The sequence below is a fragment of the Spermophilus citellus genome (assembly GCF_964194105.1).
Source record: "Spermophilus citellus genome assembly, chromosome: 10".
In the NCBI taxonomy this organism is placed as follows: domain Eukaryota; kingdom Metazoa; phylum Chordata; class Mammalia; order Rodentia; family Sciuridae; genus Spermophilus; species Spermophilus citellus.
In genome coordinates, this window is record NC_138197.1 from 43,329,852 (window position 1) to 43,401,940 (window position 72,089).

A 72,089-nucleotide genomic window follows, 5' to 3' on the forward strand; every position below is an offset into this window, starting at 1 on the left:
ATGAGAATTTGCATAGTCCCAAATTGGCTGTCTGCAGGCTGAAGAGCTGGTGGAACCAGTAGCTGCTGAGTCCAAGAATCTGGAGCCATAGAACAAGAGGGACCATTGATACAGTCTCAGTCTGATAATCTAGGCCTGACAATTCCCTGGAGAATCAATGGTTAGAGATGATGTTAGAAGAATAAAGAAACTAAAGTTTGAAGTCCTTGTGAAGCCAGGAGACAAAGGCAGTCACTGTAGGTAACAAATGATTGGATCAGAATGATGGGGGCTGATTCAGGAGGAAATAAAGTGTTAATACCTTCAGGACACTTCCCCTTCTTCCACCTGTTGCCAAGATAACCTCTCTCCTGGGAATTGTTCCTCCTGTATGGAGTTGTAGAGAGTTGTTAATTAATGCCTCCTGGGCCTGTTTCCTTCCAGCCTGGATCACTTCACCTTTGGCCCACCTTTTTTTTTTTTTTTTTTTTTTTTTTTTTTTGCCCACTGATCACAATCCCAGGATAGGAGGAGGAGAGAGCATGAGAACAAAGGAAATCTAAAAAGTATAAAAGGCCCAGGACACACTCACTTTCTCAGACCCCAGCTCTAGGGCCCCTTCTCTGTGGAGAAGTCTATCTGTTCTACCTTTTAAATAAAACTTTCTTTCTATGCTTGCGTCAGCATTTCTCAGGAGTTCAATCTTCATAGATGGGGTAAAGGAACTCAACCCAGAGTCTCATCACCAGCATCAGGTGGATGATGACTGCAGTAATCTATGCACCTGCTCAGAAAGAATTGAGCAATCATCTACCTCAGCTTCTGCCGAAGTCTGGCTGGGCACAAATAACCGGGAGATCATGAGCCACTTGTAGATTCAAGCACAAACGAACTTTATTTCCAAACTCACGCAGATGCCACCCAAGCGACCCTCCAGGAACTCCACAGGAGCTCAACCGGAACTCCCCAAGAACTCAAAAATAGCGGGCACCGGAGGCAGCAGGAACCGCCCCTTCTGGCAAAATGCCAGGCACCACCTTGACCTGGCTGTGGCTCTCAAGAGCTTCCTTCTTTTTCTGCCCTTTTTTTCTAGACGTTTATACAGTACAGTGATCTCCCCTGCCAATTTGCTGTGCTACGTGTCAGTCATCTCTGGAAACATAGACAAACTCAGAAATCTCTTCATTCTAGGCATCTCTTAATCAAATGGACAATTCAGATTAATCATCCAAATGGCCAAGTGTCCCAGGGCCTCTGCAGCTATGATTCAGGCAGGCTGTTAATTCTGTGGCAGACCTTCATGGCATATGCCAGTTCTCTGGGTTTTCAAACTGCAAGAGTTTTGGGTCATGATGGAAAGAACTTTGCCACAGGGTCAGAGTGCTTATAGGAATTTCTGGTGGGGCAATGCTTCATAGAACTGTGGGACTAAAACTGAAATGAGGACACTAGAAAGGTGAAGAAGATGTAACTGGAGAATATCATGCTAAGTGAAATAAGCCAGTCCCAAAAAACCAAAGTTCAAATGCTCTCTGATAGGGAAGGCAGGGAGGGGATGTATAGAAGTTCATTGCATTAGACAAAGGGGAATGAAAGGAAGAGAGGGGGATGGGACTATGAAAGACAGTAGAATAAATCAGACATAATTTCTTTCTATTTTTATGTCTTAATATGTAACAGAAAGCTCAATCCTTATCCTTGACACCAATCCACTAACAAAGACTAGGTCTTGAGAAAACAGAAAAAGAAAGTTTATTGCTTTGCTGGCAAAAGGGAAACTTAGTAGACTTCTGTCCCAAAGGCTGTGATTCTGTCTATCCACAGGAACAGGGAGCTTTTACAAAGGTGATTCAGAGAAAATGAGATTATGAAGGAAAGATCAACAAGGAGAAGTTTAAGTTTAAGGAAAAGAGGAACAGAGAAGAGAAGTTTAGGGAAAAGAAGATCAGAAACGAGAAATTTAGGGAAAAGAAATCAGGGAGGTTTAGGAAAAAAAAGACTGTGAAAAAGAAAAATATGTAGTTAGCCTGGAATGGTGGTGCATGCCTGTAATCCAGTAGCTTGAGAGGCAGGAGGATAGCAAATTCAAGGTCATTCTCAGCAAAAGTGAGGTACTAAGCAGTTCAGTGAGACCCCGCCTCTAAATAAAATACAAAAATGGGCTTGGAATGTGGTTCAGAAGCCGAGCTTCCCTGAGTTCAATCCCAGAAAGAAAGAAAGAAAGAAAGAAAGAAAGAAAGAAAGAAAGAAAGAAAGAAGAAAGAAAAGAAAAACATGTAGTCACAGCATCAAGTGAATCCCTGTGACAAATACACAGGACTAGTGTAAGATCACATCATGTTCAACCACAGAATGGAATCAAAATTATAATGGGTTGTGCCCCATGTATGTATAATATGTCAAAATACACCCTACTGTCATGCATATCTAAAAATGAATAAAACTTCAAAATACAGCAGCAGGTCATGTCAGCCAATAAGAGAAACCAGTAAGTCCATAGTGTTCTTGCAGAAAAGTTCAGTCTGCTTGCTGCATGAAGAAAGTCTATTACTTGAGAGACAAGGCAATGGTAGAAAAAGAATTTCATACAATAATTAAGCTCCAGCAAATTTGCAAAAGACAAATTTAACCTATTAGGTAGCTTCAGTAGGGGCAGGGCTGTCTTGGACCTTGCAGACCCATCTCTTCAGCAATATGTACAAGATGCTAGACTTAGAGTTTTTAGGTTTCAGTGTCTTCTCTGCTGGGTTTGGTTTTACTTCCTCTTGGCATGGGTCTTGCTTTATTCCTGTCTACTTCCCCATTTTCCCTTGAGAACTCATAATATTTACCTTATCCCCGTCCCATCGTGTATTTTGGAAGTGTGTTTATTTTATTTTTTTCAAAAAAACTTTTACAGGGACTCACAACCAAAATACTTTGCTGTCTTCGAGGAGACTTTGGACTGAACTTTTAGGTGATGCTGGAACTTGTAAGACTTTGAGATGGATGGAATGAATCCCTTTGGCATTGTGAGACAGAGGTGACCTTTGGGAGGTCAGTAGTGGAATGCTATGGTTTGGATATAGTCTGAATGTCTCCCAAGAGTTTCACTATCCATAAGCTTGGTAGAAGGTTGTGTGGAACCTTTAAGAGGTGGGGCCTACTGGGAGATCCTTTTTTTTTTTTTAAAGAGAGAGTGAGAGAGGGAGAGAGAGAGGAGAGAGAGAGAATTTCAATATTTATTTTTCAGTTATCAGCGGACACAACATCTTTGTTGGTATGTGGTGCTGAGGATCGAACCCGGGCCGCACGCATGCCAGGCGAGTGCGCTACCGCTTGAGCCACATCCCCAGCCCCTGCTACCACTGACTGAAGATTCTTTTGTTCAGTTTGGATAGAAATCATGAATAGACCTAGTGCAGCTCCCTGACTGTTAGCAGCCCTGAGCTTTTATGCCCATGGCCTTTTGCTCTTAGTGTTACTGCCCATTGCTCTTCTCCTGAAAGTTGAAACTCGTCCAGCATCCAGGAATAGGGGCTTCCGCAACTCCCTCCTGCTCCCCACAATTCTCTGGCTGTTGGCTGTTTTCAGTGTCACCTGCTTCAGCTACAGTCCACTTTGAGTGCCAGGAGCCTCGGTGTTACCACCTCTTAGTGTAAGCAGAGCAGCCTGCTCTATTTGAGATGAAGTGGCACCCCTTTTCTCCAAAGAAGTCTTAACTGACCTTCTCCAGAAATCTTCACCATGGCTGATTTTAGGACCCTCAGCAAGAGTCTCTGCAAAAAAGTTCAGTGTAGTTAAACTACCTATGTTCGTGTTGCCCTGTTTTATTTGGCCACTGGCTGGAAGGATACCAGCACTCCAGGTGTCCTCCCTTACTAGTTTTTCACAAACATATTCAGCATAGTGGTTTGTAGAAATGTGCTAGAGGCCTTGAGCTGGGCTTCACAGAGATGTCTACATTTTTAAGATAAATTGGGCTCCATGGTAAAAGCTGGCAGGGGGAAGAAAGAAAGGGGAGAAAAAGCTCTTCCCTTCTCAGGTGTTATCCTTGAAGGGTAACTTGCCCAAAACAGTGAAAGAAAAAAGCTGCTTTTATGTGAACTTCTGCAGACTGTGAACTTCTGAGCCCCTACCCTTACATGCTGGGTATAAAACTCTAAAACTCCCTGAACTTGGGGTTCAGGAGATTAATTGATTACAGTCAAAGCTGTGCCCTCTGAACCTGGCTGCAGCCAAATAAAACTGTTTCCTGCTATCTTCAGTGCCTTGCCTCCTTTGTCCCTACTACAGAGATAGAACTCATATTGGCAAAATTAAATCCATCAGAAAGAAATTTTAGTAGGCCTTGTGCTATGGCATGAGGAGAAAACAATACCCAGACTTTACCAATAAAAGTAGGAGAAAGAAGGCTGTTTATATATATTAGAGAGAAGATGGGGAGGAGGGACAGAAGGAAAGGGAGAGGAGAGGAAGGGGAAGGGGGAGAGAAGGGGGAGGGGGAGAAAGAGAAGGAGAAGGAGAGGGAGAGGGATAAGAAGATGAAAAGGAAGAGGTGGAAGTGGAAGAGGAGGAGGAGGACGAGGAGGAGAAGGAGGAGGAGGAGGAGAAGGAGGAGGAGGAGGAGGAAGAGGAAGAGGAGGTCTCAGGCATGCATAGTGTAGTGTCCTGTGCCAGAGAACTAGAGACTTTATGCTTAGTCATGGGTAGGAGGGGTCTAACTGTGGGTGTCCGATATACGGGATGGATCTACTATTGAATTGCTGCTGCCACAATAGATGTCTCCAAGCAGCCATGAGATTTGGGGGTACCGGAAGCTATCAAAGACATAAGAAAGAAAGATTTTTAAAGTATCTCTTGAGAAGGATCTGGCCTTCCCATACTTTCAGTGTGTTGGGAACACATATGCGGAAGGGATTGTGGGACACCTTGCAACGTGCTCTTCCTCACCCATCCACTGCCACCATGATGAAGTACCTTCCAGGGGGCTCCTCACCAGAGCTGAGCCAAAGTACAGTGCCTGCCTGCGAACCTCCGAAACCAAGAAATAAGTAACTCTTTATTCTTTATAAGTCAGCCTGCATCAAGTTTATTATAATTCATTATTGTAATTCAAAATGGACTAATAAAAAGGAATGATTAATTTTGTAATAAACTTGAATCACATGTAACTTAGTTTTAAGCAATTTATTTGAAAAATATGGCAATGCAAGTGTCATTAGAAACTTATTTTGAATACTTCATAAAGAAGCACAACAATCAGGTTGTCATACCTCACATGAGAATTGCTATTTTTGAGCAGCAATGAGGAGAATATTTAGGCCATGAAGTGTCAGCATTTTTACATATTTAAGTTCTTCATTCTAAATTCTTGATGAAGATTGCCCTAGTTCTTATAAATCTCTTTCAAAAACTACGGGTAGATGGTCTTAGCTTCCTTATGGGATGACTAATAGAGCAGTGACTGTCACCTTTACTTCATTTACACCCTCTGATTAACCAGTTAAGTACTGTCATTCTGTCAGAGCCTCAGCTGTCGACATTGACGAGGAAGCCAACATTCAGGCAACTAAAGTGGTATTTTAGAGGGATGGTTATGAGATAGACAAATTATCCCCTGTCACAGTGCATTCCAAGTAGGCTCTGTACCTACCCACCATAGCAATGAAGAATTTTCCAACTAAATTTACAATGATTTTGATTGCAATGATCTGGATATAGCTGAAACTCGAATGGAGAGTTGTAAGATATAATATTGAGTTATTTCTTTAAAAAATGAAAGAGCATCAGAAAAACAGAAGATTTTGGTTGGGATTGACTTCTGCTAATACTAAAATGTGTGACCCTGGGCCATGCCTTAACACACTTGACCTTTCATTTTCTCTTTGGTAAATGAATGTTAGAATAGACCACCAGATCCCAATCCACTGCATGAGGCATTGATTTCCTAATGGTAATAGACTGTACAACAATAAAGTTTCACTGATAAAACATCCTTGACAAATTCCACAAATGAAACACATCCTCTTCGGAGCCTATATCAAAATGCATTTTAGCAATTCAAAATATGTAAAGTGTCTTGTCATAAAACTTTACTTAACCCTGTGGTTCTTGATTCTGACTGAACAGGTAAAGCACCCAGGGATTTTAAGGAACTCCCCAGGACCCTATTTTAGAAAAAGTGAAGATTCTCCAAGAAATCACAGTCATCAGAATGAACAATTTAACCACCTTTTCTACTGTTCACCTGAGGAGAGTATTAATCTTGAAAGTTAGAATGAAGGGATTTATTTAATCAGTTGAAGGTCTTAATAGAAAAAGACTGACCTCAAGAAGAAGTAATTCTGCCAGGAATGCTGACTACTTTTGGACACAGCTGTAACATCAACTCTTCCCTGGGACTGCAGCCTGTCCATCTACTCTGCAGATTGCAGACTTGCCAGTCTTTACTATCTCATTAAACAATTCTTTAAAAATCTCTCTCTTTCTCTCTGTCTACACACACACACACACACACACACACACACACACACACGGTACACACCTCCCTTGGTTCTGTCTCTCTGGAGAACCCTGGATAATATACTATATTTAGGAAAGTTTTGGTTAAAATGAAAATTCTGTGCTAACAGTAAAGATTTTTTGCAAGGCCAAACATGGATATAGTTAGTCCAAGAATTTTAATTTTAAATTAAGTATTTAGTTAAATATTTTAGATAATTAATAATTGATTGTTTTAAGTACACTAATCATTCTTAAAATATATCAACTCTTCCTTTAATTTTACTTAGCAATATACAATTACTTATGTTTTAAAGAAATATCTTTATTAGTGATGTATGAAAGAAAAGAAGGAAATTGACTAAAATATAGAATATTTCATCCCATGATGAACTGGGATTAGGGATATGCTTTAATGTAGTTCAGGAACTCTTGACATGTCATGAGTAGAAGAAGGCTTCCTGAAGTAGTGGTATGGGGGGTTCATATACTGAACTAAATAGAAAGCAAATTTGTATAGGATTTTGTGCATTTTCTCAGAGAAAGTTCCCAGAGATTCACTGGATAATTCAAGGGTCTTCAATTGAAAATAAAGTTAAAACTAGAAGTCTAAAAATATTCTAGAAATATGCAACTAACTCTCCAGATTTCATGGATTGATAACAAGTAGTGCATACTTGGTTGATGTTTTATATTAGTAAATAATGGAATTTCTCTCTCTCTGATTCTGTCTCACTGGCTTTATTCTTCTCTTCCTCACCCTCCCAACAGTAGCAATATGTTATGGCTGTGCTTATTTTGTCATTAACAGCAGGAAAGCAACCACAACTCTAATATAACTATTTAATATTATCATATTATTGAATACATGTTTCCTGTTATATTTCTTTTTGTTTTCCATACCATGGGTTAGCAAGGTTTCTGTTTAAAGGGTCAGATAATAAATTTTAAGTTTATAGGCCCTATTATCTCTGTTGTAACTATATCAACTCTATCCTTGAGATACAAAAATGACCACAGACAATATATAAATGAATAAATTTAGGTATTTTCTCAGAAAACTTCATTTGCAAAGGAGTATTAGTTCACACGCAACTTGCTCAAGATCATATAAAATTATCTTTTATTTCCACCGAGTTGAATTGTAAACTATGTAATTATCTATCTATCTATATCTATATCTATATCTATGTATTAGTGCATTTTATAAACTATGATACTGTTTTTCCTCCACATTCAATACTGGATAATCCTGTCTTATTTTTCCTATGTTCACAGGTTTTCTTTAAGTATCTGAATAAGTTTAATTTTTCTATTTGAATTTTAAAATACTAACTTATTTGCTACATATTTCTGTTTAACTTAATTTTATTTCTTTGTGTTCTTTTGATTTCATTGTGGATTTTCTGCACATTCTGTCCTAATTCATATGTGTTACATTATTTTTTCTACTTGTTAATAATTTTCATTCTTATAATAAGATTTAAAATATCCTATGAAAGTTGATTATTTCATCTCATTTATGATATGGTTTTCTAAGCCTTAAAATTGATTCTGTGTGGAAAAATATCAGCTGTCTTAGATCATGTTTATAGATTTTTCACTTTTTATATCCCTATTAGGTGAAACATACTGGTGTAAATATGACAGTTCTTTCTCAGTTATAATTTTAATGAATTGAAATGAGAGACTAAATAAACAGACATTTTATTTGGTTGTTCCAAAGTACATTTTATGGTACAGGACCTTGGAAATTAAGCAACTGTAGATTTTTACAATATTAAATCACCTCTCTCACTTGAAGGTCTTCAGCCTCCATGAACATGAAATCAATGCAAACTTTTGCTTTGGCGAGAACACTACTTTCCACAATAAATCAGCTTGTTTCTTAATTACTGAAAGACAACAGCTGCAGAGAAATCAGAGTCATGCATTAAAATGCATGCTTGCTGTCATTCAGAAGTGAAGCTATATATAATGAAGATCACGGACTAATCCAGAAATGGCTAGTAGTCATGTCTTGAACTCCAGCCATGGAATAAAATATTAGTACTTGTAATTAAAATAATTTCTAACTGGATATTAGGTAAATTGCCACAAATCACTTTGGAAATTATTTTGGTTTCCAAATTAACAGTCTTGATAAGTTGGAGACATAACTCAGTATTTAAATTTTTTACTCACTCTAGACCAATTTTTATAGTTGTTAATTTTTTTTCTTTTATTCATGAACTTTATCAAAATAAAATTTTCATAAAATGAAACATACCCATTTTCGTTTGGATGTGTTTATATATTCCACAGCAAGTAAAATTGAATCCAGATATAATACATTTTTGTCATGTAAAATGTTCCCACAAACTCTTTTGCAGTAAATTCCATACTTCATACTTGCCACAGCCAGTTACTGATTTGATGGGTTTTCCTTATTCTGAAATTTCATTTAAATGAAAATATACAGTATGCACTTGATTGTATATGGATATTTTCATTGAAAAATACCTCTGAGCTTCATCCAAGTTGTTGCACATGTCAGTAGATTGTGCCTTTTTATTGCTGAATGCTTTTATATTTAAATGGTTTTTTTGTGAGTAGTGTATAATTGGATTTTATTTTTTAATGAAATATGATAATTTCTCCCTTTTGGTTTGAATGTGTATTCCATTCACACTTAATTTAATTATTGATATTGTTTTTCATTCTATATCTTGCCCTTGCTATTTCTTTTCTATTTGTCCTATCTATCTTGTTTCTGTTCCTAATCTTTCCTTTCTCTTTGGGATTACTTGAAAATCTTTATTATTTCACTTTATCTTCCCTATTGATGTTTTTGTTAAATCATTTTGTTTTACAGTATGTTTAGTTGCTGTAGTGTTGAATATATATATTTTGAACTTAGTACAATTTTCAAATATTATATCATTTACATACACAGCAGTGTATTATATATTTTTCTTTCACCTTTGTGTTACTACTTTTATGTATTATACTTCTGCATATGATGTATACAAATAAATATATTTAAATTATTTTTGTTGAAAATATTTTATATTTGTATGCATAATGAATAAGTATAAGTCTTCCTAGTTGGCATAACATAAAATTTTCTTTATTTTCAGAGAAGTTCAAGAAGTACAGTTTGGCTATCACTATATACTTTCAATTTTTGTCTGTTTTTTTCTTTTGGCGCTGGAGATCGAAATGTGGGCCTTGTAAATACTGAACACATGTTCTGCCTGTCACATGCCCCTGCCACACACCCCTGCATTGTGGTTATATATAACATTGGGGTTCATTTTGTCATAAGGGTACACACATGTAATATAATTTGTTCTATCCAGTTGCCAATACTTCCTGTTTCCTCTTATCCTTCCTCTCCCTATCTCCTTTCTTTTATTGGTCTTCCACTTATTTATAGATTTTTTAAAATTTAGTTGTTTATAGGTATGCATAGCAATGACATTCGTTGTAGTACATTCATATATGTACAAAGAATACTTTGTTCAAATTCATTTCACTGTTCCTCCATTTCCCATCCCTCCTGCCTTCCCCTCAATCTCTTCCTCTCCTCTACTGATCTCTCTTCTATTTTCATGGGAATCCCCCCTTTTCTTTTTCCTAATTTTGGTCTAGTTTTTGCATTTGGGAGAAAACATACATCCCTGGGGGTGTTTTTAAATAACATCAATTTGACCAAAAACATTTTAAAGATATGCACCTTGTATAAAATCTAATATGGCCTCTTTCCAGTAAATTATTTTTTTTCTTTTATTCCATCTAGCTTAAAATTTATCTATCAATGCTCATACAGAGTTTATTCCCTATATGTAATTTACCCTTCCCCTCTTTGATTTTTTTCCTTTGCTGACGGCTTTCAGCAGTTTGATTATGATGTATCTTTGAGTAATGATGCTGGAGTTTATTAACTTTTTTGTGTTTCATGATTAATATTTTTATCAAATTTGGACAATTTTTAGCTATTTTTTCTCTAATATTTTTTTCCTCCTCCCCATCTTTAAAAGATTCAACTTATAAATACGTTATAACTTCTTCAATCTTACATAAAGCTCTTTGAGACTGCTATTTTTTTCAGCCTTTTGTTTTTTTTCCTTTATGTTTTTCTTTGAATAATTTCTATTGCCATATTTTAAGGTTAGATGTCTTCTTTGAGAAAAACAAATGTCCTGTGAAGTCTGTCTATGTCAGATAGATTAAGTTTATTAGGTCTATTTGAATCTTTCCAGTTTATATTTCTTTCATTTCTGTGTCATGCTTTTATTTAAATACTTAAACATTTTGATTTAGTTTTTTTTAAAAGTCTTTGCTAATTCAATCGTCCATATCATTTCTGATTCTGTTTCTATTACCTGAATTTTCTCTTAATTATGCCACTTAAAAAAAAAAGAGTTTTGTCTATTTAGTGTTTACCAATTGGTTCCTGAACATTTTGAATATCCTTGGGTCTGTATATCTTGCTGCCTTTCTGTAGTATTTTGTCTTGCTCTTCAGATCACTAATTTACTTGTGAATCACTTTAATCTTTTTGAAGCTTGTTTTTATGCGTTGGTAACACATCTGGAGTGTTAGTTTAGTCCTTGTTCAAAAGCGTGGCATTTCTGAAATATTCATTGAATTTCCTGGATATTCAATGAGGTGTTTTTCAATCTGTGGCACCTCAAACATATCTCCATAGCAATGAGCTTGCATATTTATCTCATTATTCAGTCAGAGTTTTAAAATGGGTGCATGCCTTTTAAAAGTTCTGGGTATATCTTCTCTGTCGTCACCTTGTCTAGGATAATTTGTCCTGCAAACTCTAACCATCTCAGCCTTCCTCATCTGGAATCAGTATTTTCTTCTGGAATATTTTCTTCTGGAATCTCTTCTCTGCACTTTGGTCTAGAGAGTGCCTGCCATTAAGAAAGCCTGACATTTGTAGTGTATGCTCCATTTGTTTTCTTTCTTTCAGTAAATTCAGGCCTTTTCTATCTGTTGTTCAGTATCTGTGAAGAGATTTTGATAATATCATTTCATTCCCTAGAGTTTTTCTTCTTTATTTTGTTTTGCAGCAGGAGGGCTACTCCTGTATTAAGTATTCAATCTTGACTGGAAGCAAAATTTCCTATTTTTTTTATGTGATGCAAACTTTCTTTACTGTTGAGGTTTTAATTACTCTTTTTGCTGGGCTTATATACATTAAGATTCCTTTATGTTATGCCATTTTCCGGATATGTTTTATTATAAAGCCTATGTGTGACAGAACTCCTGTATCACCTCTTACCTAACTCCAGTATTCTTGTGAGCATAGCTTGGAGACTATCATCTCAATAGTAAAGGTCATCATAGTCACTGTTTGTGCCTCAGGACTAATTAGAATGAATACAGAATCTCAAGTAAAACAATCACTTAGAAGTTTATACTATTGGGCTGGGGTTGTGGCTCAACGGTAGAGCGCTTGCCTAGCGCATGTGAAGCCCTGGGTTCAATCCTCAGCACCACAAAAAAATAAATAAATAAATAAAATAAAGGTATTGTAACCAACTACAACTAAACATTAAATATGAAAAAAAAGAAGTCTATATAATGTTAATTTCCACTTCAGTTGGAAGTTTCTATTACTGTACAAAAATAATAAAAGTACAAGGAATTAACATAGCAAATATATGAAGATATTTAAGAGTACACTATCTTAGGGAAGTCAATATATTTTAGAATTTTAAAGTATTAAGTTGATTTTTCCATCAGAACTTTTTACTCATATAGCATAACAAATTATCATAAATTTGTATACTCTATCCTCATGCTTTCAATTTTCTCCCATGTTCACTTTTCTTTCCCTTAACACTAGTGTTTTTTTTTTTTTTTTCTGTAATCTATTATTATCCTTTGGCTTCCTTTGTTATACTTAGAGTTGTAAAAGTTTGTGACCTTTGCCTAAAGGGTTTATCTGAGTCAATAAAAATGTAGCATTAGTAAATACCTTGTAATCTGATCACTGGAGACTAAGGCGTTGAAGACTAATTTCATTTGCCCATAAAAGTCTGCATCATGTGGGGGAAACACATAAAAGAAAGAAAGAAAAAAAAAAGCAAAGCACAAAGTCATACCAACTCACTTCAAATAATCTTTTTAAAAAAATAGTATACTGTTTTAAGACTTATTGTATGATACTGATGAACACCTATAAGCCAGAAATAAAAATTAATTCTTTAATTAATTCTTTAGACATCATTAATTCACAATTTTTATATTTCCAAATAAACATGTTTTATTCATTAATCCCTGTGGAATATACCCATAAGATAAAGAGAGGTCAGCTCTCTCTAGTACAGGATTCTAAAAACTTCTTACAGCAGTGATAAGATAAATGAATTAAAATTTTACATTTAAATAAGTCATAGTAGATTAAGTTGTACCTAGGTATGCCACAGTAGAACTCCTTCATTCTACAGACCTGTGGCATGGTTTTGAAATGAAACTTCATAGAACCTTTTCACTGACGTACACTTTGGTCTTGGAATTTATTGTTATTGCCCCACTAAAACTGTAGTCAATAAAAAGTGGTATAGTATAGTTATTTTTTCTGGCTCAGTACTCCTCACTTTTGGAGTACAGCTCCACCCACACAAAGCACATAATCCAAGTATTTCTCAGTCACAGTACCTCATCTCCTTATGGTCAAACAGTTGGGCATGTGTCCCAGGCAGAAATAATCCATAGACTTCCCCTTGGCAAGTCCTAACAGAGTTTGTCCCAAGGTTGTTGTACGGGCATGGGAAAAGAGAAGTCTTCTTGCCTTTATACCTGTTACAATTGGTAAGCTGGCAGCTTGCAAATGATTCTGACAGTGGATATCTTTCCTGCCATGTGGAGATAATCTAGCTGCTGAATTAAAGCAACATGAAGAGGATACTACAGCCAAAAGATAGAGAAAACGACCCCAGCATTTAATCCCCTGAATATAGTCATGCCCAAGCCAAATCTCTGACTAAAATTTCCAGCATATATGCCAATGACTTTTGTAAAAATATTTTCAATTAAATATCTACAGACTGATACATAATTCTATTAACAAAAACTAATGAAAGACAAAGATTTAAATTCTATTTAGGATTCGGGATTCTATAATGGTATCTACATTGATATATTTAAATTCCTATGATTGACATTTTATGGTTCATTTAATTTCTCATATACTTTTGTTTCATTTTGTTCTAAGTACATTTCCTATAAGAAACATAAATAAATATTTTAAAGTGTAGTCTCATAATCTCTGAATACACATAATTTTCTGTATTTTGAAAAATTTTCTTATATACTGGGACTTGAACATATCATTTGATGTTTCTTGTTTATTATCAAGTCATTCTCTTTTTTCCCCCCTTTATCTTGTTCTATTTCTGTTATGGAGAGTTAAGAACTCATCCAAGTTTACACAGAAAACAGTAAAAATGGGACTTGGAATTGTATATGCTTGAAGCTAGTGTTTGAATTCTTAATAATATTGCACCTAGGGTGAATAAAGATAGTATTTACTTACAACCTTACAGTGGGAATAGAAATGCAAGGAAGAACAAGAGATACTGTTAATTTGAACTGACTATTCATAATGAACGATTCAAATTAAAAGTAAAACAGACATGTAGAATGACTAAAAAAAAATCCTGTGTAGGTGACTTTATATATGCTCTCCAGGTAATCAGGACATTATATATAAGGGAAGGGAAATATTTAGAGTTGTAGGTGTCATGGAAAAGTTTTCTAGAAAATATAGAATCATAGGGTTTGCTGGTAGTTTGTTAGAAATATTCCAATTCAGAAACATCATCTGGGCTAGAATTTTAAAACACATTGTCTAAATGTTTAAGGAAATGATGGATTTAGTCATAGACTATGTAAAGCCAGAAGACAACAAATAATAGGATCATCGGTAAGCACATAAAAACTTATGCTGGAATTTTGAGATAAATGAATAGATGCAGACTACTGGAAATAACATCTAGAATAAAAAAGGTGTTAAACAGTGCTCAGATGATGATGATGATGATGATGATGATGATGATGATGATAAATAATAAAACTACCTTCATTGTATTTTTTTTCTTGCTTAAGGACACTGCCTTTGATTCAAGTCTCAAACTAGGCCTTCGAGAATTAGTCCATTATTTACCTTATGTGATAAATATGCTCCAACTCCTATTTTGAGCCAGAAAGAAATATTAACCCTGATACCCCAACTTTATTTTGCTTCTAATGAAAAAAGGGAGGAATACTAGTCAAGTGATGATGAGAAATATTTTCTTTCACAGTGATTTTTCAGCCTCTGCAACAACTACACTAATTTTTAAGGCTGCTAGAATAATTTCTGATAAGTAGTGGGAAGCTTTATACCATATCTATAGCCCTATATATTTTTTCCAGATAAAACAGTAAGATTTATCTCTTAACTTTTTTTTTAAACATTTCTCATCTGGTTCCACTGGTACAATTTGGTCATGTTCAAGTATATGTGAAAAGTACTTTTTCCTCTTTTCCCCAAACAAATCTTTACATACTGAAGGTAAAATTTGTGCATCCCTGGGGATTTTAGAAAAAAGAGAGAGGTGGAAGGAGAAGTTGAAAGGCAAAGAGCAGGTTCACATTGTCAAGGCACATGATCTGTCTGAATTTTACCCAGGGGATCACGCATTCTTATTGTCAGAAGCAGAGAGATCTTGGGAAGCAAGAAAGACAATTCAAAAATGATAGGAAATCCCAAGCCAAACGTTGGAAATGAAGGATAATATTTTGCAAGTTACAAAGCAGTTTTATTCCAAAGGGTTTTTTAGAGTAAGCACGGTGTCTCGGCTGTGTAAAGCTTCTGAGATAAACTTTATAACAATTGAAATAATATTGAAAAGAAATGGGATTTCTGAATTAACTTTATATTTTATTTTTAAAAGTTAATAATTTTACAATAATATTTTGAGTACAAATGCAAACTATGCGGATGTTTTACACTTACCAGCCCCATCCCAGACATTTCTAATTCTGTTTCATCTATATATTTTTGGTTAATTATGATCATTTTTATCTTTCTGCAGTTTCTTAAAAAAAGTAGTGCTTGAATGAATAATAAAATTTTAAGAATTACTTTATCAGGACAATCAATTGTGCTACACTCAAGTTGGTTTCATATATCTGCTCTGCTTTATGTGAGAATGAGAAGCATTGATATTTTATTAATTTGTCCCTGGAAAATTACTATGATGTCCTTTTATGCAGACACATTCACACACAACAACAAAAAACAACAAAAACCCTTATCTTAAGGTCAAAGAGTAATAGAATTAGGACTAGGATCATCTAAGTTTAAAATTCAAGTTATTAGTTCATTATACCAAACTCTTTTAGAGTTAAGGAGTTTGAATGCCATAGGAAATCATTTTTAACTTTGTGAAACACATCTTTGGGCATTGCATTTTATTAGATACTTGATGCTGAGCATAATTTGGAGATAGTCTGTAATCTTTGAAAATTTATAATATAAGAAAATACATATACTGAATTCATGTACATAGCAACAATCTAGTCACATAACTAGATATCATTGAAAATAGCTTTAGTATACTTACACATAAGTAAATTATGAATTCATTTCAGAGATGACCAAAGAATAAGGATTTATTTGCATTTTATGTTTATATCTAATAGTTTGAGGAGATCATTAAAGCTTTTCCTATGAGGTAGGCATGGATACTTTAATGGGGCATGCTATAATTGGCATGATCTTGAACATGTTACGTAAGTATACATCTTATGGTAATAAAGGAGAAAGAGTATATTGAGTGACATAAAAAGCAATATAGGTACAATTCAGATATATTTAAATTGGATTGTAAATGATGAAGACCAATTTGTACTGAGATACCTCATTTGTACTGTGATTTTTTTCTTTCTTCCTTTTATGCATCTACTTCTTTAATTTTTTTTCTTTACCTTTCTATGTAGTTTGAATACTAGTGGACAAGACATAAAAAATAAGAAATTTATTTTGAGATTGTTATTTTTAAAAATTTTTCTTTATTTTTGTTAGTTCTACTTAGTTGTACATGACAGCAGAATGCATTTCAATTTATTGTACACAAATGGAGCACAACATTTCAATTCTCTGGTTGTACACCGTGTAGAGACACACCATTTGTACAATTATGCATGTTCCTAGGGTAATGATGTCCATCTCATCCCACCATCTTTCCTACCCCCAAAACCCCTCCCACTCTCTCCTTTGCCCAATCCAAAGTTCCTACATTCTTTCCATGCCTCCCCACCATGGTTACTTTTGGATTGAATCTGATTCCTTTCACCTGTCAATGTTTTGGGGGAAGACCTATCATAATAACTCTGACTGAGCTCAACCTCTGCTGGGTCATCGTTTCCATAAAGAACCCTCCTCCCATCCTGTTAATATTTGTATGATGCCCACATAATACTTGGTAAACTTTTGCCTCAATAACTTTTTAAACTTGACACTTTTTCATGCAGTGTTGAACCATTATTTTTCTGTTTTTTTTAAGACTTACTGGGAGAGGTGACAAGAACTCACAGAATATCTTAAGAAACTAAAGAAAATTTAATGTATCCCTATGAATATACTCTCATACATTAAATTTCCCTCAAACAGAGCACAAGTTATTGTCTTTTTTCCCCCTCTCATATGCAGAATTAACTTTATGACATAAAAAAATGGGTAAAAGTTTAAGTGTAGGGAAGTAAGAGTGTTCAAAACTGAAAGCATTTCCTCTCTCAATGCATACCCTCAGGGCAGGTTTTAGATTATGAACTCAGATGTAGTAGTTTTATATATTTTTTTCAGTAATTACTGTCTACTAAAAGAATTTCAGGAAAAATTTGAAGTCAAATTAGCAGCAAAAGCAGTGAGAGAAAATAAGTTTGTCAATGTTGTTGATTAGAGAGCACTTGAAACTGGTTTAAAAATCATGAACCTAAAATAGGGGGGTACCATTCTAACATTGACTCCTCTGTTAGATTACTCAACCCAACACTAACCTAGGTACTTCCACGAAGGACTTTATAAATGAAATGAAGTCACTAATCACCTAACTTTAAATGAGTGAGCTTACCCAGGATTATCTGAGTGTGCCTATTATATTCACATGAACACTCAGAAGCAGAAGAAAGAAGAGTATCACAGATTGTGGCAGAAGACATGAGGCAGAAGATGATGCCAGAGAAAACTTGCCCTTGGTGGTCGTGAATGGATCTACAAACTGGGACTAATCCAGAACTTCTAAGTAGAAACTCTCCAACAGAAAATGAGGTTCTTCGTCTCACAACAGCATGGGATTGATTTTGCCAAAAAAACCGAAGGGGCTGGGAAATAGATTCTTCTACATCCTCTAGAAGAAAATATGGTCCTGAAGGTATCTCAACTTCTGCCTTGTTAAATTCCAAGAAGAAAAATCAGTTGAACTGTGCTGTACACAGACTCCTAAACTACAGAACTGATCGATAATAAATTTGTGCTATTTTTAGCAGCTGAATTTGTGGCAATTGTTATGGTAGTAGTGAAAAAGCTAATACAGAACATGTTTCTGAACCAAAAAACTTGTGATGGGAGGCCAGGTAGATATAGAATCAATAAACGGTGTGGCAAGTAATGGCCTGAAGGAAGGAGACAAGACTACTATCCTCCCTATGCTATGGAGAACTCCAGAGGACTCAGAAATAATTCCTTGGGTCAGACAGAGTTGTGGTTTCTGGTGATTATCTAGAAATACAACTGTCATCGATCTATTATAGAAATGGGAATGCTTGGTTAAAATCCCTTCCTCCAATAAAAACAGACTTCTGCTAATATTGAAAGTTTATTCATCATCTGGCCATCGTCCTTTGATTGAATAAACAATGAGAAATATTCCTATACAAATCGCTACAAGGGATGGTATCAAATCAAGATAGAGAATACAAAAGGCAAAGCAAGATTTTAGTGAATAAATTGTATTAAATACATTAAAATTGAGAGGCATCAAGAAAATACCCATGATGAAAAGGAAAACTGCTTGAAAGGCAACCTGTTCCACTTTTTTTTGAGATTAAAACATGTGTTTTAATCATTCTGCTCTGTACTCTTTCTCATATTTACTGAGATACAGTTCGCATACCATAAAATCAAACTATTTTAAGTGAACAGTTATGTTCAGTTTTGACCAACATATGAAAGAACCCATGTAACTAATCACTGCTCCTAACATTCAGAATATTTTTTATAACTTTCAAAAGTTCCTGTATGAGTTGCTATCAGTCCCTGCCACTTCCCATTTCAGTCAAGAATACTACTTTTCTCACTATAGATTTGTGTTTTTTTTTTTTTTTCAGAACTCCACATAAAAATGAGTCATACAGTACATAGATTTTTTTTTTGCACCAGGCGAAATATTTTTGAGATTTTTCCATATTCTTGCATTTATTAGCTGTTGCTTCCCTTTTTTAAAAAAATAATGCAATTCCTTTGATTCTACTGTCTACACTACCTATTGACAGATTAAAAACGTGGACTTTCTTCAATTTTAAGTTGTTACCCTACCTCCTTTATGGAGATTTGCATATAAGGTCTTTTTATGAGAATTAAGTTTTTATTTCTCTGGGACAAATATTAGAGGGTTTGCTTATATGCATGTAACATGATATTTAGCATTATTAAAAATCAAGAAATTGTTCTCTGCAGTGGTAGTCTGTTATTGAACCTCTACCAGGTAGATATTTATATGAATATATATCAGCCACTATAAATTAATTTTTATGAATGATGAGTTTTACTGGGTTTTCAACCAGATATCCATACTTTTCCAGCATCATTTGTTGAAAGAGTTATCCATTTCTAACTGAATTTCCTTGGTTCTTTGTTGAAACACACAGGTCATATCTGTGTGTGATTATATTCACACAATTCATTTTTATTCTGTTGAAATTTATGTATTATATGTCAAAGCCACACAGTTTGTGTGTGTTGGGGGTACTGGAGATCAAACCCAAAGCCTTTGCAAATGCTGGGCAAGTGCTGTATCACTGAACTGTACCCCTGGCCTTAAACCACACTTTCTGAATCACTGTAGATTTATATTAAATTTTGAAATCAGAAAATTATAAGTCTTCCACATCTATTCTTCTCTTTCAAGATTATTTTGGCTAAACTATATTGTTAACTTTGCCATGTAATTTCTTTTTTTTTATTGGTTGTTCACAACATTACAAAGCTCTTGACATATCATATTTCATACATTAGAATCAAGTGGGTTATGAACTCCCATTTTTACCCCAAATACAGATTGCAGAATCACATCAGTTACACATCACATTTTTACATAATGTCATATTAGTGACTGTTGTATTCTGCTACCTTTCCTATCCTCTACTATCCCCCCTCCCCTCCCCTCCCATCTTCTCTCTCTACCCCATCTACTGTAATTCATTTACCTCCATGTTTGTTATCCCATTCCCCTCATAACCTCTTATATGTAATTTTGTATAACAATGAGGGTCTCCCTCCATTTCCATGTGATTTCCCTTTTTTTCTCCATTTCCCTCCCACCTCATGTCTCTGTTTAATGTTAATCTTTTCTTCCTGCTCTTCATCCCTGTTCTGTTCTTAGTTGCTTTCATTATATCAAAGAAGACATTGGTATTCGTTTTTTAGGGATTGGCTAGCTTCACTAAGCATAATCTGCTCTAGTGCCATCCATTTCCCTGCAAATTCCGTGATTTTGTCATTTTTTAGTGCTGCGTAATACTCCATGGTGTATAAATGCCACATTTTTTTATCCATTCATCTATTGAAGGGCATCTGGGTTGATTCCACAGTCTAGCAATTGTGAATTGTGCTGCTATGAACATCGATGTGGCAGTATCCCTGTAGTGTGCTCTTTTAAGGTCTTCAGGAAATAGTCCAAGAAGGGCAATAGCTGGGTCAAATGGTGGTTCCATGCCCAGCTTTCCCAGGAATCTCCATACTGCTTTCCAAATTGGCCGCACCCCTTTGCAGTCCCACCAGCAGTGTACAAGAGTACCCTTTTCCCCACATCCTCGCCAGCACTCGTTGTTTGACTTCATCATGGCTGCCAATCTTACTGGGGTGAGGTGGTATCTTAGGGTGGTTTTGATTTGCATTTCCTTGACTGCTAGAGATGGTGAGCATTTTTTCATATACTTGTTGATTGATTGTATGTCCTCCTCTGTGAAGTGTTTGTTCATGTCCTTGGCCCATTTGTTGATTGGGTTATTTGTTTTCTTATTGTCTAATTTTTTGAGTTCTTTGTATACTCTGGATATTAGGGCTCTATCTGAAGTGTGAGGAGTAAAAATTTGTTCCCATGATGTGGGCTCCCTATTTACCTCTCTTATTGTTTCTTTTGCTGAGAAAAAAATTTTCAGTTTAAGAAAGTCCCATTTGTTGATTCTTGTTATTAACTCTTGTGCTATGGGTGTCCTATTAAGGAATTTTGAGCCCGAGCCCACAATATGCAGATCGGAGCCAACTTTTTCTTCTATTAGATGGAGAGTCTCTGATTTGATATCAAGCTCCTTGATCCACTTTGAGTTGACTTTTGTGCATGGCGAGAGAAAGGGATTCAGTTTCATTTTGTTGCATATGGATTTCCAGTTTTCCCAACACCATTTGTTGAAGATGCTATCCTTTCTCCATTGCATGTTTTTAGCTCCTTTATCAAATATAAGATAGTTGTAGCTTTGTGGATTAGTCTCTGTGTCCTCTATTCTGTACCATTGGTCCACCCGCCTGTTCTGGTACCAGTACCATGCTGTTTTTATTACTATTGCTCTGTAGTATAGTTTAAAATCTGGTATCGCTATACCACCTGATTCACACTTCCTGCTTACAATTGTTTTTGCTATTCTGGGTCTTTTATTTTTCCATATGAATTTCACGATTGCTTTATCTATTTCTACAAGAAATGCCATTGGGATTTTGATTGGCATTGCATTAAACCTATAGAGAACTTTTGGTAATATCGCCATTTTGATGATGTTAGTTCTGCCTATCCATGAACCAGGTATATTTTTCCATCTTCTAAGATCCTCTTCTATTTCTCTCTTTAGGGTTCTGTAGTTTTCATTGTATAGGTCTTTCACCTCTTTTGTTAGGTTGATTCCCAAGTATTTTATTTTATTTTTTGAGGATATTGTGAATGGAGTGTTTTTCCTCATTTCTGTTTCAGAAGTTTTGTTGCTAATATACAGAAATGCCTTTGATTTATGTGTGTTGATTTTATATCCTGCCACTTTGCTGAATTCATTTATTAGTTCTAGTAATTTTTTTGTAGACCCTTTTGGGTCTTCTAGGTATAGAATCATGTCATCCACAAATAGTGATAATTTAAGTTCTTCTTTTCCTATTTTTATGCCTTTAATTTCTTTCGTCTAATTGCTCTGGCCATTGTTTTGAGAACTATATTGAATAGAAGTGGTGAGAGAGGGCATCCCTGTCTTGTTCCAGATTTTAGAGGGAATGCCTTCAATTTTTCTCCATTCAGAATGATGCTAGCCTGAGGCTTAGCATAGATAGCTTTTACAATGTCGAGGTAAGTTCCTGTTATCCCTAGTTTTTTTCTAATGTTTTGAACATAAAGGGATGCTGTACTTTGTCAAATGCTTTTTCTGCATCTATCGAGATGATCATATGGTTCTTATCTTTAAGTCTATTGATGTGGTGAATAACATTTATTGATTTCCGTATATTGAACCATCCTTGCATCCCAGGGATGAATCCTACTTGATCATGGTGCACAATTTTTTTGATGTGATTTTGTATTCGATTCGCCAGAATTTTATTGAGAATTTTTGCATCTAGGTTCATCAGAGATATTGGTCTGTAGTTTTCTTTCTTTGAGGTGTCTTTGTCTGGTTTCGGATTCAGGGTGATGTTGTCCTCATAGAATGAATTTGGCAGAGCTCCCTCTTTTTCTATTTCCTGAAATAACTTGAAAAGTATTGGTATTAATTCTTCTTTAAAGGTTTTGTAAAACTCCGCTCTATACCCATCCGGTCCTGGGCTTTTCTTGGTTGGAAGTCTTTTGATTGCTTCTTCTATTTCATCTATTGATATTGGTCTGTTTAAGTTGTGAGTATCCTCCTGACTCAGTCTGGGCAAATCATATGACTTAAGGAATTTATCGATGTCTTCACTATCTTCTATTTTATTGGAATATAGGTTTTCAAAATAATTTCTAATTGTCTTCTGTATTTCTGAAGCGTCTGTTGTAATATTGCCTTTTTCATCCTGTATGTTAGTAATTTGAGTTCTCTCTCTTCTTCTCTTCGTTAGTATGGCTAGGGGTCTGTCGATCTTATTTATTTTTTCAAAGAACCAACTTTTTGTTTTTTTAATTTTTTCAATAGTTTCTTTTGTTTCAATTTCATTGATTTCTGCTCTGGTTTTAATTAATTCTTGCCTTCTGCTACATTTGCTGTTGTTTTGCTCTTCCTTTTCTAGGGATTTGAGATGAAGTGTGAGCTCATATATTTGTTGTTTTTTCCTTTTTTTGAGGAATGACCTCCAGGTGATGAATTTCCCTCTTAAAACTGCTTTCATTGTGTCCCATAGATTCCGATATGTTGTGTCTGTATTTTCATTTATCTCTAAGAATTTTTTGATTTCCTCCTTTATGTCTTCTGTAACCCATTGATCATTCAGTAATGTATTGTTCATTGTCCATGTGATGTAGGATTTTTCCTTCCTTCTTTTATCATTGATTTCCAGTTTCATTCCATTATGATCTGGTAAAGTGTATGGTATTATCTCCACCCCTTTATATTTACTGAGGGTTGCCCTATGGCATAATATATGGTCTATTTTTGAGAAGGATCCATGTGCTGCTGAGAAAAAAGTATATCCACTTGATGATGGTTGATATATTCTATATATGTCAGTTAAGTCTAGGTTATTGATTGTGATATTGAGGTCAATAGTTTTTTTATTAAACTTTTGTTTGGAGGATCTGTCCAATGGTGAGAGAGGTGTGTTGAAGTCACCCATGATTATTGTGTTGTGGTCTATTTGATTCTTGAACTTGAGGAGAGTTTGTTTTATGAAAGTCGCAGCGCCATTATTTGGTGCATAAATATTGATAATTGTTATGTCTTGTTGGTCAATGGTTCCTTTTAACAGTATATAATGTCCTTCCTTATCCCTTTTGATTAACTTAGTCTTGAAGTCGATTTTATTCGCTATGAGAATGGCCACCCCTTCTTGCTTACGAGGACCGTGTGCGTGGTATATTTTTTCCCAACCTTTTACCTTGAGCCTGTGTATGTCTTTTCCAATCAGATGTGTCTCCTGGAGGCAGCATATTATTGGATTTGTTTTTTTAATCCATGTTACCAGCCTATGTCGCTTTATTGGAGAGTTTAAGCCATTAACGTTTAGAGTTACTATTGATATATGGTTTGTACTTCCTGCCATGTTTGATTATTTATCTCTTTTTTTTTTTTTCTAATTTAGTTTGTTTCTCCATGATTAGCTTTCCCCCATCCTCTGTCTTTACCGAGGCACTTCCCGCTGATGGTTTTGGTTATTATTTTTCATTTCTTCCTCGTGTAGAGTTTTGCTCAAGACGCTTTGCAATGCTGGTTTTCTGGCTACAAATTCTTTTAGCTTTTTTTATCATGAAATATTTTTATTTCGTTGTTGTATCTGAAGCTTAATTTTGCTGGATACAGATTTCTTGGTTGGCATCCATTGTCTTTCAGTGTTTGAAATATGTTGTTCCAGGATCTTCTCGCTTTCAGCGTCTATGATGAAAAATCCATTGTTAACCTTATTGGTTTACCTCTAAATGTAATCTGCCTCTTTTCTCTTGTAGCTTTTAATATTTTCTCTTCGTTCTTTATATTGGATATTTTCATAACAATGTGTCTTGCCATTGGTCTACTGTGATTTTGTGTGCTCGGTTTCCTGTATGCATCTACAATTTGTATATCTGTTTCCTCTTTTATTTCTGGAAAGTTTTCTGTAATTATTTCATTCAGCAGTTTACTCATTCCCTTGGTATGAATCTCTGTGCCTTCCTCTATCCTGATGACTCGTAAGTTTGGTTTTTTTAAGTTATCCCAAATCTCTTGGATGTTTTTCTCGTGATTTTTTACCAGCCTATCTGAGTTGGCTAGACTCTTTTCAAGATGATATATTTTGTCTTCATTATCTGACGTTCTGGCTTCTACTTGCTCCACTCTGTTAGTGATACTCTCGATTGAGTTTTTAATTTGGTTTATTGTTTCCTTCATTTCTAGAATTATTGTTTGATTTTTTTTATAATCTCTATCTCCTGATAAAGATGCTTAACTTCTTCTTTTATCTGTTTATGTAATTCATTTTCAATGTGATCTTTAAGGTTCCTTTCCATCTCTCTAAGGTGTTCCTTGAGTTCTTTATATGACCATTTTTCTGATGACTCTAGGTCCTCCTGAATATTTAGGCTGTCCTTCATTGTTTGTACTCCTTTTCTTCCTTGCTTTTTTATGCTCATGATACTTCTTGTTCTGTTTGACTGCTGAGTTACTGTTTACTCTTATAAATTTATTTGATGCTTGGGAGGAGAGATATTAGAAGGGAAGAAGTCACTAAAGAGAGTGAGTGTAGGCAGGTAGAATTCAAGAAAGGGGGAATAAGAAAATTGAAAAGAAATGAAAAGACAAAAGAAAAAAAGTGAAAAGAAAGAAAGAAAAAAAACGAAAAAATAAAAATTTAAAAAAAATTATAATGATAATAAACAAATGGAAATTAAAGTTTAAAAAATAATAGTAATAATAATAGAATAAAAAGAATTTAAAAATTGAAACCATTAATAAGAAAGTTGAAGAACAACAACAACATCAACAACAAAAAGTGAAAATAAAATTTAAAAAAAACTACCAATAATAATCATTAAAAAAAAATAATAATAATAAATGCGAGCTGCAGCCTTACTGCTCGCACTGAAGTCGTGATGGACTCACTCCACCTTGGCTGGAGTCGTGGCGGATTCACTCCACCTAGGCCCCTTTCTTGACATGGTGCTGAGTCTTTGTCAACAGATCTCCTTTAATGATCTTTACTTCATCTTTTAAGACGTGGCAACATACGATGCGGGCGTGGCGGCGCGGAGCACTGAGCGGCTTACTCACTTCCCGCTGCCATCTTCCCCTATCATCTCCTTTCTTTCCAATCAGAATGGCAAAATTTCCGCCAACTATCACAAACTTTATATACACCACATGTCTTCTAAAACAGCGGCAGGACTGATTTTTTTCCATGTCTAGAGCAGCATCTTGCTTCTTTAAAACACTGTGCGGCGCTCAGTCTCTGAAGCCCATTCACATGGTCCACTCCCTGCCCTCCTTCCACGCGGCCGAGGCGGGTCCAGTAGCTCCACTGCGGACCCGGGAGCCGGTGGGCCCTCCGAGATCTCTGAGGGGGCAGCTCCGGGGTGTCCCCGGCCTGGCCGCCGGATCCCTCCCTGGCGTGAGCCGCGGATTTGTGTGTGCCCGGAGAGTGCTCGGTGCACGGGGAGAAGCGCCGTGCGCCCGGACAGCGGAGGACGCCGGGCTCGGAGCTCAGCCTCGCCTCTGCTCTCGCGGCCGACCAAAACAAGCCTGCCATGTAATTTCTAAGAATCAGTTTGTCAATTTCTATATAAAACTCAACCAGATGGGAATTTGTAATTTCATTGTCTCTATCAGTTTAAAGAGAATTGACACCTTAATTTTTAATTTTTTCCCATAAGTAAACATTGTATATAATTTCAATTATTTAGACTCTTCTTCTTTTTTAAAATTTTTAATTTTAATTTGTTATATACAACAACAGAATGCATTACAATTCATATCTCTGGTTGTACACAAAGCATATCGTTCTTGTCTTCATACATGTACTTAGGGTAATGATATCCATCTCATTCCACTGTGTCTCCTACCCTTATGCTCCTTCCTTCTCCTCCCTCCCCTTTTCCTCTTTGCCTATCTAGAGTTCATTTCTTGTCTGTCAGTGGTAATTTGTGGGTTTCAATGTGTAAACCTTGCATACACTTTGTTAAATTCATATCTAAGTATATTATAGTCTTGATAGTCTTAAAATGTTTTTAATTTTTTTCCTAGTTTTAAAATGATTTTTCTTGGAAATAAAATTTATTTGCATATGCTGACATTATATAATTTGAACTTGCCATTTCACTTATTAATTTCTCAGATATTTGGTAGATTTTAGTGTTTTTAATATATACAATTTTGTTAGCTTTCTGTTATTGTGAGAAAATACCTAAGATAGACAACTTGAAGGAGGATAGGCTTATTATTTTGTCATATGGTTTTAGAAGTTTCAGTCCATGGTTGGCTAACTCCCTTGCTTTTGAGCCTTTGGTAAGGCAGAGCATTGTGGCAGGGTACACATGGTAGAACAAATTTACTCACCTCATGGTGGCTAGAAAGCAGAGAGAGAGGAAGAGGAGAAAATCCCAATATCCCCTTCAAGGGCACATCCCCAGTGGCCTATCCTCATCTAACTAGGCACCTCCATTTAAATATTCTACCAACTCCCAATAATACAGGCTAGGACCAAGACTTTAACACATGAACCTTCAGGAACATTTCAGATTCAAACTATGCCAACAATTTTATTCAGAGATAATTTAAAATTTTGATGTATACTTTGAATCTCTGTTGTTCCCATTAATGGTACTGAGCAGAAATTCTGTTACAATGTTGAAGATAAGCACATCAGTCTGTTGTGGATTATATTGATGGATTTTCAAGTATTAAAGTAACCTCACATACTTGAGATAAAAATTGATGTGTTGATGATGTATTTTATTTATATAACATGCTAGTTTGATATGCTGATATTTTGTTTATGTTTACCAGTGTTAATATGGGATATTAGTGTTTTATTCTAATAATATATTTGTCCAAATTTGGAAATATTCTCTACTCCTGTATGCTCCAAAGCCTTGTATAAGAGTTGTAATATATATTTATTAAATTGTCAGTAGACTTCACAAGTAACAAAAATTGGTCCTAGATATTCTCTTTTCATTCTTTATATTTTGTCTGTGACAATGTTTAAATTTTATAGTTATATATCACTTGGTACATATAAGGAAATGCAAGTTTTCTATTTCCTCTTATGTCGGTTTTATTAATTTGTTTAGGTTTTAAAATGACCATTTCATTGAAGTTATTGAACTAATGGGAATAATTTTTTTTTTTCAGAATAGCCCTTTATAGTCATTTCAGTATCAGTAAGCTCTGTTAAAATGTTCTACTTTTCAATCCTGTTACAGGTAGCTTACAATTTTCTTTTCTACCTTTTTTCCTTCATCATTCTAGCTAGAGTTTTATTAGTTTAAGAGATCCTTTCAAAGAAAATCCTCTTGGTTTCATCCATGTTGCTCTATATTTTGCTCTTTTTCTATTTCATTGATTTCTAATGTTACATTTATTTTTATTTCTTTTACTATGTATTTAATTCATCCTTATTCTAACTTCTTAATGTAAATATTTATATTACACATCATAGACCACTCTTATTTTCTAATATAAGAATTTAGAGGTATAAATGTCCATATAAACACTGTTAGGTTTGCATCCACAGTTTTTAAGTTCTCATTTTAAAAAATGTTTTTTTTTAGGTATACATAATATTAGGTATACTATAATATATAGTGTATTTTGACATGTTGTATGTATATGGAGTATAACTTATTCTAATCAGGATTCCATTTAATATCTCATTTTTTAAATTATGAAGTTCAACATAATTTCTAGTTTCACTTGCCATTTCTTTTTCAATACATAAATCATTTTAAAATATTTTATTCAGTTATTTATTAAGGCTTTTCTAAATATCATCTTGTTATTTGATTTGTTTCAGTATTCTTGTGACTAACATATGTTTAATTATTCCAGTCCGTTTTAGTTCATTGAAACATGTTTTATGGTCTAGCATGTGGACTGTCTTAATTAGTGTTCTATGTGCACTTGAAGATAATGTTATTCCACTATTCATGGGTGGAAAGCTTTCTAAATAGGAGTTAGGTAATTTTGGTTGAGATTCTTGTTGGAGTTTTCTCACTCATTTTCTCTGCAATCTTTCTATCAAGTACTAAAAGAGGGAAAATCAAAAAATTAATGCTAATTAGTGGTCATTGAGTAGATTTGTATATTTCTTTAATTCTCTATTTTTTCATTATAATTAACTTAATAGTATTAGTATGTACACTTTCAGCATTGTTTTATCCAGCCAAATAACTGCCCTCTCAATTGTTATGAGAGGACTTCAAGAATCGCTGGTAAGATCTGGAAGAGTTTTTTCATTATGATTTGTTTAGCTGTCATCCTACTGTGTGGAGATTCTCTATTATTGGCCCATGTGTTCCATGAGGTCTATCCATTCTGGTTAAATTTTAACCCCAACACTTTGAAAGTTCTGAAAGTTTTATTTTTTTTATAGTGGATATATTTTGGGAGTTGTATTTTCTCAAAAGTTCTTTGCCTGACATTCTGGAGTTGTTTTGTATATATACACCTTAACATTCAGCCAAAGAATCATGGTGACCATTTTGCAGATGTTTTGAACATTTTCTCTGCACATCTTCTTCTTTTGTCAGTACTCTAACTTTCCTATCCCAGCACTTGACACATTGATAATCCAATGCCCTAGTAATAACATGCAGAAAGCTATGGCATTCAGAGGTCTCCTTTCTTATTGTTCTTTGTTGTTTCCTTCCATTGGTTTACATTTCTTTGCAACTTACTCTAATCAATAAATTAAAACAGCGATGTCAAGAGTTTTCCATTATTATAGTTAATTGCAGCTGGAGGGAACATTCAGTATTTGTTACTTATCAACCAGATATCCTATTCCATGTTGAAACATTATCATTTGTATGTTTTTGGTTGAAGTAAATCTATCTTTCTATAAATCTTACCCATTAATTTACATTTTATTTTTGGCATGAAATAAAAATAAAATTCTCTTATTTCATCTCACTTAAATAGCTAAAAATTATAACCACTATCATTTGGAAAAAAATAGTAGTTTTACATTGTTTCTGTTAATTGTACCCATAAAGTGCTGAGCTTACTTTACTATTTTATTTTCATAATTATATTTTAATGATGTTCCAGTTAACTTTTTCCCCCATACTGTGGATTAAACATAAGGCCCTAGGCATGCTAGTCAAGTGCTTTATCACTGAGGTACATCCCGAGATCGGTTTTTTTGAACAAAAGTATTTTGAAATCATTTTTCATTTAATTCCATCATTTTGAACTCTATTCTCACCTACTTATATCACCTATTTTCCCTTTATTTATTGAAAAACAGTTTTATTATTTCACTGAATAGTAAACTGATGCCCATTTAAAAAAATAAAGGACAGGAAAATTACCAAAGAGAAATGGACTTACAATGCAAATAATCTTTATTTCTGTCTCTTTTTAATTGGTATAATTTTAACTGGCATAATTTTGAAGGTTCATTCAGTCATATTTTGTAAGATTTCTAAAGCAGACAGTGAATCTTCTCTGAGAGATTTTTCCAGAAGGAGTTCCTGTCTCTAATTACAACATTTCCATAATAAGTATCATTGATACATAGCAAAATTTATTCTTTTAAAAAATTTCAACCAAATGCCATTTTAAAATGAAGCACCAAGGCCTCCACTTTCTTAAAGAATTCTTGATGTGGCCAATTATATCAAGTGTGATTTGTTTAAGTGGTGATTTTCTTTAGGACATTTGTGACAAGTTTGATTATGTAAGTTCTTTCATATAGTAACTTCTCATTCTTTAGTTATTAGCTATGATTGACATCTCTGTTGCTTGGAACATAGCTTCGAAAATATTAATATTTTAAGATGACCTCTCTTTTAAAAATTCTATTGTTTTACATAATGATATAAATAATAATGCCTAACATTTATTAAGGATTTATTTTTTGTTAAACTCTTTACGTGTATTCTGAGTATAAGTAACCCTTCTCACCACGTCTTTTGTTGCTTTCTTTCTCCTCTTTTGGTGAATTGAAAATCTTGTGTAAAGGTTTTTTTCTCATTTTTTTCTCTAATTATCATGTTTGGTGACATAAAACTACATATGGACATACCACTGATGTGCCAAGTGAAGCTATCTAATGGGTTAATTTGTCCTTTACACATTGTCCTTTATGAACCTGCCTTTTGTTCTCTTTGTCTTTGACTGGCATTTTAAATTTGGAAGAAAAATTCACTAAATTATTTATTAAGATACTAACTACTAGAGTCAGCTATTCCAGGAGAAAGAAACAAGACAAACATTCATCAGAAGACCTCCTGATCAGTAATGTTTCTCTTCAGATTTATAGAACCCAAAACATCTGATGACCTTCAGTAACATCTGAATGGGCCACAAATCGATGAACCACTACAAGATTAATGTTTATTCTAGTGCCCACATTTCTGTGGCTAAAAATACAATTCCTTAAATTTCGCATATAAGCTATTTTCTTATAGTTTTTGGGTATCATGGTCATTAGGATCACAGTCGGGCCATTTTTTGATCACCTAGCTCATTATAATAAAATACTTTCTGTATCACCACCTTACCTTTTGAGTAAATAGCTTCCAGTATGTAGCAAATAGACTGAGTCTTTGTGCAGTAACATTAGCCATTCTATCTCTTGCATTCCAATAATTGCACTTTGAATATTCACCAGCATTTCAGATCTCATAAATCCTAGGATCTATATAATTTTTAAAAGTCAATATAGGGTCTGCACAGTGGCACATGTCTGTAATCCCAGCAACTCGGAAGGCTTAGGTTGGAGGATCTCAAGGTCAAAGTCAGCCTCAGTAATTTAGTGAGGCACTAAGCAACATAGCAAGACCCTGTCTCAAAATTAAAAAATAAAAAAAAAGAGGCTAGGATTGGGCTCAGTAGTAAAGTGCCTCTGAGTTCAATCCCAGGTACCAACAACAACAACAACAACAACAACAACAAAAGATACAGCAAATAGTGGGATTCTATAGAGAATAGACTCTATCTCTGTTCACTCACACACACACATACAAACAAATACACTCCATAAATAGCATATTTTGATGAATCACAATAGCCAAAATGGTACTTTGAAAAAAATGCTGAATGCATTTGAATGTATTGTTTGGTTAAGAATAAAATGCAATGTTGATTTGGGAAGCTGATAAGAAAATTAGAAGGGTAGATATAAAGCACCATGAGAAAACTTCAGCTGTAAATACCTTATTGGATTAATCTTCTTGAAGGTAAAATATGTGTTAAAATTTTCCTTTTTTCTTGAGGATGTATTTTATTTAGTAAGTTTCCATAGTAGGATAAAAGATGTTAAAATAATGAATATATGATTAAGGGTGGATTATATTTGAGATTATTTTGTATCAAAGAAGGTGTTAATCATGTATACTACTTTAACAAGTCATTAATAAAATTTAGGCTTCTGTAAATACAAAAATAAGATCATATAAAATAATTTCCATGCTTTTAAATTGGTTATTACTAGAACTTTGCATTTATTGATCTGAATGAAATACTGCACATTTGTATTTTATTTGTATTTAAATAAATATCAAAACATGAATTACAATTTCTTTCTTCAATACAAAATCTTTCATTGAGTGTTATGGTCTGAATATGGTCCACTCCAAACTTCATGTGTTGCTAACATGATAATATTAAGAGGTGAGACTTTAAGAAATGGATAGACCACCCTCATAAGTGGGATTAAGATCCATTCATTGATATACCCTTCTTGCTTCTGCCAGTTGAGGATATTGTGTCCCTTTCCTCTTAAGAGGCAGCAATAAGATGCCATCTTTAGAGAAGTCCTCACCTGATAAGCAAACCTGCCATCATCTGGATCTAGATTTCCCAACCTTCAAACTGAGAGAAATAAATCATCCAGGAAGTGGTATTGTGTTATAGAAGCACAAATGGACTAAGACAATATTTGTACAGAGATGTATATCTAAAAATAGTTTTGGATATGCATAATGGGCAGAGGCAGAAAGAGTTTGGAGGAGCATGCTAGAAAAAACTTATACTGCTGTGAGTAGAACATTAAGAGCAATTCTGGCAAGGGCTGAGAAGAGAAGAGCTATGGGAAATCCTCATTCTTCTTAGAAATTACTTAAGTGACCATGAACTAAAACTTGGTAGAAATAAGGATAGTGAAAGCCATTCCGATGAGGTCTCCATTGGAAATGAGGAACAAAGTACTGGAAACTAGAGAAAAGGTCATCCTTGATACAAACTGGCAAAGAGCTCGGCTGAACTGTGTACACCTTTTCTAGAACTCATCAGAGGCAGAACTTCAGAGTGATTAAGCCAAAGAAATCTCTAAGCAGCATAGTTTTCAGGGTGCTTCATGGCTTCCATTAGTGATTTATAGTTAAACTTGAGAACAGAGAAATGATTTAAAGGTGAAATTTATAATTTAAAAAGGAAGCAAGAAATAAAACTTGGAAATTAAGTTTATCACTTAAAAGAATAAACATGTTTAGGAGAGAAACCAAGGGTGTGGTCAAGCAACTTTTAGATAAAGAGATTAGAATGGATAGAAGAAAAGCAAAATATGATTCAAAAGACAATGGGAGAATGACTGCAGAGGCATCTCAGAGATCTCTGAGGCTGACATGTCCATCACAGTTCCAGAGTCCCAACATCTTGAGGGTGTACCAGTTTCAAGGAAGGTCCAAGGAAAACTCCCCAGGATTCTGAGAACCACCCAGAATTGGCTCAAGTCTCTCCTCACATTCTAGTGCAGCAGCACTTCTTTACAGCAGGTGCCTTCCACAGTACAGTTAAAGCATCACCTGGGCTCACCTGGGCCACCAGCTGTGGCTCAGGTAATGCTTGGACTCTACTGTGGAAGGCACCTGCTATAAACCTTCACAGCATCTGCTTCGTTCTATTTCTGTAGGTTGAAGTGTTCAAGAGCTGAGGAGGCTGCCTCCACCTAGATTCAAGAATGACTAGGACAGCCTGTTGACCCAGACAGATACTTGCTGCAGGAGAAGGCCACCTCGGAGAGCCCCTGCAAGGACAGTGCTTTCAGAAGCCATAGAAGGCAGAGCTACCCCTAATATACTACATCTGCAGTTCCATCAGCAAGGAATGCCAGCCAGGAAAGCCACAGAACTTTAACCATAAGAGTTGAGGTGTGTGGGTTTTGTTCAGCAAAGTCATGGGGCTACGTTTCCCTGAGGTCTTGGCAGATCAACCCCCACCCCAGGGGTTGGAACATGGAATCAGGGAGTATGATTCTTAGGATAAGAATTGGCATTATTTGTCTTGTTGGGTTTGGAACTTGTTTGGAATATGTTACTTCTTCCTTTTCTCCTGAACCTCCTTTTTGGAATGGAGATGTCTATACTATGCCTATTCCAGCTCTGTGTTTTGGAAGCACATAACTTGTTTATTATCACAGTTAACTTATGGGGAATTTGCTATAGGCTGAACTATATATTGTGTCTCATCCATACAATGCTTAGATGAAACTTTGGAGTTAGACTTTAAAGTTGATGCTGAATCAAGTTGACTTTTGGGGAGATATCGGGATAGAATGCATTATGTGTGAGAAAGACATGAAATTTGGGGCCAAGGGTAGAATGCTATGGTGTCAATGTGTCCCTTCCCAAATTCAGGCATTGTTAATGTGACAATATTAAGAGATACAGATTGTAAGAAGTGATTAAGCTGTCAAGATTTTTCACTTGTCTCAAAGAGTGAGGCCCCATGTCAATGTTTGCTCTTCATTAGCTCTGAAAATTTATTTATCCCAAATTATTACTAATTTGAGCAGATCAATAAAGAAAAGAATTTTTCTCCCAATTTTATATGTGCTGAGTTTGTGGATGGAGCATAAGTCAGTGTCATGGCCAACAACAAGGCTCATCTCAGGGGGCTGTGTGCAGGTTGCTAAGAGAAGCCTAGGAATGCTGAAGGTGTGTTCTTCCCTCTTTGCAAGTGAGGGGCTGTGGGAGCTCATCCCTGGAGCCTTCCTTAGCCAGCTGCTCCTCTTAACTCACTCTCATCCCTCATCCAGCACAGGACAGCAGTACTGCATTAGTGGCTAAGTGCAGGGAACACCATGGACCGCGTGATGGTATTCAGAACTCCTTATCCTCACATGCTTTTGCTGTGCAGTTCATTTTTTAACAAAGGACTAGAAAAGAAAATGTGGATGTGAGCAGGGGGTGAAAGACCATTTTGTAGCAAATGAATTACATTCAAAGTCAATTTTTAACTAATTCTTCCTGTGGCTATTAAAAGAGCTAGTGTTACTTAGAGTCACAAACTAGTCCCCAGAAAATGAATATCAGTGAGAGATCCACTTCTGGGCATAAAGCATCCTCTTTAGAGAAAATCATTCTCAAAGTCCATATATTCAGTTTGTTCTCACTATTCTAAGGCAGGTTTAAAAAATATAACAGAAAGGAAGAAAAAAACTGTTGGATTTATCCATCTTAAAGAGATGGTAAATTGACCTCCTGCTGATGACAGAGCACTCAGTTGGGAAAGGAAACAAAAAAATAACAAAAAACTCTTCACAGCAAACAATAGAGATTGCTTCAGTTCAATTTCCTCTCCTACACAGGTTCTGGCTTTATAGTTTAGCCCCATAATACATTTATTAGGAGAAAATTCAGGAACATTCACAAATAACCGAAAACAAAGTCTAAGATGCCCAGATAAATCCTAAAACATTTTGTGTAACTTTTTATTTTCTTTTTTTTTTACTCCATGGCCTGTGATGGAGTCCTTCTTTCTTCCCCTTCTTCTTTCCTTTTCCTTCTTTTCCCCCTCTCTCACTTGCTTTCTTCCTTCTTTCTTTCATGAGAGGCCCTATTTTAATCTGTAATATATTAAGGAAAGCTAAATTTCTAACTAAGTCCCAAGTTTTCCTTCTGTATAGAACACTGAGCGCTAATGGGTTAAATGAAACCATTAGCATGAGCTCTTCATTAGTCTTCACCTTAAACACGAGGTCTTATACCCTCGATTATATATTGCAATGTATGGTTAAAACATCTATTTTAACTGTACCAGAAAAGGACAGTCTCAGAAAAGTGCTTTATTTTTAGCCACCTCGTCTGTATATTAACTACTTTGCAAAAACTTCTTGGAGGTGACCTCTTCAAGATACGCACATCTTGCCATCAACAATCCATAGGAGAGTCTGAAATGGGGTGTGAGAACTTGCAACATTTTACTCAGTGTCTTGGGAGACACCATTATCATGACCCCTTAAATTTACTGTCTTTGTAGACAACTTGCTATGGGAAAGGGGGACTTCAGAGTTAACTCAGCAGCTTTGGCAAATGAATGTTCCAGGAGAGTATTACTGCAAACCCCAAGAGGGGACATTAGTCTAGCTCTTCATTAGCAGGGGTGAGAAAAAGCTGTCCTCTGTGTTCCTGGATAGGCAGACTTTATTCCAGCAGGAGTTTCTCTCTGGAATTCAATTCTCTGAAATTCTTAGTGCTCCCAAAGTCAGACTTGTCTTTAATGGAAATGGGATAAGGGGAATCTGAAAATGTCAAGTGCAGTTTTATTTTTCAAGGAGACCATGGGTTTACAAATTGGGAGGAAAAAAAAATCCTTTAAGCAGAATTAAAGTGCAAATTTAAAAGTCCAACACGTTGCAATTTGACAATGTGCACTAACTGATAATGCCACCCACTTGACTCATTTACCAATTTAAGGTTATTTTGTAATCACCCTCCGAGCTTCCCAGCATAATAGAAGTCTGTAAGAATGTTCATGTGTGTTTTTCTTTAAAACAGCAAATAACTTCCCATAGTAGTTAGGAAAATAAAGCCAGAGAGTCCTTTCCTTATCTTTATATAGCAACGATATCATGTAGTGGTGTTTTTTTTTTTTTTTTTACCCAGCAAGGTTAAATCTTTTTTTCATCCCTGGGTGGGTAAAATGCAAAATAAATTTCATATTCATGTAAGTAATGTTCAAAATCATATAATTAATGTTAAAGAAAATGATTGCAAATACAGGTAGAGATGAAATTGCTGAAAGTATTTAAATTCTAATACAGCAAGTATAGCATGTAAGTAGAAAATCTCAATATTTGATAATGAATGTATTAAAAAAGATACAACCAGATTTACTAATCTATTCCTAAATTCAAAGTAAATAAGCACTAAAACCATTTTAAAGTAATTTTATCTTTTTCTACTACTACAAAATATGTTGTAATGAGTCTTAAATGTAGAATCTTCTCTTTTGAAATCCTTATATTTTATAATTTTGCAAATACCTAACACATGGAACATGCTCTCTGTGTGATAACTAGAAAAAGTGATTTTTATTGGAACTTTTATACTTACAATAAATGTTGTGATAAGCACTACATTCAAATAGTCACGTCATATAACTTTTTGACCTTTGTAAGAGTAATCTAATAAAGCACAGCATTTAAAAAAATGACAGTAAAGACTTTTGTTAGAAAAATAATTACAAAGTTCTTACTCATCATTGTGCTATGCTTAGCTCTTCACAAAGAGAGTTATACAAATTCTAGAGTACTAGGAACTTAAAAGAAATGAGTCCTTATGTTAGTTTGGTATGTATTTTAACATCACTGATTTTTTAAAAGAGCTTCATAGAACCTATAACTTGTGGTTTCGGGAAAAAATAAAGATTTTGTATAAGGTTAATCAAAGGTGGCCTTTCTGATTCTGTCTGAACAATTTTGAGAGTAAAAAATTCTTTACAACATGAGAGAAATTGCTCCATTGATGAGCAGCTGTAACCGGAATCCTTTCTCTGTCTTCTAACCAATGGATGAAACTTTATTTTCTAAAGCAATCATGCTTAATATATCATGTCTTGTCATTTTTATATAATTAATGTCATGTCTAATTCATTCTACTGTCTTTCCCATTGCCATTATTCCTCTCTTCTCCCCTATTACCCCTTGTCCAATCCAGTGAACCTCCAGTCCTCCCTCTCCCCTGCCTATTGTGAATCAGAATCTGCATACCAGAGAGAACATTTGTGAACATTTGGCCTTTGTTTTGGGGGGATTGTTTTTTTTTTTCCACTTAGCATAATAGTCTGAAGTTCCATCTATCAGCAAATTCCGTAATTTCATTCTTCTTTATGGCTGAGTAATATTCCATTATGTTTATGTACCATCTTGTCTTTATCCATTCATCTATTGAAGAGCACCTAGGTTGTTTCCAAAACTTGGCTATTATGCATTGAGCTGCTATAAACATTGATGTGGTTGTGTCACTATAGTATGGTGATTTTAAGTCCTTTGACTATGTGACAAGGAATGGAATAACTGGCTCAAATGGTGGTTCTATTCCAAGTTTTCTGAGGAATCTCCATACTACTTTCCAGAGTGGTTGCAACAATTTGCAGACTCGCCAGCAATGTATGGTTGTACCTTTTCCCCTACATCCTTGCCAACATTTATTATTACTTGTACTCTTGATAATTACCATTCTGACTAGTGTTAGATAAAATCTCAATGTGATTTTAATTTGCATTTCTCTAATTGCTAGTGATGTGAACATTTTTTCATATATATGTTGACCATTCGTATTTCTTCTTCTGTGAAGTGTCTGCTCAGTTCCTTTGCCTATTAATTGATTGGGTTGTTTGTTTCTTTGGTATTGTTTTTTGAGGTCATTAATATATCCTGAGATTAATGCTCTATCTGAGTTGTGAGTGGCAAAGATTTTCTCCCATTCTGTAGGTTCTCTGTTCACATTCTTGATTGTTTCTTTCCCTGAGAAGAAACTTTTAAGTTTGATACCATCCCATTTATTGATTCTTGATTTTACTTCTTATGCTTTAGGAGTCTTATTGAGGAATTCCGTTCTTGAACCAACATGGTGGACATTTGGGCCTACTTTTCTTTCTAGTAGGTATGGGGTCTCTGGTCTAATGCCTAGGTCCTTGATCCACTTAGAGTTGACTTTTGTTCCAAGTGAATATAGAGATCTACATTCTCTACATTGCATCTTATATTCTGATAGTTAATCATTCCTGGGTCCTACATGCCTTATTAGAGTCAATGAGTTCAGCTACTCCTTTGATGCTTTTTTCACTATGTTACCTATAGCACTTCCAGAAATCTCTTTGTTCTTTTTGCTTTCCTCTTTATTCTCTCGCTCTGTCTCTCCTTCCCTCACCTTCTCCTTTTCTCTTGTCCTTTCTTTCCCCTCTCTTCCTCTAGCTCCTTAAAGTTATTTAGGCTCATACATTATTTTTTGGCTTCATTAGACTATAAGATTAGTTGGCCCTTTTCCTTCTCATCTTGGCCTTAAATAGTATTTTGGGGTTTTTCCTCACAGTCTTCCAGACATGTCACAGTCTCAGGATATAGCCCCACCCCGGTGGCACAACAACCTGGGTAAAGGACTCTAAACCATATCAGAGCTGAAACATTGTAGCTTTCTCAGAGAGATCTTTGTACCGTTATTTCATGAATTCCTCATCACAGAGCTCCATGGTGTCCTTGTTTCTAGGCCTGAACACAGTAGATTCCTAGGTATGCTAAGCTTTCAGAACTTTGCAAATGATGGCTTATTCTGGCACATTACACAGGCCTTCATGCTTAGTGGGTGAGTGTACCTCTCCTGATTCTTACTGAGAGTCTTCCTAGACTCACACTCTTAACTTCCCATAAAAACTTTCTAGTTAAAAAGCTTCAGTTTCAGGGTTTTGCAGGATTTATGTATCAGACCACTATTGCTTGGTGGCAGGAGTACCAAATCAGTGCAGATTTTAATGTGCACAGAATGTTCCAACAAGTGGGATCAGTTGTTTTGTAGACAGATTCATCAGGGGTGGGTACAATTATATATAATAAATTCTCTCTCTCTCTATATATATATATATGTATATAATATATGAATATATATAATTATATATAATATAAATAAATATGATGTATATAAAATTATATATATATAAAATATATAAGTTATATATATTTTATATTTATATATTTTATATATATATATATATATATATATATATATATATATATATATAATTGCAGGAGCCCATTTGAGCCAACTTCTCGAGTACATAATGCTTCTTCTTTATCTAAATAGGCCAGAAAATTGCTAGAATTATTAAAACATCTGTCATAGCAGCATTGAGGTCTATTTCTGTGGCTCTTCTCAGTATGGGAGGAACATAAATATTATACTCAGAATTTAAGAGAGGGCAGAGTTTTTTGGCCCATGTAAGAATAAGAGCAGAATGACTAAAATCTATATTTTTGTTTTATGAAGTCTTCAAAGGTATCTTACCTGATAAATTCCTGTGGAATTCCTAGAATTTCTGAGATGGTGACCTAGCTCCTTAGAGGATGATAAGAAGCTCATACCTTTGGGGATTTATGTTGATTCCTCACAACTTCTATTCATTGCATGAATGGTTTACTCATTGGAGAAACGTAATGGTCCTTGGGTTCTAACTCTAAAATGGGAAAAATATATATTCTAGCTCTCAGATTAATATCATTATAAATAGCATAAATGTTGGATTTGAGAATTAGGCTAGGTATATTTGATCTAGATTTCCACCTGACCCAGGAGTATACTCATATAGAGTAGAAGACCACTGCTAGTGGATAATATCAAGGGGAGCTAATGGTTATATTATTGGGGCTCATTCTATCCAATTGCATATGGTAGAGCAAGTTTAAAATCAAAGGCTACTTATTGTCTATAGTGCATAACTTCTCTGGGCAAGAAGTTTACTAATTCTAATCTTACTTCCCTCTTGAGTTATCATTTCGACCTCTTAAAATTTTAAGCAGTATATGACACTGGGTTTTAGAATGAATGTGTAGATTCTAAAAAACTAGTTCTATTTTGTATAATTCACTGTTAGTCCAAGTATTCTTATATCATGTACTTGTCCACTATTATATTTATCTTAAGTAAAAATTTTGTACTTATCACTGATCTTTAAAAAAGCAGGTAGTTTGAATTTGGAATTCAGTCACCTATAAGATATCCTTTTCATATCTTTCTTCTATTACATTCTTTAACCAGCGGTCATTTCCATTTTCCATTTACATTTTTTCTCTTACCAATGAATGTTGTTTTTTTTTCATGCCTAAGACATATGAAAAAGACATTGATTAGTACTTTGGATTACTTATCAAGGAAATTTCAGTGATTTTTCTTGTCATTCAGTAGGGAAACATTAGGTTCCTATGCCTTGTCACTCTTCTATTCTAGCCAAAGTGAAATTTGATACATGGTGTCAAAACCAGTTCTGCAGAGCCCTGCTCCCAGGTGGTCAAAGACTGAAGGAAAATTATACAACAAAAGTAGATTGCTTTAATTTTCCCAAAGTATATATTTATCTAGTGCCAATATTGCCCACCCTCCAAAAAAATCCAATCTTTTCATTGTGGCATCTTACAGAAAGACACTCTTATCAAGGGAAACATTACTGAAATATTTTTGACTTTCCAGCTGGGTAAAATGAGGAGAAAATTTGATGATATAAATGAGAACCACCAATAAGCACAATTCTATGTAGAAAAGAGTATAGTTCTTAGTTATGGGATTTGGGGGTCAGTACTATGCTAAAAATTTACTAAATTTGATCATTTTTTTCCATATGGACCTAGGCAGAATAGTTCATAAAATGACAATAAAGTATTTCTTCAAGATATTTTACTTACAGTATATTCAATATGACAAGGCTTGCACAGTAGAAATTTTCAGTGACAATTACTAGCATACAGATGATTCCTCATGAAAAGGTAATATGCCTTAAGTATACTAAAAGTACTTTTAAAACTGAGAGCAGCTCATGGAAAACTTTGAAGAGTGAATTCAGAAACTTCTATTTAGGCTATATTTTGCTGCTTTTCTTTTTCTATTCTTTTTTATTAATAGGGATAATGATATAATTGTTGAATTAGTCCAATAGCCTCATATATGTGCTGTAACACCTTTCTCTTATTCTCTAAACACCAAATCTGCACTATTCTATATTGTCACAAAATTAATTTTTCTATCTCCTGTTATAATCAATTTGATAAAAATGGGGATTTAATGACATTTTATATTATATTTTTATAATTTCACTTATAATGGCTGTGTTTTAGTTTTTTTTGAGAGGGACAATATTTTTTTCAAGTCTGAATATTTTCAAGTCAGAAAAAAAAAAAAATATATATATATATATATATATATATATATATACACACACACACACACACACACATATATAATATATTACTGACACCACACATAGTACCTGAGATGTAGCTGGTGCTTAATGAATTTTTTGGATTACAGTTTGGACAGTCTTTCTCCATGAAATGCTCTTAACTAGATTTTTATTGATTCATATTTCCTGTTCTTCTCTCTTCAAATTCTGTTTAACAATATTTGAATATCTGGGTATTGTAATTAAATTATAGATTATTGTTTCCCTGGATCAGTTTAAGGATTTAGATACTGTTATTTATTTCTGAGCAGAAAGCAGAATCATTGTATGAGGGCATTACAATATATGCTCTGGGCAATTTTCTCAAGCAATTTGCTATTTTCAAATTTTTTCAATCTATAAAAAATTTATAGTAAAAATATAATTGTGCACAACTATCAGAACAAGTAGTTAACCATCTTAATCATTTCTACCATCATTGGTATCTTTTGTATTACTGAATAAATGACAAACAGGAGCTTTGTTTGTCAGTATTGTCAGATTCAGGTTACAAACATAACTTGTTGTGCTGGGCTTGCTGGAGCATGCCTGTAATCCCAGATACATGGGAAGCTGAAGAAGGATAATCACAAGTTCAAAGCCAGCCTGGACAATTTAGCAAGAACCAATTTCATAGTAAAAGATAAAAGGGGGAGGGGCTTTGGGTTAGCTCAGTGATAGTGCACGTACTTATCAAGTAGGCAGCCTTGAGTTCAATCCCCATTACTCCAAAGGGAAAAAAAAAGACATAGGTTGTAATGAATACTTAGGAAAGGGAGTGATATTTCTTTTTACTTGATTTCCATTGGAACTTTACTTATATTCTGTTGGGCCTAGCCATGTGGGCCAGTTCTATTTTCATGGATTTATTAAGTTCTAAACTTAATTAAGGAAAACACTAAGGTAAATACCTTGACAAATCATATTCAGGGAAAGGTGAATTTAGGAAACACATAGTTAAAATAATGGAAGACAGATGCATAGTTTATGGCCTATTATAGTAATAAATGTGTTTGGGAAAGATATTGTGAATACCTCAACCTGATTTTTAAATATCTATATGATATAGATTTAAATACTAATACTGAGTCCTCCCATATTTCTAATTTTGAGTCTCTGGGCATAATGTTATATTCTATCAACTACTTCCTCTATACAATCGGGAACATATGATACCTTTGAGAAAAAAATGACACTTTTATTTGTTTAAAACATTAACTTAATTATAGTAAAATACTATTCTACAAGACAGTGGAAATTTAATTTTCTACTAGGAGAGGGCTTCTTACAACTTCCCTAGGATTACATCTACATTTAGGCAAAAGCAGAATAGGTTGGGGAGTGGTAGGAGGCTCTTTAGTCCTTTCTCATGTATTTCTGCCTGAAAAAAAAATTGTAATACATATATCTTTAAAAATTTATTCCAGCTATCTATCACTAATCGATCACATTTGGAAGCTGCTCATGATCTTCTCATGTAAGGTGATTACTTTCTACTTTTGCTATTCTAGGAATGCCATATTCTCACCTGAGCACATAATACTAAGTGGTGTAAATGTTATCAGTTTTCATTTAACATTAGCATACACCAAACTACCTATATTTTCATCAACTTGTCCCGGTTGCTTGGAGCCTACGTGCAGCAAAATAACCCGGGGGTGACGAACAACTTGTGTACATTGATACAGCAGGAGTGGGAGCCGCTTATTGTAGGACAGGAAGGGTATTTATACATTCCACACAGCTTACCTTAATTAACATAAACTAGATACAGCAGTCAACCAATAAGGAATCTCCACACTTAATGGCTTGCTGGAGCCACCTCACAAACCACTCCCCCTGGCAAAATGCCAGGCGCCATCCCAACTTGTTTACAGACTCTAACATTTGCCAGGAGCCATCCTGACTTGTTTACAGACTCTAACACCTATGGCAATATAGTACATCATGGTGGAAGCAAATGGTGCAGAAGGCCTGTTCACCTGATGGCAGCCAGGAAGTAAAAAGAGAAAGGTTTGGGCCATGATCTGAATATCTCCTAGGGCACAATTCCAATGAGCTAGGTTCCACTTCCTGCCACCTCCCAGTAGCACCACAGTCTAGAAGGCAAACCTTTAACATGTTGGTTTTGGGGAGAAATTTATGATTCAAACCATAATAATAGAGTATTTTAATAAGCATTCATAACTCCTTCAAGACAGAATAGGTCTCTTTCCTATGTGCTCTAGTTGTGTCTTGTCCTAACTACTGTTACACAAATGTCATACCATATTAAAACCCAACTAGACATTAAAGTTTTTTGAAGGGACACACTCTTTGTTGCTCATTTTTTTAAACTAATTACTTGACATGGAGTCTGAGATAAAAGATTAAATAAGAGCATACACATATTTTTTCTGCATCCAAGAACAGATTCACATTTTTCTAGTAAGTACAGATTAACTTTTTAGTAAAATGGTATGAAATACTTAGTTATCATCACTATTTCATGGTATTAATGAATGAGTCCCATGTAGAGACCCTATGGCCAACTGCAGGATTGAGTTAAGTGATCTGGTCCTATATGAAAAATAGACCCTTGATGTATGAGTGTGCTTTTTCCCCCACATCCTTGCCAACACTTATTATTGTTTGTATTCTTGATAGCTGTCATTCTGATTGGAGTGAGATGAAATCTTAGAGTAGTTTTGATTTGCATTTCTCTAATTGCTAGAGATGATGAACACTTTTTTCATATATTTGTTGATTGATTGTATATCCTCTTCTGAGAAGTGTCTGTTCAGTTCCTTGGCCCATTTATTGATTGTGTCATTTGTTGTTTTTTGTTTGTTTGTTTTGGTGTTAAGATTTTTGAGTTCTTTATATTTTCTAGAGATTAGTGTTCTATCTGATGTGCATGTGGTAATATTTGCTCCCAAAATGTAGGCTCTCTATTCACTTCACTGATTGTTTCTTTTGTTGAGAAGAAGGTTTTTAGTTTGAATCCATCCCATTTTTTTATTCTTGATTTTAGTTTTTTCACTATAGCAGCATTAAAAGAGAATAAAATCATGGCATTTGCAGGTAAATGGATGGAGTTGAAGAACGTAATGCTAAGTGAATTTAGCCAATCCCAAAAAACCAAATGCCGAAGTTTTCTCTGATTTAAGGATGCTGATTCATAAAGAGGTTGGGGGTGAGGGGCATGGAGTATTAGATGAATTCTAGATAGGACAATGGGGAGGGAATCGAACCGGGGTAGGAAATATGGTGAAATGAGATGGACATCTTAACCCTAAGTACATGTATGAAGACACGAATAGTGTGACTCTACTTTGTGTACAGAGATATGAAAAATTATGTTCTATGTGTGTAGTATGAATTGTAATGCATTCTGCTGTCATATATAACAAATTAAAATAAAAAGAAAGAAACGAAGAAAATAGACCTTCAATGTAAAGGGACTGATACATATATTACTGAAAAGAGGATTGAAAGATTAGCAGCAATGCAAGTGACAGCACAATTGTCTGCCCAAATAGCATTAGAAAGCATGTGGGACTACTATATGACGTCAGGTGTCTGACAGTGTAAGGAAGAGAGCAATAACAACATGGGCCCCTAAACAAGCATAGGTCCAGTGCACAAAGATTAAACACTGTTTTTAAGAGAAATGTCCATCTCTTCCCTCAGGAAATTAAGATCCAGAAACCCATGTCTGATAGCTCTATTCTGACCCTCACAGCCATACCCTTGGCACCCCATGATGTTTGTGGATTTCTTTAATCCACATTCCTAGTGATCCTAGGAATGGGGAAGTAGTCAGTGGGAGAGCACTCGCCTAGTATATGGGATCTCCTGGCTTTTATACCCAGTGCAACAAATATACAAATGAATAAAGGGAATTGGGCAATGGTATCCAAACATCTTTGCAGTTGAGCCACTTTTCAAATAGCACTTGAGATATGTTCGGTAAACTCAAACCCACAAATGAAACTGACTACACAAAAAGCCACTCACAGCTTGTACATCTGTCTTTGCCTTTCCTTTTTTTCCTTCTCTCTTCTTCTGCCAACACAGGTCCATGATAGCATCATGCATTAAAAGATGTCACAGGATTCAAAATTTCCTTTGAAATTTTCCTCTACCTCCTTGTCTTGCCTAAATCTTGGCTTTCTCCAAAAGACTCTAATTTTCTTATGATCTTTTTTCTAGGGCTGTTACACATTTTCTCACAGACCAGGAGGATGAATCAAATGCAAAGGATATTCCAGATAATTTATGTACTTTAAATAAATTAAACAAAGACACACAGAAATCTGCTTTGATATTTTCTCAGTTTGCTTGGGCTACTATAATAAAATGCCATGGGCTGAGTGGCTTAAATAATACTCATTTATTTCTCATAGTCCTGGAAGCTGGAAAGTCCAGGTTTGGGAAGATTCAGTTTGTGGTAAGGTCTCTTTGCTGGCATGCAGATGGTCACCTCTCCATATCCTTACATGACAAGCAGAGGATACTCTGAGTTTCTTTGTCTTATAAGGGTGCTAGTCCCATCATGAGAATTCCACCCTCATGGAATTACCTAAAGGTAATTATCTTCCAATGGCCCAACTAATAACACCATCACGTTAGGAAATAAGACTTCAATGTATGAGTTTTAGAGGGCACAAACATTTAGTCCATGTCATATTAATGCTTCTCTTGCTAGATCTTCTGCTTGCTGTCACACACCTACTTTCTGGAGTCTACAAAGTATAGCTTCTTAATTAATTGGATTCTTTCTTTGTTTCTTAAACATTTTTCATCATCTCAGGTGATTCAGAGTTTCTGATTGGTGAACTGACATATAAGTGTGGTTATCAAAGTTATCCTTCTAAATTTTAAAGATTTAACATTTTCCTGCTGGTTCACACTCTCAAAGAAACAATCTCTAATAATTAGCAATGTCCATATATATATATATATATATATATATATATATATATATATTATTCAATAACCTAGAAGCGAAACAATTACTGATAATTTAAAATTCAATGTCCCATTATGATATGATCTTTCTTTAAAGAGCTTAATGTTAATACCTGTGTGGTGTTAGTGTCTTAAAACTAAAACGATTAGTAAAAAAAATAGTAAAAAAAAAAAAAAAAACTTCCAAAAACCAAATATAGATTTCACCTTCTGTTAATTCAACATAACTAGATATTTCATTTCCTGATTCAAAAATTTAGGTTTTCTACATAGCATGGCTAATGGAAAGATAGATGAGAATTTCTGGGCTTTTAATAATCATTTCTTCCAAAGTAAGAAATTAAATACTCTGTTAGTCAAGTTTTCATTACTATAGCAAAAAAACCTGAAAGAGGCTACTTCATAAGGAAAACAGATTTGTTTTGATGCACATTTATAGAAATACAAGATCTAGATTTTGCTTCAAATGATAGGATTTCAATTTTCTTTATGTCTGAATAATACTTCATATATATCGTTTTTTCTTTATGGCAATGGTCATCTTGCTGACAGAGTCTAGGGGTTGCAGAATGTCACATGGCAAGAGACAGGAGTGCACACATGCATGTGTACCTGTCTGATCTTTCTCACTCTCTTATAAGCCACTGTTGTTGAATATTAGGGTTTCCACTTTAATGACTATCCAATCCTAATTACTACCCCAAGGCCCAGGTTTAAACACATAGTTAGATTAAATTTCCACTCTCCTAAATCCTTGCAGTGGGCATTAAACTTCAACATGTGTACCTTGGGGAACATAAACACCATATTCAAACAATAGCCCATGTGCATGCGCCCACGTTATTATTTAACACACATTAATAGTAGTGTGAAAACACATTTGCTGCCCAAAATGAACAATGCCTTTTTAGTCATTTCCATTATTTTTTATGATTGATTTAACATAGTTTCAATCATCAAGCAACTGTCCTAATATTGGGGATCTAAGAATAAATTACTGAAGTTTTGAGTAAGGATATGGAATTAGGAAGGATTTAGGATATTTCTCACCTTTAGATTCATAATTTAGGTAGGAGATATGCAATGATCTAACAAGATTCTAATTATATGTGTAAATAAACATAAAATCAGTTCTATGATAATACTTATTTTCTTATTGGGTGTTTTTACTCATTTCAAATGGGTTATTTATTGTGATGTGCACAGATTTCTAAATTATTATCTTACTAGGCTATATATAGTCTCTCCCTCTCTCCTTCTGATCTCCCTCCCTCCCTGTCCCTGTTTCCCATATGTCTCCCCCTTCCCTTTTCTCCCCCTTTCCCCTTTCATACTAGCTGTCTATTTATAGACATGAAATTCTGATATACATTTTTCTCCTTATTTTTTAATTTACTTGGTAGCATAGTCTTACATTCCTCATGTTTTTCCTATTCCTTCTACTTAACCTCATCCTTTAGTTTTTTAGGAGTACAGGGTTTAATCTAAGGCCCCAGATATTGGAATAATTACCTGAGGATAAATACTTTATTGAGCCACATAGATGAGCATAGAGGTACATGGGGGGGGTGGTGGAAACTATAAACAAAATAAAAGCATTAAGCGCTGAATATTAAGGTTAATAAAATAGTGTGACTTATTTGGCACATTATCACTATAAGTTATACAGCAGTGATTACCAACCATTGTATTAGATAGCACTGGCCTTAAATTAATCTAAAAAATTTATATAATCAATATTTTATTTATATTAGATTTAATGATAAACATCCATGCATAGCCCTGACTGTCTTTTTTTTGGGGGGGGGGTGTACGGGGTTTAAACCCTGGGGCACTTAAAAATTTAGTCACATTCCTAGCCATTTTTTGTTCATATTTTAGTTAGAGGCAGAATCTCACTGAGTTGTTAAGTGCATCACTAATCTGCTGAGGCTGGCTTTGACCTCACAATCCTCCTGCCTCAGCCTCCAGAGTTGCTGGGATTACAGGCTTGTGCCACCTCCCCAGGACCCTGGCTATCTTTTGAGCTTATATTATACATGGGAAAAAAGTCATTAACTATGTTACCAAGTAAATAAAGAACTTAGAGTAAATGTTATGAAGAAATAGTATATAATACAGTAAGAATAATAGATGCTTGGATAAACCCTTTGGGGAAGCCAACAAAGGAGAAACTGATAATCAAAAGGAGTTGACAGTAACTAACATGGCTGTGGCGGAGAGGTGGGGATTTGGAGGGAGAGGAAGGAGCATGTACTAAGGCCCAGTGGCTGGAGGACTCATCCCTGAAAACCCACTGAGCACTCTGAGAGGCTCCAGGCCTTTGTGATGGCAGTGCAGTTGGAGAGTCTTCTGGCCCTTCTGTGTTGTAAAAGTAAAGGAAGCCTCATGATATTGAAGTCATGACAACATTTAAGCAGAAAGGCATTTGTAAATAATGTTCCGTAGCAGTTTAGTTTGGCTAGGTTTACAGTGTTTAAAGAGAAATGGCAGGGGGCATGTTTGGGCTTTTTACAGAGTTTTGCAAGGTGTGACATGCTCAGAGCCCAGTGTGGAAAGGTGAGTGCTGTCAGCAGCAGATCAGGAGAGCTGAGATTACCAAGGAATTGAAGGAAATACAGTATAGGGAAGGAAAGGGAAATGCATTGGAATTAGGGTCATAGCACTGGGTCAATAATTAAGTATAAAAAGGGCTTTAAAAAGCATATGGAAATGGTAGGAGACCTTCAAGGATACATAAAATTATAAGAGGTTATGAGGGGCAAGGGGGAGGGAAAAAAAAAGGGAGAGAATTGAACAACAGCAGGGGAGGTAGAGAGGGAAGATGGGAGGGGAGGGGAGGGGAGGGGGGATAGTAGGGGATAGGAAAGGTAGCAGAATACAACAGTCACTAATATGGCATTATGTAAAAATGCGAATATGTAACAGATGTGATTCTGCAATCTGTATTTGGGGTGAAAATGGGAGTTCAAAGCACAATTTGAGTCTAATGTATGAAAGATGATATATCATGAACTATGTAATGCGATAAATAATCAATAAAAAAAAAATTACAAAAAAAAAATATCTGGAATTTAAGGCCTTCCAGACAGAATGTTTAATCGTGTTCTTATCAGGAATGAAAAACACAAGTTGGGAGTATATTTGAGAAATGTATTATATCTGAGGTCCTTTGAGAAAGTTCACATGAAAGTCTTTGCTATAATAAAAAAGTATACATATCAGGGTGCAAGGAGAGTTTAAGAAAATATTGCAGAAAATGGGTTAATATGGGGACTGTCAGTAATGAGCTTTATACTATAACCAAGAAGCTTGATACATAATTTACTTCTACTTATTTATAATATTAATGCCTACTTTTGTATTTTTAAATTTTTATGCATACTTATGCATTATATTGAACATATATGTTCAATATAACACAATTTTATCACGGTTAATAGAAATTAAGGAGAAGGAGAAATGACAATCAAGTATGCTAATATATTTAGTAAAAGAAATATACATGCTGTATTTTGTTTTATCTCCTAAATATTCATTTTAAATTTTCTAAACAGTCACATGGAATTATTATAGAAACCAAAGTATCCTTAATCCTCTTAAAAAGGAGTATGCTGAATGGTGCTACTGCTGCTATTTCTCAGTCATGAAAGTATTCTTTTAATATTTTGAAATGATTTTCAGTAGCAGAAATTAAAACTAAAAAACTTTTAAAAAGCAGATTATTCCCAATAACCTAAATCTTTCATTCCAATACAATTCTATTTATTTGAGAGTTTGATTTTCTTACCCAGATCTTCTTAACTTCCCAAAATAATGTGAATTATTCCCAACTGTTAAATAAAACTTTAATTTTTTATTTTATTTTATTTTTTGTAGCTGCTATGCTACTACATATTTACCAAGTAGTTCTCTGTCCTGCATTGTGGCCGTGGGATAATTGATTGTAGAAAATAGTTTCTTTTTCTTACTTTGAATTAATAAATAGCTTGCAAAAATTTTGTTGTTTCATACAGAAGTAAGAAAACATGTGGATTAATATTTACCTTTTCTTCTCACTTGAAACTTTCATGTTACTAGTTCTTTAAATTAGAAATTATTATTTTCTAATTAAACAAATAAGAAATTGGAAGTATTTTTAGGAAAGCATATTATTTTTCAAAGATGATATTTAAAATTGGAAAAATAATGAAATCAATGAAAAATCCCCCAAACAATATAGGCAACTCATACTAAAACGGCAGAAGTACTCTTCTGTGTAATCTTAAAATACACTAAATTTGTATTTTTGACATAGTTTTTACAGAACCAAATTTAGCCTTGTGTATTTTTATTTAAAAATTTTATGCATTTATTTTAGTAAATTATATAGAATTCCAAATGATAATTCTTGTGGCAGAATTTTTATATGTCTATTTATATACATTGTCTTTATCTATTATTAATCTCTCATTCCAAAACACATAAATAAACAAAATCAATAATTAAATTTGTTGGGAAGCTTATACTGAACAATAAAAAAATAAAGTTATATACCTCCTAGCATATTTAGGTCAGGCATTATATAAAACTAAGAAATTTTTTAAAAATGAATTTGCCATACAATTTTAAAAGCAGGAGAAGGTTTCTCATGAAAAATAATAATAACAATAGAATACTTGAATGACAATATAAAGAATAATTAAAACTGGAGGATTAATCTTTTTCTTCACATATCCTGGCTGATGCTAACACAATTGCAGAAAGTATGTATTTAAAGCTACATTTTATAAAACCTCACTGGCAAAAATCAATAGAAAGCTTTAGTGGGTAGAATGTGTGTAATAGTAACAAGTAGAAAGGTTAGTGTAGAAGTTAATGGTTCTATCAGGAATAAAACAGAGTTAAAATGTGAAGGAAAGGTCTACCACAAGTGGTTCATTAACCTTTTAGAACCCCCGTGTATCCTTGCTGTAAAGATTACAACAAATCTGAGTCAGACTCTACTCCCATTTGCTAATACTCCACCTCAGCACAGCACTGCTTAAATTTCTCATGATAGAATTATTTTCATTACAATTGCATGTTACTGCTAAAAACTAAAACAGTAGAGTTAGATTCAGAGGACTTCAGTAAGGATACATCATGGAGTATTTTGGAGTATTTTTGTTTTTGTTTTTTGCTTTTTTTTCCTTCCAGGTCTTCGTTTCGCTTTGAACTCAGCTTCAGACTGACCAAAAGTGGTAGTATATGATGTAAGGTCCAATAAAGAATTACCTTGTGGTCGCAGTCCCATTTTAAATAGGTAGCTGTACTTATCTCAGAATTCAGTTAATTTTCAGCTTACTTCTATTATTCATTGACCATTGAGAAGGGTCAGAAAATTTTCAAGATTCATTTTTCATCATTTAGGGAAATAAAATAATTTATCTTTTTTATTCAAAAATATATTCTGTGGCCTCTGAATCACCTGGGTAAAGTAGTTTGGAAAAGGATGATCATTTGACTTGCACTGTGATGATGTAAAGGTAGAATTATGGTAACAAAAGTCACAGTGTGAAACACAGAGCCATAGCAATGATTTAGTGTATTCAGGTGGAAGGTAGTCACAGTGTTGTCCCTCCCTCCATTTTCCCTATTCCCCTTTGACTTTTTTAATCTTAACAGAAAAAAAAAATGAAAGAAAACCCCATCCCTATATTTCCTCCTCACAGTATCCTTCCTGCATCTTTACCATTCCCTGACCCCTCTCTCAAATCTTTCTTGCTTTCCTCCCAGTAAATTTTAAGTTTAGAAGTTTAAATGAGCAGCTGCCACAGCAGGCAGGACAAATATTCTGGCAACAGGGGGGACTCCTGTACAAGATGGCTGACTCCCCTTTGGAGACAGAATCGACCTCTGCGGCAAATCAGAGTCCATCCGCTTGGAGCCTGAAATCCCAGACCTTACATCCCTTCCAAATTTTCCAGTTGGTAATCTATCCTGCTGAGCTGATTCCTTTCAAATTTCCATATAATCCAAAAATGAAGTTATTTTTATTTCTTCCTTTTTTTTTTCAAAGAGGGGCAAATTCAGTTCATAATTAGGGGAGGAGTAGTTTTTGGATTCAATCCTCTGCACAAAATCTGTTATAAACATGTCCTGCCAAAATTCTGAACTGTAATGTGCCAGTTTTGTAATAGGTTTAGTGCTCTGGTCTTTTTCTCTAAGTCCAAATTCCCTGTCATTTCAAAACATTTTGTCCTTGAAAACCCTTTTTATTTTTCCTCACAATTTTCTTTTTTTAAAAGATGATGTGGTGTGCATGTTTTAAGCCATCCCATCTGTGACAGCTGAAGACAAAAACGTCAGCCTGAGATTTGGCACAACTTGGGCGGGCGTCCTGTAATCTCATTTGTGGCTGTCCTAGAACTGTTCTTATTACCCGGAATCCTTATCTTGTAGCCACAGCCCAGGGCAGCATTGTGGCTCTTTTGAGTATAATCAATGCACTGGTTAAAACGCTATCCAGATCTTTGTTAGAGCAGACACCATCTTTGGAATTGACTCTGATGTTGAAAATTGCTGAACCCCTTAATCTGCTTCATTTCTCTTGCTTGAATGATGGTCTAAACAGTGCAACTTTAGAGGACAATGACTCTGGGTCTTTGAAATGTTGATTTTCATCGGTGGCACAATGTGATGAGCACATAAACTCTTTATATAGTTGGTCAACGATAGTAAGGCTTTCTACAAAGAAGACCACATTTACCAGTTACTGGGCATCTCACTTACCAGAAATCTTTGTGATAAACACAGACCAAACTTCATGAAGCTTAGAGTTAAATGAGAACTTTGACTTAGTTGAAATAAATTCAGTATGTGTGTGTATATATATATATAACAGAAATTATATATTTCTGTTTCTTTCACATGATTTAAAAGCAAACCGTCATAGAATTGAGTCTTTGGCATCAGATTTTTTTAAGTCAAGACTGCAATTTTCTTTTTGGTGGGAAACTGAAGTCTTTTTGTTTATTTGTTTAAGAGATAAGTTTTCCTATTGTTATGCTGTTTGTTTAATAATGCAGAAATCATTTATAATCAATTAATACCTATTTATCATAATGGTTAGATCATAGGACTCACCACTCCAGACAGTGGCTGAATTTGATCTGTGTGGATAAATAATTTTGTGAATAATGGTAATTTGGGAATGTGTTTTTCACTCGGAAAGAGTGAATACATACTAGATAACTAAATCTAGCATTTTTCCTATTATGATTGAGATTATTTATGTCCATAGAATATAAAATCCAAGTTATCTCATTATTTAGAATTGAATCTAATTAATAATTTTAGTATCTAAAACTAAACAACTGACAGAATTTTTAAGGTTTGGAAATAGAAGCATTATATTTGTAATTTTAGAATAGTTCAACTTAGAAACAAATACTTAAGTGTGTGGAAGCTATGGTATCAGCAGGCAAATCATTTTTTTGCATTTTTTCTAACTTGAAGCCAATTTTCATCAGTTTTCAGTATTTGTAAAATCTATTTATGGTGATGCCCTTAGTTGGATAGATTTCTTACTATAGGGGGAAGAACAGGAATAATTATCATACCTTATACTTATATCATACTGGTCTCGTTCAGAATTCTAGGATTTTGCCTCCTATACTAACCTGAAGCTCCCCACTTAAAGCCTTAGTATCCACTGCATAGAATGAAAAGGAAAGAGCTCATATGACAATCGAGGGGCTCACAGCCTCAAGGCACCATATGATCCATGTGATCATAGTTTGTTTAAATTAACAATAAGGACATATCAGTTAATTAGACTCAGTGGTGAAGAAAAGGATTATAAAAGTCTAAAATGGAATTTCCAAGTGCTGAAAGCAAGAACTGCTGAAAAAGCATGATTTCTTTCCAGTTAATTTGATTAGATGGCAAATAAGCAATTTTACACCCAAATGAAACAGAAAATACAACTCTAAAAAAACTGGATCACAAAAATATGCTGTTGAAAAGTTTTGAAAGGTACATATCATTTGTTAAATTTATCTGGAATTCCCCCTTTTCTGATGTTGCTTTATTTTTATGTGTCTTACAAGTATGTGGGTAATATGCAGTTGATCTCTAATGCCAGCATGCTTAGTCATTTCTCTTCATATTCAGTGTGAGCCATAATCCAAGCATGAATCTGTTCATCATTCTTCATTTGCTTCTCAGATCTGCATGCAGTCCTTACCCTGCTGTATCTTAGTTCTGTGATGTTGGTGCTTGATCCTTCGAAGTTTCAGTTTCCTAATTTATAAAATAAGAATAATACTACATTTTTCAATGTTTTCCTGAGATTCAATTTTATGCTTTTTTCCTCTCCCCAAAAATCTATTCTATCTCCTACTCACCATTCCCTACTCTGTTATGAATATCTATCAATTCATCCATCTTTTGATCTATTTATTTCTCTTAATCATCCTACTTATCTACCTGTTTTCCAGATGTTACCACGTGTAATTAGAAATATAATGCCTATAACTAAAATACAGTACAAAATACAAAACAATATAATACAACATAAGGAATGAAACAAAGGGCAAATAAGATATTAAAATGTAAAGATAGTCAATAAAAGGTCAATCAACTGTATACACACACACACACACACATACACACACACACACAAACACATGAACATAACCCTTTTAGTTGGTATACTTTCCAATTGCTTTTGTTTGTTTTAGGCAGTTTTGAATATGTTCATACCCATTTTCATATCATCATGAGATGCCCTGGGTTTGTGTTAACCATCAAATAGAATTGATAGAGTTGGCAGTGTGGTTATAATGAGTACCATTTTGTAAGAGAGCTATAACAGTGTCAAATATGCAAAACAGTGTATTGCATTTTACAAAATGTACATTGCATTTTGCCAATGTGGATATAAACTTAATTTTTACATTTCTTTTATGAAGCCAGAATAACTAAATATATATATGGAATAAATTCTAATCCTGATTTTCATAAAGTAATGGATTATGATGATGATATAAAATGTTACAGCCTAAATAATACACCAGCTTAAGTAGTGAAATAAGTAGATAAAATTTGAATTTATTGGTAACAAGTGACACATTTTTAATGACCATTTTCAACATTCTCAAGTAGAAATTAGCTAGATGACTGAATTATTTTTTATTTATAGGAAGAACACAACAGGATTTATTGTATTTCACAAGATAAAAATAAGAGGATTTAGCAGATTCAAATATATCTTGGATTTTTCTCATATTTGAACATATTTCCCAATGTTTTTAACTTATAACCAAACTGTTTGAAACCCCCCAAATTTAGTTAGATTATTTATGCATCAAAGAGAAGTGTTGAAACTCACACTTTTGAGGGTCAAGAGGATAAATCCTTAAGTTTTTCTCTTAGAAAAACAAGGACTGACCCTTTTTTTTTCCATTTATTTTTTCTAAGGGTGGCGTGATATTGCCTATGAAGGATTTTAACATTTAGCAATTTTTTAAATATAGTATTCCTAAAAATCTTTAGCCTAAAAACACTTATTAATTCCTGACTATAATTAACACATGAAACTTACTGTATTGGGAATGCATGTCTTAAGTGAACCTGTGTTTTTTAAAAAAAAAGAATGGGTATCACAATTAGCTGTGCCAAATCCTTTGGGAAAAAAAAAAAGGTATTTTTATTCATTCAGTAAAACACCATTACGCAGAAAATTCTGTAATATATCCCAATTTAAGTCAGGATGAAATTTCAGGCAATAAAAATGGTTACCATTTACCTGAGATATCAAGGAAAAAAAATATTTGGAATCTTGGAAGAATTTCAAGTCTATATTCATGATGCAAACTCCATTTCTCTAGCTCAGACAACCAAGATGAATAAGAATTCAACTCTCCAGGTTAAAACATTTTCCTTTATTCATCTTTTATGGCCATTTATCTCTATATACCTATTTTTCACGGCTCTTATGAAGACAAGTGGAATAGTTTGCTCTGAAGTGCTTAAACTCTTAGGAGGAAAAATACTCTATAAGAGCAAATTATTATTATCTTTATTACTATAACAAACACAGGGGATAATTATTTTTGAATCTAAAAGAACAAGGAAAAGTATAATTCTACATCAAAAATTACACAGTGGGTGGTAAATGGTTTTTACTTCTGTGAAGAGCAATACAATAATTTCCACATTGCTGTGCTTATAATATTTATCCTCTATTGGCCTTGCTTCTTGTGCTTTCAAAATTTCTTTCCTTCCCACATAAATTTGCTAAATTTTGGCCTTTGCAACACCTATGTAGGCTTAGAAAAATTTAAAAAGGAGCTAATTTCTTGCCAAAAAGAGACTTCACACACAAAAATTCACTGAATTTTGTATATTTCTTTTGTATTGTATATAGTGTAATGCAAATTTTAAATTTTAATGGAAGTTTTTCTTTGCAATGTTTCTGTAATTATTCTTGTTTAGGCTAATATAACACTTGATTAGAGACTATCTGATAACTTTACAGAGAAATCACCTTCTCTTTTCATACTATGCTCCTGAACTTCATTTTCTACAATATATATTCTTACTTATTTGCATTAATTGTACGTGTTGTGTGAAGCATTTCTTGGGGTTTATTAATGACATTTGAGGTAAAAGTAGGAGAATTATACCAGTCCCTATGTTTTTCATTCCTAGAAAAATGTAGACTACATTTTTCTAATAACTGTACATGAAAGCAATAATGTGTTTGCCAGTTTTTAAAGAGATAGTATGTCAAGAGGTCTAAGTCTGTTTCCCACATTTTTATATCATTCTCTCTCCGCTTACATAAAATCTTACCTTCCTCTCTTCTGATGCTTCTGTATGTGGGATTATAGCCAGACTATGTGTATATTATCCTCCTTATTGTTACTCTACATATTGTATTCACTTAAACCACAAATATAGTCAGTTGCTGAGTTATTTGCTTGTAGCCATACTTACCTCCCCATTCTGTAGATGGCAAGGATTTATGCTAAGAAGGGATAAAGATAAAGGGAGTGTCTGGAGGACTGAGGCATCATATGCTACTGTTTCTGCTTTTCTCTTTAACCAATGTGAAACATATGGCACTAAAGTAACAATTACATATTATTTTTTACTTCATGATTGCATTCCCCCTCTTAATTTCGTAAACAAAATTTGAGTTGCATTGTATTTATATTTTAGTCAGTTTTTGATGAGTATAGAAAGACATTTCATGGTAAAATCATGTTCTTATCATTTCCTTAATGCAACATTGGTAAATTTTACAGTTATTTAAAAAGGAAATTTTATTGCTCCTGGAAGTATTCTTTTTTATGCTCTTCTCATTTTGAAGATAATTCATGATCTACTGTCAAAGTTTTCTGATCTTGTGATTTAAAAAGACAGATATCTGTCTACTGCTTATTGAAGACACTAGAAAAGTTATCACGAAGACTGAGGAATTTAAAAGAGAGAGGTTCCAGTTAGTTAGATGTTTGGGGTAAAATAGGCAATGAAAAAATTAGGACACAGACCCTAAAGCAGGAGTGTGAGGTCTATGACCGGGGGTAAGTGTGGTAGAGTATAATGAGCGTAGATGCTGGACTTTGGTAGCAAAGTCAGAGATAATTGGGCCAATATACTTGACTAGTTTTTACCCTAGCTCAGTGTATAGCCATTGTAAAGTTCTGAGCATAGAAGCAACATTGGTCTGACAAATTAAAATTTATATTTCACTAGAATAGAGTCAAGCTAGGCATGATGGCACACACTAATTATCTCAGCAACTTGGGAGGCTGATACAGGAGGACTGCAAGTTTGATACCAGCCTCAACAACTTGGGGAGGACTTAAGCACCTTAGCAAGACCCTCAAAATGAAAAAAAAAATATAAAAATTGCTGGGGATGTATCTCAGTGACAAAGTGTCTCTGTGTTCAATTTGCAGTACAAAAAAAAGAATAGAGTCAAAATATGAAACTATGTGAACTATATGCAAAAGGTGTAATTTGTGTCTTTCTTTACCCCATAGTGGTTTTTTTTAATTCTCTGTAAATCAAGATTTTTTTCCCCCAATTGAATCAATTAAAATTCACCTGATGATATGACCTTTAAAGGAACTTTATAGTCAACCTTTTATAAAGTGAAGGCTTCTTTGCTTTCCAGAAAGTAATCATATGGTAGTTTATACTCAGACCACGTACACCATAATTTCTAAAAAAGAGGGAAAAAAGGAAGTTAAAATAAAAGAACCCTAGATAATCAAAGATAACTGGGCATGATCTTACACATATTGATTAATTTTGGGGGTAGAGTGAGCCCTGAGGATATGTATGTTTAAGAAGTACTGCAGGTCATTTTGCAATTGCAATGGAATAGGACCTCTGGCCTTCAATATTTGTTCCTTTCTCTGTGTACATGTGAGAGAGTGTGTGTATGTTAGGTGGGGAGGGAGCAGATCAATAAATGTAGAAATAAACAGTTTCTCTAATATATATATATTTGGTCTTCTAACTATTCCTTATCTCTCTTTGTCTCTTAGACACACAAACAGAGACAGTGGGACAGACAGACAGACAGACAGACACACACACACACACACACACACACACACACACACACTCCAGATGTAATTGTGGTTTTTAAAATTGCAGCATCTGCTTTCATCCCAGAAAATCAACAGTAAAAAAAGATCTGGCATTGCTTGTCAGCACGGGAAAAGTTAGGAAATCAAGATAATACAGTGGAATGTGTCTTTTGCACCAAACAGCAAAAATAATAAATCACTGAGTGTAGTAAGAAAGTGTAGTAAGAAAGTTGATTTTTTTCCTAACATGCCAGTCTGTGACCTTTCTGATTTTATCTGTTGCTTAGCTCCTGTTTATAACAATGACCATGCAAATTATCCAAATTGTCACCATTTTTTTCTAGTAATGTTAATCTCAATTTTATCATACCAGTATTTTGTATTATTCTATGTAAGTTGATAACTTGATTTCAAATTAATATATGAGCAGCAATAGGTAGGAAGTCATATGTGTCCTATTTGATACAGAGGAAATATCTGTCACTAAGGAAATTCTTAGAAAGAAGAACAAAATGAAAGCAGATATCCAGATAAAGGTTGTTTTTGTTTAGTGTTAGCCAAGGTCATGCCTTTTAAATCATCCTAAATGGTACTATAACCTGCCATAAGAGTTCATTCTAGCTAGATATTGCAACCGTTCTTACTTTTCTTTTGTTTCCCTAAAGTATAGCATTCCAAACACTTATTAAAATTTTTTGAAGTTCATTACTTAATAAGAGTAAATTTGACAGCAAAAGCTTGAAGAAGTGTTTAAATTATTTTAGCTAACTCTCTCTTTTACATATTCCAGGTATTAACACTTTTTGATGTCTTGTTGAAGCCAAAGAGAAAAAATAACCCACAATTTTTTTTAAAATCTAAAATATTCAACAGAAAATGCACTCACATTGAAAATTGTTTATATTATATTAAGAGAATTAACCATATGTTTCTTGCAATAAGATAAGGAGATGATTTTAGCATACACTTGCAGACAGTTCATAAGTACATGTGACCTTCAAAAAGTGACAGGCAGATTTTACATATATTTTTATCAATATGAATATTTTCTGTCAACATAACATTCACCTTGTCATGCTTGCTTTTTGAAATTGCCATCTCAAGAGCTTTAATTATCTCTTAAAACCAAAAGTATTTACATTTGCTTTGTCTCATGACTGTTTACCACTAACATGACACTTGTTTTTTTCTCATGTATGGTGACAAGTGGTCACTAATCATTAATAAAATGACAAGTCTCTTATCCAAGCTGTAAAAACAGTAGGTTTTAAAAACAAACTTCAGAAGATTAAGCCTCCTCTGTGATTTCCTACAGTGTATACACATCAATAGAGGGGACTGTGTGCTGTCACTTTCTTCAATTAAAGCTAATTGAATTACCTAATACATGTTATGCACTTACACTGACAATATTCTCTTAAAATTAGAGGTACAAGAGCAAGCAAGGAGTTAGAATGTTTGCCTCTCTTTTGGGAATTCAGGGTCATTTATAAAATGGAAAACAGGAAAGATATATATTTTCATTTGATCTTGAATCTCACTTATATGTAACTGTGTTGAAGTCAGTGGTCTTATTTATTTAAACATAACAGGAATATTTCTTTTAAAACTGAGTCAGCAACTTAATATAGCTCTCGTGTCTTGGTTAGGTTAGGTTATTCGTTCATAAAATTTTGTTAAAAAGAAATGGCATAAGCCACAAAGTCTAAGAATTTATGTCTATAAAATAGATTTAAAGATATAATGTCATTTGAGCCGTTTTTGAGGAAAATACAGCTTGTAAAATTAACTCAATTTCCCATTGCAAATTTGCATGCAATATTTATAAATTTTATATTCTAGAGGTAAAAGATGTTTTAGGATGCAGCAACAGTTTAAGACAGAACAATAATATCTATTGGGCATAGGTATGAGCATTTTAATAACTTTACTTCAAAATTAAAGTTTTGTAATTTAGACTTGATCCATAAACATAGACAATATTCTACATTTAAGTGGTATAACTTATTCATTTACTCATTTTGACTTCTAAGATAAATTAAATATTCATTGTGAACTTCAGGAGGTATATGAAAAGGACATGGCTGTTGTCCTTTAGGAACCTAAAATCGAATTAGTGATACCAAAAGAAAATTCCAGAAAAACTTACCAATATTATAAACAAAGTCTAAATGTGGCAAGTAACCTAAGCAGTTGCAATGGAAAAAAATGTGAAGTATTTTAAGAGATGTGTTAATACTAATGTTGACAAGATCCTGGACCTGAATGAGAAAAGTGACAGACCCACTATTACTGAAGTTTCTTACTCTTGTGATTGGATCAATTCAGTCTAATCCCAGATAATTATAACAAGTATCTTGATAACAGATAACCTGAGAATGAATAATTTTTGAAGAGCAGAAGTTTATTTCTCACCATTCTAGAGGCTGGGATGTCTAAGATCAAAGTTCTGCCATCTTGTGTCTGGTGAAGGCCTTCTTGCTGTGACCTTATATGATGGAGGGCAGAAGGGCAAAGGAGGTGAAAAAAGACTCTGTCAAGCCCTTTTACAATACCATTAATCTATTTATGAGAATAGAGTCCTCATGATCTAAACATCTCCCAAAAGACCCTACTTCCCATCACTGTCGCACTGGAAATTAAACTTCTTCTACATAAATTTTGGGAGACATTTAGATCATAGTAGCAAGTTTGGTGAGAAATAATATTTTGTTGGTAATGAGGAGGCTCAAGATATCTATTGTTCATACAGGTAGAAAGTCCAGTGTTCCAAACATTGACTGTTAAGTCTGCAAAAGCTAATTGGAAATGAATCTATAGTTTAAGAGAGTTTTGGTAGTTATCAAGATAGAGTTTGTAGCCATAATTGATTCAGTTTAACAAAGAAAAGGAAGATTATTCTTGACTTGTATAAAATGAAATGGAAAACAATATTTGAACTTGCCAATGTGAATTCCATAAGAAGAGGAAGGAGACATTCTAAACTTCAGAAATGCCAAAAGTAAAATTGTGATTATAAAGGTTATGTAATGTATAAATATTATCTTTCAGACATAGAAAAAAATCACAGAAGTATGGATGCACAATCCTTTATACATATACACATACATTGAGATGCTTATATATATGTAATATTCTTAATTCTTGATGAATGTCTCAAAAATGTGACTTTTTTTAGGCTGAGAACTTTGATAAGTTATAGTGATCTGTCCATAACCTATCAATGGAATTTTCCTTCATTATTTTTACCATATTTTGTAATATTTTAAATCAACAGTTTGTTTTATCATGTTTTCCAGTGATAAAGTCTGTGTTTGTGATGTAAAAACTTTTTTTATTTTTGCCTTTTTCTTTAATTTCTTTCCTATTGAGTTCAGAATTTTAATTTGGCATATACCTTTTGTTACCACAGTTAAATTATATAGTAGATTTACTGTTCCACTGTCCTCTAGATTTCATCATGTTTTCTTGAACATTGGCTGTCTATCTCTTTATTGCTCATTAAAATGTACAGTATATTATTTTCCATGGACCAATTAGAATATTTTTCTCTTTATCTTTGTTTTAAGAAGTTTGACAAAATTATGCTGAGATATTGTTTTTACAATAATTAGAATTCCTAGAATCTAATCTGTGATTCCTAGAACCTAATCTGAGTTTCCAAAATTTTGGAAAAATATGTGTATATCTCCATATATATATGTATTTTGGAGATCTCTCTCTCTCTCTCTCTCTCTCTCTCTCTCTCTCTCTCTGTGTGTGTGTATATATATATATATATATATATATATATATATATATATATATATGTATATGTCTTTGGGGGGGTTATCACCTTATTTTCTCCTTCTTGAGCTCCAGTTTGTCATGATGTTATATATTTGAATTCTGCACCACATGGCTATTACATTCTTTTCTGTATTCTCCTTTTTCCTTTGTATCTCTTTACAAATGATTTCTACTGCCTTGTATTTAGTTCACTGATCCTGGCTTCTCTGACTGGCTTATGTTCATGTCCATTTATTGATTACAAATTATTTCTATGATTTGAATATGGTTAATCTCCCAAAAATTTATGTACCAAAAGCTTGTTTCCCAATTTAATAGTGTTGAAACATGGTGGGACTTTTAAGAGGCATCGACAAGTGGGAGGTAAACTTTCATTGGAGGAATGTTCATCATTTTATGTAAAATTTTTTAATTACAAAAATGTATTATCAATTCATGATGCTGGGCCATAAAATCAATGCAAACAATCAAACAACAAGAAAAAGAAAACATAGCTGAACCAGATTTTAAACTAAGTAGGCAAAATCCCTTAAATGATCATATGTTAAAACAACAGAGATAAGATGAAAGTATTCATCAAAAACTTGACATATAATAAAAATAGAATTTAAAAACTGAAAATAAAATTATTTTAATTTTGCAATTCAAAAATAACAATATAGATGATACCTGATGCTGGGTACTTTTATAAAGTTAAGAGGTTTATTAAGTTTTGGAAACTAAAAATCCAAGATTGGATTGCTCCATCTTGTTGGCCTCTAATAGGGACTTTATGGTTAAATAATAACAGGACAGATTGTATCACATGGCAGAAAAGAAGCAGGTAACAAGGGATGGTCTTATTGATTTATTCCAGTTATAGAATTCAGAAGGAGCAAATTTTTGCCTTGGTACCCAGTACCGATTCTTCCATTTTTCCTTCTGGGGGCCTGTTTTGTCCACCATGGCATCTTTCCTGGAAATTTTCTTCACTTTGATTCTTATGTCTTTATCATGGAGAGACTGCCAATAATTGCATTTTGAATGCTACCAAAAATCATCTGAATTTAGTAAATGTTTTAAGGGGACAGCCAGAATTTATGTTTTGTTCTCCAAACTCCCTGTGAGATGTCTCCATTTTCATCGTGTTCTATCAGCCTGGACTTCCTAATTGCAAGTCTTGGACTTCTGTCCAGGCAAGGTCTGGGCTCTTAGGCTTATGTTTGAAAGATGTTAATGGCAAACACTCTCAGGTTGAGTGGCTCAAACTGTCAGTATGTATTAAATGTGGCTTCTCTTCTCCATTATATGACATGGGTCACTAAAATTCTAGTTGACTCAATAGTTCTTCAGATATTTTTATGTGTGGATTTATTCAGCATCTATTCTATATGATCTTGGTGGCCATGTTATTCTGCCATTAGCTACTCTATCATGTTTGGAAGTGGAAGTCTTACAAAAACTTTTTAAAAGATCATTGGAAAACATTGTGCAGATTGAATGCAGACAGTAAATGTTAGATTCCATAATCCTTACCTTTTCAGTGTTTAATTGAAAGCAAAGTATTCTAAAATGATATGAAATTTTGAAGCTTTCCATTATTTTTAGCATTGCTGAGAAATTACCAGCTTCACTTTATAATTTCTTCATGTTCTATGTGATATTCCTTATAGAGCCATGTTATCAAGTTGCAATTTTTTGATTATTAAAGAACAGAAAAATTAATAGCTTAATATATTCAAGATTAACTTTAGCTTCCTTTTCTATGAAAATCCTGTATGGGGTGAACAATATAAAAAAATTAGTCAAGTGCTTTGGGAAAATTTTATAAAGTAAATGTGGTCACTTATTATTCATGGACCCCTTGTGGAATGCAGGTATAAAACAAGCCTTGTTCTTTTGGTTCTGAGCCTTCTGGAGAAATGTATAGTAGTATTGTAAAACCACGTGATATTAGTGTAATATTTTACTCAACTGAGATATATATGAAAAGTTAATTTGTGGCTATAATCTGCAGGCTTCCATTTTACTTGTGATGAATTCTTAGTTACCTAAGGCATTATCAAATTTATAATTCACATTTCTATGAATACCTCCATCTAACAAAAAAGTAGTTAAAACAGATGTAAAATTATTTATATCATTTTTAAAGGAGGGAAAATGAGATGTGTTCTATCTTCACACAAAACTAATATGCATGTCTGTGTGAAATTAGATATGAGTAGTGGTAATATCTAGATACAAAGTCTTTAACCAGAGGGACCACTTTGGACAAGTTCAGCTATAAAATTTAACAAAAGCTACAGACATTTACAACTCTGCACATATATAATGGAACCTATTCCTAATACTTATATTAAACTGCAGATTTTATGTGTTAAGATGCTATATCCAATGAGTTAGAAATGTGCTTATCAATCTTATGGTAAAATTGAACAATCAATAAAAATCCTGTTTACTGTAAAAAATAAATAATAAAAATATTTTCTATTTGACAAAAACTCATATATTACCATAAAATAATAGAATGCATACTGCAGACTGAAGCATGGTGGGGTTTTATGATTATTAAAAAAACCCTCAAATTTGCATAAGAGCAGAGGATTATGTTTAAAGATATGACAGTATTAGATCTCATTCTAATTCAAATATAGTGTGATGGAAAAAAATTGCATAAAAATTCATTTTATATAGTACTTAAAAATTATTTAAGCCCTTGAGTAAAACAGAAGTATATTAAAAACTGAGAACTGTGATAGAGAAATAATAAGGATAAAAATGCCAAACAATAATTTTGCACTAAAATTATAGAAGTGATATCCAATCCTTGTACAGTATGTATAAGATGTTAACAAAAATCATCATTATACTACCTTAAGATAGTTTATTGTTGGAGTCTGAGAATAAATGCATTAAATCAGTGCCTCCTGACCCTTTTAAATGAAGTGTCTGGTGTAAGTACTCTTCTGGCCGGATCCCACGTGTTACTTGTCCACAATGTTCTGTTAAGAACACTCTATTTACTGACATTACATTTGTAGTAAGATTTTATTATGTTGTTAGGCATTGGCACTTTGGGTGACTATAGTAAAAGTTAGCAGAGGTTGTTTTTCTCTCTCCCTCTCTCCTACCTCTATCTTGCTTACTTTTTTATATAATCAATGTCTAATTGAAAAATAATTTTTATGGGGATTAAAAAACATTTATGGATGGGCCGTAAGTTATTCTTTTATCCTACTACTAAATTATTTTCATAAACACCATATTATTGCTTCTGTGTTTCACTACTCACTGAAGGAGAGATTTTTGTAAATGTAATTTTTTAATGTATGTGGTACATTCTATGAAGAATAGAATTTAACTAGAATAGCTAATTTGAAGAAAACATTACAAAGTTTACTGACAAAAAGATAAATTAATAGCTACTCATCATTGTTATTGGTCTGTTTAGGTTTTGTATTTGTTTTTGTGTTGTTTTAATAGTTCAAACTTGTTAAAATGTGTGTGTCTAGGAATTTATCCTTTTATTTGTTGGCCTGTTCATGTTCATAACAGTCTCTTGTGCTTATTTATATTTCTGTTGTATCATTTATAATGTGACATTCTTCAGAGGAGGTTGATGATACCAGAGAACTGAGCAGTGGAGATGGGTTTTGAGTGGTATTTGTTTAGGACATAAATTAGATCTATTTAAATACTTTTGGGAGATAAGTATAACATTTTCAAAGAGGAATTTCATAGCAAATGTTTCTTAGTTCAGTTTCTATTGCTGTGACCGAATACCAAAGACTGAGTGACTTATAAATAATAAAGGCTTATTTAGCTCATGGTACTGAAGAATGGGAATTTTAAGATCATGTGGCTACATCTGCTGAGGTCCTTCGTTCTGGGAGATGACTCAGTACAGAGTCCCAAGGCTGTGAAGAGCATTATATGGTGAGATAGATGTCTTTGCTCAGTCTCTCCTCCTCTTCTTTTAAATCTACAGTTTCATTGTACTAGGGCTCCACACTTATGGCTGCATTTACCCTTAATTGCCTTCCAAAGTTCCCACCTCCAATAGGGTTAAGTTTCTACCTTCTTAATACCTCACAACAGGGAAAAAATTTCAACATGAGTTTTCATGAGGACATTCACACCATAACAAAATCCATACATCAAAAATAATATAAACAAACTATTGTTGCAACTCAAGAAGCTAAGAAAACAAGAGAAATTTAACCCAAAATTAGTGAATGGAAGAAAACAAATATTTGAACAGAAATATACAAAATAGAGAATAGACAAGTAATACAAAAGATTAATGAAACGAGTGTATCTTTGAAAAGAAACAAAATCAACAAAGTTGTGGTTACACCAAGAAAAAAGAGAGAAGATTCAAATAAAGAAAGTCACAAATGAAAGAAGACATTATAAATAATACAACAAAAATATAAAGAAGCATAAGAGACTGTTCTGAACATGTACATGCCAACAAATTGATAATATAGAATAAATGGAGACATTCCGAGACACACATATTTTACCAAGATTGAACTATGAAAAAACACAAAACCAATACAAAATCTAAGCAGATCAATAACAAGTAATGTAATTGAATCAGTAAAATCTCCCACCAAAATAAATTTAAAAATTAAAATTAATAAAATCCGGGACTAGATGGCTTCACTGCTGAATTCTACCAAACAATAAATAACAACTGATAACAACTCTACTCAAAGTGGTTCAAAAAGGTGAGAATGAGGGGGGAATTCATATAGACTTATTCAATGAAGCTAAAGGCACCCCAGTACCAAAACCAAAGGACACAACAAAAAAGAATACTACAGGACAATATCCTTGATGAACAAAAATATAAAAAGCTACAGTGATTCCGTTTTACTAATCAACCAAACCAAAACACATGAAATCATCCTTGACTGTTCTTCTCACACACCACACCTAACTTCACAAAAATAATACGACAGGGTCTATTTTTTATCAGAGCCTGAAAATTTAACCATTTCTTACTTGTGTACCTGTATTCCTGTCCACTCTCACTCTTCCCTGGAGTATTGCTATCATTCTTTTCTGGTTTTCTAACTTCTACACTAACCTGACACAGTTATCAGAATGATTCTTTTACAATGTAAGCCAGACCCTGTTAACTTTTTTCTAAGTCACCAAAAAAAATTATTTTACTTACAATAAAATCCCAAATCCTACCAGTTTACAGTCTTCTCATAATTTCCCAGTGTCATTGTCTATCTTTCATAACTTCCTTTCCTCCCCTTTCCCTTCCACTCACCCTCACTGTTTTCCTTGCTGTTTTCCAATTATTTGCAAACAGAGTTCTAAAAGGCTTGCAATTATTTATTTATTTAGTTTTTGCTTGAAAATATCTTCCTTTATACATCAGCAAATCTTGCTCCCTCAATTACCATATCTGGCACATTAGTGATCGGTTTACTTTTTTCTGTCTCCACCCTAATATAAGTCTCTATTTTATTTGATTATTGTATCCTCACTATCCAAAAATATGCTAACCCATAGAAGGTCCTTGCTTAGTGTAATCACTACTAAGTGAATAAATGATACCTTCATGAGTTCAACAATTTTGTTACATTGTAATTATTTGCATTTTAAAAAATTGGAGATTCTTAAAGATATGACTTGCTATAATTTGGGTTTTATAAGAAGCATAGGACAAGATGAAATTAGAAGTGTACAAAATTTATTCAGAGGAGTGCCTAAAAATGATAAAGAGAGATCCAGAGCATGAATAGTGAGCTTGTAGATTGCCATGCACATCTCACCCCTATGAGGGAATAGAGAGAAGGAGTCTTGGATAAGAGAATTACAGATTGCATAGCAGTTCCAAGAAAGTGTTGAAAAGGCTAACAGGGAGTTCTTATGCCAACAAGGCCATTTAAAGGAGCCTAGTGTCTCACAGCAGTGGATCTCTATTTTAAGCTCATTGTTCTCACTAATTGGCAGGAATCACCTGTGGAAAGTGTGACCTAGGAGCAAATGTGCTGGAAGATCCAGAAGCTGAGGTCTTCGATAAATAATGTTCTCTGTAGCAGGAGACATGAGCAACACATTTTCATGGACTCCACAGCATCTAATTGTTGTATCCACAGGTCCTATCACAGCACATGACCAAATCAATGAGCACATAAATTATAACATTTCCCCCACTACGGATGCCACTCACTGAATTTTGCCTATTACATCCTTCCTATCTAGTTTTCCAGATCACGTTAAATGTCTTTTATTCCAGGAGATTCTCCTCAGAAAAATACTCTTCAGACTAGCTTCCTCCTTATTATGAATCATAAATATATTCACTATATTGCCTAACATTAACTTGGCATCAAAATTTATACTGTCTATTTAATAAGTGAATGTCTTTCTCTTCTAAGAAATCATGATTTCTCTGAGACACAATCCACCTGGAATACTTCTATATGTATTAAATATGTAAAATGACACTTATATTCAGAGTAATTGCTTAATAAATGAGTTTTGAATCAAATATGAAATGAGTCCCTAGTTAGTAAAGTGTCTCAAGAATAACTTTGAAACATACAATTGAAGAATCAGGAATATGAAACAGCAGAGTTGTTGCTGTAAGACAAACCACAGTGGCAACAAGAGCCAAGGTACAGGTTTTCCCTGGGAAAAATACACCTATAGTTCCCTGAATGTAATTTTCACTTATGATATAAGAGATTGATGTACAGTGACAAAATTCTTGATGAATGGTATTTTCTTTCTGGAATTTAAACACTTTATCAAATATATATAATGACATATTACAAGGCTAGAGAGGACTAAATACTGATTTCACCCACAATGGACTTATAAAAAAAGGCATAATTTTAATTAAGAAATTCATGACAATAGATAAACTGAAAAGAAGTACACAGAAGTAATAACTGTTGGAAAAATGTTTGCTTATGTAAATACATACATTATTTGTTCCTAGAAACTTCAAAAATAATTGAAATATTTGGCATTAAAAATGTGTTGTTAGACATGTTCTTAAGTTAACCAAATGATGACCAAATATTTCTTTTCTTATGAATTACATAGAACCATTGTAATGTTACCAAAAAAAAATATGCGATTCCATTTACCTGACAAATTATCATAATGGAAAAAATAAGGATGGAACAATTTATGCTACTGCATGACTTGTAGGTAGTAAAGAGGCAGTATGCAGACCAAATTTTCCCTTGTAACAAAACTTATAAGTCAATAATTAGTACTCCCAATATTGAGAAAAATATTGTTTAAACATTCTATAAAAGAGGTTTAACTCTTCCATAACAGTTTTGTAACAAGACTTTGAAAGATCATCAGTCAGGTCTTCATTTAGTAGACTAAATACCGCCTATTCAATTCCTGTGATGAATGCAAATCTTCATCCAGAGGAAATATACAAATAGATTATCATGGTGTAACAACTTAATAACTAAATAGGAGTACCTATATAATTAGGGTTAAAAATATGATACAAATTTGCAAATACAAATAATTGTTTCCATACTGAATTGTCAAACATGATGGATATATTCTTTCTATATTGAGATTATGTCCTGTATCACATATTTGTATAGCTTTTGAAGAAAAGAAATAATAAAATGAAACACATAAGCAAGTAATAACTCCATCAACTTCTGTCTCTTGAATTTTTCTTTTCTTTAAAATGTCATTGGAAATACTGGGAATAGAAAACTTACCCAGTTTTCTGGACTTGTGTTTATTGAATATGTGAGTCTGTTTTTTAAAAATCAATAATTAAATATTCCCTGGTTATATTGATCTTCTTAATACTTTTCAACATTGTTCAACTGACCATAATTATCTTTTATGCAGAGAGCTTGACTGACATGTATTCAAATCTGAATATTAAATGTCATCTTTACCAAATTTATCTCTGCCATGTCATCCTCAGTATAGATTGCTACCCATATAGAAAGACACTCAATCTTTTAATATACCTAATTTAATGCTATTTAATGTGCAAACAGAGCAAGAAAAGTCTATTTTATTCTCATAATTTGATAATTAAAAAATAAAATTTTTGCTTCTGTGGCTTCAATTATCTTTTATTATAAAATTCAATACTTACAATTCAAAACCATACAGTTTAACTATCAAACATGTAAAGTTATTATTTACAAACTCTGAAGTACATCTAGACATCTGAGAAAATTTTTTAAACTATATACTTCCTTTGCAAAACAACTGAAAATCTTGTTGATAATTAAATTTTAGATTTCTGCATTATGAAGTTTACATACAAAACATTTCTACATGAAAGGTCTTTTAATCTGAACATTGCATTTGTTTTACATTAGAAGAAATTAAAAGTTATTATGATCATTTAAAATCTTTAGTTTCAAATTACCTAGCTAAAAAGTCTAACTCTCAGATATGGATCTCAAACATCACCTCCTGAATCTGAAAATATATGTTTACATTGGTAAAACCAAGATTACAGTACATTTATACATTCATTTTTATATCAAAGGATAATAATAATAGAATGTACCATATTTTAGTATTTATGAAATATTTAAGATTTCTTTTAGATTTTCCTGTGTGACAGGGCCTGTACTATGCCACATATATCATCAACATTTATTTCATATTAACAATAATCCAAAGAATTAAATCCTGACTACATTTTACAGATAATAAAACTGACATACAGAATGTAAACACAGATAAGTATAAAGATTCTAAATAAACCAAGTAGTCTGGCTGCAGAGGCAACAGATGCTGCTAATACTTGAAATATTTTTAAAAATGTTGTGTAGTTAATTTTTGATATTTTTCTAACAGGGAAAATTACATGTAGTCATTTTGGACTTCAAATTCTTTATGACCCATGCTTAGTCATGGGTCATATTGTTTAAAAATCATTATCTCTTCCTATCCTAATGCCATTGTCTCATTTTAAATGTTTAATCAATACCCTTGATCTGGAATTTAGCAAAAGCTTTCTAGTTGCTCCCCCCTGTCTCTTTTATTTCCCCCTTTCAAACTGTGCTCCACACAAATACTAAG